This window comes from Cottoperca gobio, chromosome 14, assembly GCF_900634415.1.
Source record: "Cottoperca gobio chromosome 14, fCotGob3.1, whole genome shotgun sequence".
Classification (NCBI taxonomy): domain Eukaryota; kingdom Metazoa; phylum Chordata; class Actinopteri; order Perciformes; family Bovichtidae; genus Cottoperca; species Cottoperca gobio.
In genome coordinates, this window is record NC_041368.1 from 893,536 (window position 1) to 965,011 (window position 71,476).

Sequence of the window (71,476 nt, forward strand, 5' to 3'; positions counted from 1 at the left end):
CTCCGGAGAAGCGTTCGGGTCTGGACAGACGAATCATTGGCTGGGGAGTAGCCGTGTTGACGGCAGGGATGACCGCCGCCCCTTGACCGGTAGTGGCCTGCCCCGCGGCGTGGCCATCGCAGAACATAGTGACTGGACGCATGTCCCCAGCTGTTGGAGCTGCTTGGCCAGCTGGTCCACCTATGTTGCTCTGGAATGCCGTCTGATTGTCTGTCAGAGACCTCACTCCCTCGCACAGGGATGACAGCTGCTCATCCAGATTGTGGAGGCGAATGCCTTGAGCACCGAGCGCCGTCTTAACCTTCTCTGAGTCGGCTGAGTCCATGTCTGTGGCCAGTTCGCACTGTAACGGTATGATCAAGACAGAAGGGAGGTGGGACTCAAGTGCACGACACAGAGGCAGATAAATGTTGAATGGAAATAGTCTTTACTGAAAACTTTGCAGTTGCTATGGTACACGCAAAGACAGTTGATTATACAAAGTATCAAGGGGTAATCCAGGAGCAGAGTCGGGTCACGGAAACAGGTTTGGTACACGGGCAGATCAGATACTCAGTGTAACAGCACAACAGACAAGGATCAGGCAAAGGCAGAATCAAGTCACGGAAACAAGGTTGAGGAAGCCGGGGAAGCAAACGCTTGGGAAACAGGAAGCCAGGGAATCAAACGCTTGGGAAACGGGAAACAAACGCTTGGGAAACGGGAAGCCGGGGAATCAAACGCTTGGGAAACGGGAAGCCGGGAATCAAACGCTTGGGAAACGGGAAGCCGGGGAATCAAACGCTTGGGAAACGGGAAGACGGGACTAATGCTGGAACTCTTGACATCGAAGTACGAAGACGAACTGGCAACGACAGACAGACATACCAAGAAGTGAGAGGGAACGAGACACAGGTGAGGACACTAACGAACAGATTGGGAGCACTTGGGGGTAGGAAGTAGAAACAACAGAGAACAGGTAATTAACAAAATAAAACAGGAAGTACAAACACAACACAAAACATCTAACGGACAGGCCGAGACCTAATACACAGTAGTCAGTGACTAACTTCCTCTATTGGCCTTTTCCTGTCATGGTGGGGAAAAGGTGAGGACCCAAATGCAGTACACTGGACAAGGTCCTAACAAAAAGAGAGCTTTATTTTATAAAAAAGCTAGTAAAAATACAAAGTAACAAATAAAACTGAAAACATAAACCGAGGAGCAGAGCACGAGGAGCAGAGCACGAGGAGCAGAGCACGAGGAGCAGAGCACGAGGAGCAGAGCACGAGGAGCAGAGCACGAGGAGCCATCAACAACAGGGGTGACACTTAGATGACGAACTCACAAGGAACACTGGGACAGACAGGGATATATACACACAGACACTAAACGAGGGAACGAGACACAGCTGGGAGAGAAAGGCAAATACACAGGAGGAAATTGATGAAGGGAACGAGACACACCTGGGGAGAAAGGCAGAAAACACAAGGGCAGGAAGTAATACCAGACATGACACAAGGGGAGGGGAACATTTCAAAATAAAACAGGAAACAGAAACCCAGATCATAACATTTTCCAAAACTCCCTGAACAGTCGGAGTTCACTTATTTAAGACCTTTAGGCTCTCTAATACACACCTAAGGAAGCATTAGATTTGAGCTAAACATTATTTAATGGTTATTTGTATAGTAAGTATGTAGCATAAACCAAGGCCACACACCACAACATTTATAGCCTAAGCTCATTTGCAAAGCCGGACCCTAGATGGCTCAACAACAAATACACAAGACACAGTACTCAACAAAAGGAACATTAAAAACACGAAACAAGAAAATACAGACAAAACAATACAAGACACAAACTAGTAAATCACCATAGAAGAAGCACCAGATCAACTACATGACTGAGAGTTTTGGTGTAACTCAACAGACCTTTCTCACAGAAAAAGAAACAACTTTACATATGAAGGAGTTAATATGTATGAATCCTGAAGTATTTACCCTGTACTTTTACTGTAGGTGTCATATGAGAATCCCTTGAACTATGAAAGTCTATGGAAACCACACGGCTGTGATGTCATGGAAGGTCCCTCAGTAGAGTACATAGATCAGGGGAAGAGGAAACGTGGCAGAGTCGAAGTGTAACCGTTAGTGAGCGACAGAGATGGAACTAAAGCTGCAGCTCAGCATCTTTGTGTTACTCATACAGGGTAAGTACTTTACTTTCAATACTTGTCAACTGGCATATTTACTTATTAAAAATAAATAATGCTGAAATGAAAAGATAAACTGAATCTGATCATTAAAAACAGCAGATGAACCTACTGGAAGTGATGACTTCTTAACATGTGACAGTTACAAGACTTTCTATCGCAGTGCGAGATGTTTCAAAATGTGAGGGTTTATTGGGAAGAATTTGAGGCAAAATTACAAACTGTGATGCCTCTGACCAGTCCGGTGGTCGGGTAACACTATCTTTAATGCGCTATAAACATACTTATAATACATTATAATTTACATACATATACATATAATTTGCTTAAAGCACTGTAACATTTTAATTCCAAGTACTTATACATATTTATAATACTTTATAACAATAATCATAACACATTATAAAGCATTGTATTATGGCTTAAAAGGTCATGTATCATAATACTTCATAATTGCTGCTCATTCGCTGACATTTCTTCTGTTCTTAGTGTATCAGAGTATATTAATATTATAATATAATATATAAAATTTAATTTTACAACATGTGTTGTTCTTGCATAGATATAATGATATTTAATTTCACTTTACTTAATGCAAACAATTACCTCTTAGAGTAACTTATAATCACATTAATTATAAAAGTGATTATATTACATTATAAAATCACTTGACCTTATAAGTCATTATAAAATGTTTCTAATGCAATATAGACATGGGTGTCATAGAAAGTGTTACCAATGGTTGCATTTATCTTCCGTTAAAAGCCTTGTTGCCTGAGGCATTAGATGTGTATGTTTTACATGTAAAGATTTTGATGTAGTTATCAGTACTTATAATCAATTGCTCCCTTTTGGATTCTCATCTCACCCCACATTTGATTTCATTCTATTCTATTTATTCAGCTATTTTACATATTCTAATACAGTATATGTATGTATGCAAGCATTTATCCGCTTTGCTCTTATGTGATGCATATATTTTACATTGCATATTTCTGAAATCCAATAACTTAAGTTTAGAGAAAACTTTAAAAAACATGTTGCTGTACAATAAAAAAACTTTTCATCAAAATAATTGTCTGTGGCTTTCATACATTTGTTCAGTTAACCCTAATGTAATATCTACACAACCCACGCGTGTCAAAAAAATCTTGACGACCTCTGATCCTTCGAGCCCACCGCCCTCACAGCTGGTGTCAAATGTGTTTTCCAAACAGCTCGGAATTATCACCCCAGAGGAAAGAAAAAGCCCCCAAAGCCCCCGTAAACTACCTACAGCCTTTCTCTTACACCCTGAAAGAACTGACCACAGTACATCCTGTCACATCAGAAATACATTATGGGCTGCTTTTCACACATACACACACACGCACACACACACACTAGCACACACGCACACACACACACTAGCACACATGCACACACACACGCACACGCACACGCACACGCCACACAGGAACAGTTGAGCCAAACTGTGAGAAACAGGGTTTCAACTTCGGACACCTCTGTGTGCGAGGGAGGGAAACATACTTTAACTGCTCTTGACATGACTTTAATTCCAATAGAAGCTTGCTCATCAGTTTGTGGACTGGAATTGGTGTCATTTTATGAGATATTACATGTATTATCAAACTGTGTGGGGGTGTAAATGACATTGTGCTCTCGGTGTGAAATTGATGTTCCTATTTATTTCATTGCAGTTTCACTTGCGGTGTGGCAACGTGTGACTGTAAAGAAAGGTCAGACACTCCACTTAAGCTGCCCAGTTACTAACGCTCACAAGACCAATGTTGACTGGAAGAACTCTGAAGGATATATTATGTTCTTCAATCACAATAAAGGTGAAGATGATATATTGTGTTCTTCAATCACACAACAAATGATTAATTAGGGATATTAAACTTATTTTTATTTTCCCTCAGCTTTAAGGGACAAACGCTACAACATCATAAAACTGTCTAAATCAGAATTCACCATCAGTATTTCCAATGTCACCTTCAAAGATGGAGGCACCTACACATGCTCTCAGTATGGCGATCATACAACAGAGAAGAAAGTGGAGGTGACAGTGTTAGGTGAGAATAATGTTACAATTGACTTGGTATGATGTTGACAATTATTTTTACTACTAAAGCTATAACCTTTACTATGACTCGCCATGACCATTGAATTGATGATTTGATGAACATTTTATAATAATGTAATAACATTTGCTCTGGTGTTGATTTTTTAAAAGGCCGTCCCATAATGAAAGTGGTGAAGCATGAAGGAAGGTTTGTCATACAATGCACTGCTGAGGGGACCCACTCTCCTCCCCAGATCTTCTGGAAATTGAACCATACACCTGAAATGATTGGTAAGTTTGTAATAACTGAAGATGTGTAATTAGATAATATGGCAAAAGCTACATTGTAATGAAGAAGTGAACCAAAGTGAGGCACAGGGCAACATAACATTAATATGAGTCACAAAGGTGCATTACCTGCCATCTGTCGCTGCATGTTTGTGGTTTTGTATTTTGGTATTCTGAAACTCTCGGTAACGTTTTATTTTTGAAAGGGACTCATCACTCCCCATTGGAAGTTAATAAATTAAAAAGGGAATGTTGATTTAAGTCATTTTAATACCAAAAGTAGAGGAGTGGCAACAATATTTCATAAAATCCAAATTGTATAGTGCCAAGCAGCATTGCAGAAGCTTTCGAGATATACTTTATTTCTATAGGGTCCCTGCTGAATAAAAAAGTAGCTTTTATAAATATGTATGCTCCTCCTAACTCAATATATGTTTCTTGAAATTAGAATATATCCCTATGGGGATTGGTGGTGACTTTAAAATAGTTCTGGATACAGTTATAGTCCGCTCTCCTCCTGTTATATATAGATCTAGAAATAAAGCCGAAATAGCCCTGAAATGCACTATTTAATATATGGATATTAATCCATCCAGTCGAGAAGTATTATACCTATTACATTTCTTCACATAATACATACTCAAGACTTGATCTGGTAAATAAGGCTTGTGTGAGTATTACCACATCATGTGAAATCATCAGTCGGCACATTTCTGACCACAATCCAGTAGATCTGTGTTGCACCTCTTAAGCACTACTAAAATTATACTAAAATTTTAAAAGTATACTAAAATTTAAAGTATATAAGCGGTCAAATAATTGGTTATTAATCACTTAAAAACAGTCTGAGGTCAGAAAAGAAAATTGAAGCTCTGTTAAAAACTGCTGAGATGGAAGCTCTTGTGAAAATATCCGCATAAAGTGAACCGCTCAAAATCAGAGGCCCTCCTTCTTTCTGAGCAGTCGATGGCAACCTAATATAAGGTTCTCGAAAGCCATTAGATGGTATAATTTGCATGCGGATAAGATTGATAAAGGAGCTGATCTTTATAATGATAACAGGTTTAGAGCATTTTCAGATATTCATTTTAAATAAATAAATAGATAAATTAAATAAATAGCTCCAAAAACAATTATTAGAGTTATCTCCAATTAACTTACTGCCCAAGGCTTCCTGTTTAGAGATGTTTACTATCGAGAGATATTTCTAAATTAAAAACAAAAATATTTATAAAGAAGTTCTAAACAAAATATTGCCTAATAGTCCAGCTCTGAAAAGGGCTTGGGTCATGTCTAAAATATGATAGAAAAAATGAGGAATGGAATGAGGTCTGAAGAAGAGCTCAGTCTATCTCCAAGAGTGTCTTACTGGAATTAATTCAGCTCAAAACATCACGTAAGTACCATAAGACTCCAAATAGGTGGTGGTCTAGTGGGGTAATGGAAGGTCATGAGTTCAATACCAGGGCTGCCACCATTGTGCCCCTAAGCAAGGCACTTAACCCTGAGTTGCTCCAGGAGAACTATCCCTGTAGTTAGTTTACTGTAAGTCTAAAGGCCAAATGACATGTAATGTAATGTAATGTCAATTTGTTGTTAATGCTCAATTCAATACTGGATGCATGCTCTCTTAAAAAAAAAGATTCACTTGAAAAGGAAATGTACATGAATAAAGGCTCTCTAGATAAATGTAATTTTAATTTATTGAGTTACTTGAAATATTACTCAATATGGTCACCCTTCTTAGCAATAAAGTCTCTGGAGACAATAGATGAAATAAATTGGAATTGGATTAAGTTAGAATTTATGTTGTTTAATAATTGTGTAAAATAATAAAACCTAAATTGTGACCCCCCTCAACATATTATGATTGTTCTTTGACTGCTAATGCCAGCTGGTACCTGCTTGAAATGGATACTAATGACATCTGTCCCATTCCACAGCTCATGCCCAAGTCCTACGTGAAGATAACAAATATGTCTCGATGGATATGTTACATGTTCAGTCAGTGAAGAAAAGAGTCACTGTGAAATGCCTTGTTCGCCATCCAGCTCTGCTCTCACAGACTCTGATGAACTTTGTCAAAATTGTACAAGACTGTGAGTACAATTCATTTAATTTATGAATAACAATTACCTCTCTCTCTCTTGCTCTCCCTCAGCTACAATTTTATTGACAATAACGTGCCTGTATGAAAGATCCACCAGCAGAAAAATAGTAAAAGATGGCCCTTGCAGTTACTTGTTTACTTTAAAGTAGTTTTGAAAAAAGCGTGATATTTGGGGAACAGGAACAGTTGTGTCGTCACAAATCAGACTGTGAAACTTCACCAACCAAAGAAAACAGCCCCATTTAATTTCCTCTTTCTGTATGTTGCTAATAGTCTGGTTTCCTGTATTCTATTAGAAAAAAAACACGTGTGATTTGCAGATTGTTGAAATGTCAGCATGAATTTTCACTTTGACTTTCCAATACTGTTTCTGTTCATTAAAACCGTAAACCCCCTCTCTGTCACAGCATCAAAGTCCCGATACACAACCACGACCAGTTCACCAACAACGCAGCCCCGAGGGTCAACAGAGGTGCAGAGAACTACAGCCGGCTGGTTTAGACATGAGACTACAACATTGTATCTTGCAACCAGAGAGAAGGATGGGCCTTTATCAGAGAGCTCTAACAAGTTATCAACCGTTCCCTCTAATCAGCTGGTTTCCTCCAACGATTCAAAGACGGTCACAGCAGCACTGAACCCTGTTACATCCACAGGCTCACATCTCAGCCCTGCTGGTGAGTAACACTGTTTTCATTTATATATGATTTTATGTCACATGGACTTTAAGTGACAAAATGTTACACATCAGATGACATATGACAACTACAGACATGAGACGAGATGTGTAAAGAATCATTAGACATTTTGACAACAACAAAAAAGTCATTTTAATGTTACATACTCAAATTGTAAATTATGATGCCTCAAAGTCTCACTATTCATAAAACACAACAATAATGTCTATATGAATTCATTACAATGTACAGTAAAAAGGAAAAGTAACCTGTGCACTGAATAGTGATGTGGATTAATGAACCTTAAATGGGTTTCCTCTATGCTTCACTAATTATTTATCTGTATAACACATGTGTAATATATTAAACAACACTGTCAGCCTGTGTGTGGTATGGAAACTACAGACATCTCAGCATTCACAATTCATTTAGATCATAACCACCACCGTAGATCTGTTTCCTGTGATGGAGGGCTCAGAGTATACTGTGAAACCATAAAATGGTGTGAAACTCAGTTTATGTGTTTTCATAAATGCTGAGGATGGAACAGTGAGGCTCCACTACAATTTGACATTAAAAGTTACACAGAACCTTACAGTTTCCAGCTTCTTCAATAACATTCAATTATTCATCTGATCGTCTTATGCATTACGGAAATAATTTTCTTTAAAAAACAAACTTAAAAAAACTTTTCTGACTTCTATTTTCTCATAAGGCTTATTTATCTAAATGTCTTTATTTCTTGTAGATGACTCAACGACCTCAGTATTATCCGGATCAACCAGGAGGATGAATGACACCATCAGTAATGCAACAAGCACCACAGGTATGATATATGCAAAACTATTCTTGACAAATGTCTGTCTGATCCCACCTAGTGGTAATTCTCAACAACCACAGTTGAGTTGTTCCATTTATAAAACAGGGCTGATTTAGGCTGCAGCTGTTTATTTAAATATCTGTTATTTATTGTTCCTCCCTTCTTCAAAATTTCTGAAAGGCTGGACATCTGCCTCTGAGACAACCAAGGAGATCACTTCCTATAACCGTACAGAGGGAAACAAAACAGGTAGTTCATACAGTTGACAGTGCAGTGTCTGCAAAGTTGAGACTAAAGTTCAGTTGCTCTGGTATAAAGAAAATCTTTGGAAGGGATTTCTGAACTAACTACCAGCATTCTGTCAAATACCAGGCAGCTTCAATGACCCAAATATGCAGACAGGAACTGAAGGAAGTTCATCATTACTGGTCTTCCTGGTTACATGCCTGATCTTCGGTCTTCTGGTGGTAGTCCTTTTTTTTGCCATCAAGCTGAGGAGAGCGCATATCATCTGGAAGAGAGGTAAGCAGACCTTCCTATTTTTTGCATATTATCTTGTAGTTACACCACAAAGCCGCAAGTATTTTCTTTTTGAAATTTAAAAAACATATGACAGTTTTTATTGTTACAGAGAATGAGGACTCCAATCCATCAGAGGAGAGCAGTAAATCAAAATCAAGCCAGGAAGAGAGGAATTCCCAAGGACAAAGGCGAAGAGGTAAGCAAATGATTCAGTGCTCCTTTTAAAGCCTCTGGCCAGAAGAAATATGGACAAGTACTGAAAAACATGGACTGTAATCCAACTACAAACCTTTGAATTCCACTTATTCCCATGCCTTGTGAAGACATTGATCATTTACAGAAATGTTGTGCTATGGGTTGAACATTAATGTGATTATTATTGAATGCAATCTTTAGAATTAGGGAATAACTTAAGCTCATTAAAAGATGAAGATGGAGGTGGAGAATGTTTGCTGACTATTGGCAGCCTTGGGAAAAAGGCACGTGCTTTCCACTTGTCAAATAGGGAATAAACTTAAGCCCAGATGTATATATACATGTTTCTGTGTGTGCATATCAATGTGCATAGTATTTGTGTACATGTATTTTTATATTCTAATTGTCTTATTAGACTACTACTTAATGTTGGTTCTGAATTAATTTATTCAAACTATTCCCTTTTTTATTTCACAGTGTCAGGTGATTATATTCAACTCACAATGCAGTTCAAGCACAGTCTGGTGACACGCCTGTCCTTCCACAGAAACAGGGCAGTAACATGAATCACTGATTGTAAAATGCTCTCTCTCTCTCTCTCTCTCTCTCTCTCTCTCTCTCTCTCTCTCTCTCTCTCTCTCTCTCTCTCTCTCTCTCTCTCTCTCTCTCTCTTTCTCTGTTACAGGGCTCTTCAACACAGCATTCACACAGTACGTCGTTGAAAAACCAACAGTGATAACCTCGGTGATAAACACATCTGCAATGGCAGTAGTAGAGAGTGTAAATAAAGAGCAGACTCCTCAACCTCAAACCCCAGGACAAACTTCAACCAAGTGTGACATAAAGGAGACAGAGCTATAACAATGCTCACAGATTTAGCTGATTAGCTTTTTTACTGCACTTGTAAGAAAGAATGTCAGCTTATGTTTACAGAAAAAAAATTATGTGGTAACTTGCTTATAACTGTAGTACTGTATTGAACAGTGAAAATGTTGCATTTACATGTACCAATAAATTATATTTTGCTAGAAAATACATACTTTGTTTGAGCATGGATGAGTGATATGGGAAATAGTAGGCTAGTAACGTAATGTAACGTCTCCTCTCTACCCAGCATTGTCCTTGCCAATGTACAGTCTCTGATAAACAAAATGGTTGAGGTGCGACTACGTATCATCACTTATAAAAGGATGTGTTCCCCTCCAGTGTGACCATCTCTCATTAGACGTTCTCCCGAAGTAAACAATTATCAAACGTGTGAAACTTTGAATTAAAGTTATTATTTTTTATTACAACATTCCTAAATCTGTGAAATGAAGCTGTGAATGAACAAAGAGGTCCGCTTTCGGCACTGCATTTTCAGATCAAGTGACCTGCTTGCCAACAGTTTAAACATATACATACTATATGTATGTATATATATCTATAGATAGATACAGTAAATATATATATGGGGGGGGGGGGGGGGGGGTTAACATCATATATCCTGTGTACTGACTGGTGTTGATACATGTAGACACATCTAAGGGTTTTTAATTGAAATGCTTGTTATGGCATTAATAAACTCCTAGCTGGATATGCAGCTGCAATGCATCTGGTGTGGTATGTAGGCTATTGCTGACAGTGTTTGCAGTTATGTAGAAATGTTGCAGTTGCATGTTGAGTATTTTTTTTATGAAGTATAAACAAAGGGAATTCATTTACAGTTCGTTTGTTCTGGTGAGGCTTGAGTATATGTGCAGAGGTAAATGGTTCGATGAGGTGGATGCGGGTAAAGGCCCTACAGGTTAAACCAAGCCCAGCGGCCTATCATCGGCCTCCTGTGATAAGATTACATCGCCCCTGCTGGCCTTTACTTGCGTATTCTTCAATATAATAAGAGTATAAGGCAATTATATTGTACACATAAACACTTGATAGGGATATAAAATCTTTCTGAAAGGTTCGTTTGCTGCCTAACTACATCTTGTATTACCAGACAAAGCTATCGTCTTCTTGAGCCATGCGGTCTTTAACAGTGATTATGAAATAAAACAGGAAGTATGCTGGGTCGTTTTTTAGCATCATCAACGATACTGAGCGTCATTGGTGGACCGTTGAGGAAAGGCTCTAAGACTCGACGTCTGATTGGCTGTTTTGCCAGTCATATATAAAGCTCCGATTACAGTCTTTCCTCTCTTTCCCCTCTCTTACCGGCAAGGTTAAGTCAGCCTCGCCGCTGTCCATTCCAACACAACACCTAGTCATCTTGGGTCCAACAATTCGGTAAGTTATTATTTGATAGTCCCAATAAATATGTATATATTTTAGTAATATTCCACACACACCTCCTGGGTTGCTTCAATGGGGGTAAATAACGTTAGCCATAGCATTTAGCTTACTCACGGTCGGTAACATTATTACTGACATTCATAGGCTTTTGGTTTTTAATGACTGGTGCTGAATGTTAACGATATAGACTATTAACCATGTAGATGATTATAATGTGCTTATAGAGGCTGCAGTCATGAGCATTAGCTAAGCTAACGTTGGCTACTGAGCAGAGTTGGGATGGTGGGGGGAGGGATTCTGAGACGTTCGAGAATGTTCTCGAACAAACTGTGTCAAGTTAGCCGACTTGATCAGACTTCCGGTTGATTATTATTTTTTTCAGAACAAAAGTCTTTATCACCTTGCACTTAAAATAGTTTGATTCCAATTCATGTGTTATAGGGTAATGCTTTTGGTTTATTGCATGAATGTTGGTCAGTGTGGTTAACTTGTCTCATTGTCACGTAGCTAGGACTAGTCATGCTCTTTGTCTAGTGAGCGCAAAATGTTAGTTTTGTTGTTTAAATGAAGAGATGTGTGAGTAATTTGTAAATCACTTTGTTGATGTAAATGATGATTTTGATCGGAATATGATGTCTCATTAAATTCCCAAGTGTTTTAAAGTTTACATGCTGTTAGGTTGATTAGTATTAATGTGTTAACTTCAGTTCTACTGGTGTAATGGTCTGATAATTAAACGTAAAACTATATTTGTCGTAATTGGAGGTTGTTACGACAAAGTTATGATCAATTTCTTAACTGTAAACAGCATTTTAATATCTCCCTTTTTTTAAGTTCTAACTGGCATTTTTACTTTGGTGTCATGAGCTGCAATGGTTTTGTTACAAGCTGAAGTTGTCCTGTGTCAACTATTCATTTTTTTTTCTTTCTGTAGGAAATATGTCTAAGGGACCAGCAGTTGGTATCGACCTTGGGACCACCTACTCCTGTGTTGGTGTGTTCCAGCATGGCAAAGTTGAAATCATTGCCAATGACCAAGGCAACAGGACCACACCCAGCTATGTGGCCTTCACAGATTCAGAGAGGCTGATCGGAGATGCAGCAAAGAATCAGGTTGCCATGAACCCCACCAACACAGTTTTCGGTAAAATACAGTTTGATATTGTGGTGGTTCATTACTTTTGTCACACCTGCCTGCTGAAAAACTAATGTAGCCAAAAGACCAACCCTGGATGTCGTGAGTTGTTGCCGGAGTAATCTTCTTAATAGGAGCTCACATTTAAAGCGGCTTTTTATTTTTTTTATTAACAAATGACACTCTTTTGCAGATGCCAAACGACTCATTGGTCGCAGGTTTGACGACGCAGTAGTGCAGTCAGATATGAAGCACTGGCCATTTAATGTCATCAATGACAACACTCGCCCCAAGGTTCAAGTTGAGTACAAGGGCGAGTCAAAGTCCTTCTACCCAGAGGAGGTCTCGTCTATGGTGCTGACAAAAATGAAGGAGATTGCTGAAGCCTACCTCGGAAAAGTATGTAATTTGGCATAGCTCAGGACATAAACGGCAAGCTTTGATGTAAATAATGCTAAAATGCAGCTTACTTTTTTTAGACTGTCAACAATGCTGTAATTACGGTACCCGCCTACTTCAATGACTCCCAGCGCCAGGCCACTAAGGATGCTGGCACAATCTCTGGCCTCAACGTTCTGCGTATCATCAATGAACCAACTGCTGCTGCCATCGCCTATGGATTGGACAAGAAGGTAGAGAGTATGGAGAAATTGTACTTGAGTAATGTCACATTTAAATGAGTTCCAATGTATATGATCAAATTGAGGAAGCTCATCATAAGAGAAGTTGTTGATGGTAATTTCAGGTTGGGTCAGAAAGGAACGTTCTAATCTTCGATCTTGGTGGTGGCACCTTTGACGTATCCATCTTGACCATTGAGGATGGCATCTTTGAGGTAAAGTCAACTGCTGGAGATACACATCTTGGTGGGGAAGATTTCGACAACCGCATGGTCAACCACTTCATTGCTGAGTTCAAGCGAAAGTACAAGAAGGACATCAGTGACAATAAAAGAGCCGTCCGTCGTCTGCGCACTGCTTGTGAAAGGGCAAAGCGCACTCTGTCTTCCAGCACCCAGGCCAGCATTGAAATCGACTCGCTGTACGAGGGAGTTGATTTCTACACGTCAATCACCAGGGCTCGTTTTGAAGAGCTCAACGCTGACCTCTTCCGTGGCACCTTGGACCCTGTGGAGAAGTCGCTCCGTGATGCCAAGATGGATAAAGGGCAGATTCATGACATTGTGTTGGTCGGTGGCTCAACCCGTATCCCCAAGATCCAGAAGCTGCTCCAGGATTTCTTCAATGGAAAGGAGCTTAACAAGAGCATCAATCCAGATGAAGCTGTTGCTTACGGAGCTGGTAAGTGTCTTCAGCCAGATGGATACAAATCAGTGTAGTCCCCTCATTCAATTGCCTGCATTGTGGGCGCAGTTGATGGTCAGGGGCCTTGACTACCTAATCCTGAGTTTCTAACTTAAATTGTTTTAACTGCTGCTTGTTTTGTTTTTGACAGCTGTCCAGGCTGCCATCCTGTCAGGTGACAAGTCTGAGAATGTCCAGGACTTACTACTTCTGGACGTCACCCCTCTGTCCCTTGGTATTGAGACTGCTGGAGGTGTCATGACTGTCTTGATCAAACGAAACACCACCATTCCTACCAAGCAGACTCAGACCTTCACCACCTACTCTGACAACCAGCCTGGTGTGCTCATCCAAGTAAGCACAACCTCAATTATGCAAGTCTCTCAATTTCGCAGTATTCCTGCCATTCGTAGTTTCCACCAGAAATGATCTACTTAACCATACATAATTCCAACAGGTTTATGAGGGTGAGCGTGCTATGACCAGAGATAACAACCTGCTGGGCAAGTTTGAGTTGACGGGCATCCCTCCTGCCCCTCGTGGTGTTCCCCAGATTGAGGTGACATTTGATATTGATGCAAATGGCATCATGAATGTTTCAGCTGTAGACAAGAGCACCGGCAAGGAGAACAAGATCACGATCACAAATGACAAGGGTGAGGTTTTTTGTTTAATTTATATATAAAAATAATCTCAAATGTACCGACACTATTTTTGACATGTTGCAATTTGTTGACAGGTCGCCTCAGCAAAGAGGACATTGAACGCATGGTGCAGGAAGCTGAGAAGTACAAGGCTGAAGACGACGTCCAACGTGACAAGGTATCTTCTAAGAACGGCCTGGAGTCGTATGCTTTCAACATGAAGTCAACTGTGGAGGATGAAAAGCTTGCTGGCAAGATCAGTGAAGAAGACAAGCAGAAGATTTTGGACAAGTGCAACGATGTCATCAGCTGGCTAGACAAGAACCAGGTAAATATTCTTTCTTCTAAAGATTTGGTAGTTTTTTGTTTTTCAATGATATGAATTCTTTGCAACACTAAAATTGTCTTTTGCAGACTGCCGAGAGGGATGAGTATGAACATCAACAGAAGGAGCTAGAGAAGGTGTGCAACCCAATCATCACCAAGTTGTACCAGACCGCTGGTGGCATGCCTGGTGGTATGCCAGAAGGCATGCCTGGTGGCTTCCCTGGAGCTGGTGGTGCTGCACCTGGTGGCGGTGGATCCTCCGGACCAACCATTGAGGAGGTCGACTAATCATTACGCCCATCAGCCTGAGATGTTTTCTAAGAAAGTAACCCTCTTATAGCACATTACAACAAGCTAAAGAGTGTAATTTAAAGAAATAAAAGCTGGGTTCAGGGATCACACTTATTGCATGGTTTACGACACAACTGGGAACAACTTGTAGTTGGCACAACTGAGTTGTCATGGCACATGTCTGGTAAAGTGTTTTGTATACTGAGATGTCACTGCCTTGACAATAAAACAAACCAAACAATCTTAACCCTAATTTTGACTTTTTTCTTTTTTTAAATCTTCAACCCCAAGCTGATACTCATAGGTTAATAAGCTAACAGTGTAGTTTTAAGTTATGGCGGTACTGTTTTTAAAATTGTATAGTGTTGTTTGTTTTGGACTACTGCAAGGCGCAACCTTGTGCCTGACTTACGGAAGGTGAAATGGTATATTGCTGTGGCTTGTCATTGAAATGCAGGCTTTAAGGCACTAAAATGTGGTTATTTTGGACAAGTCATGCAATGCAGGTACATGATGTGAGATTTTCACTCTAGGTTATATAGTGCCATCTACTGGTTTAAACTGCAGTAGGAGTAACCTGTTAAGGAATGAGCAAGTTTTTTCTCTGGGGGAATGTTCAGAACTTTAGATAGGCTTTGGTTATTGGGGCAGTTGTAAATGGCTTTCTATGCAGAAATGCAAAATAACACTTATAAGACATTTTCCAACAGGGTTATCATTTTTTGCATTCTACCTTACTCTCCCCATGTCAATACTGACGTGTTAAAACTGACTAACCCACTATTCGGTAGCGCTGGGTTATTATTGCATTTAACAAAGTACTCGCCGGCATTCCAGAACTTCAATTCTGACCATTCTTTGGCTAAGATGTTATTTATTGCTCTTACTATAGCTTGAAAAAATATCTGAATAATCATGGGAAGTATTTGCCAGAGGGCCAATCAGAAATCCTTTAGTCCCACAACGGGAGAAATTTACATCGTTACAGCAAAGTACATATGAGGTAAAGGGTCAAGTGCACGATAATTATATAAAAAATAAGTAAAAGTTGTCGAGTAGTTCATAAAGACTAATATTGCACAACAGTGGAGGGAGTCTGTATTGTGTACAAACCCAAGATGCTGATTCAGACTGATCATAACTTCCAGTCATCATTAAATGTTACTGCAACCATGCGGCAATTTTTTTTTATATAGGGTCCATGAAAGTCAAATTAATCATAGCCTGAGTGCTCCTCTTGGTTCTAGACCGTTTGTGTAGTTTGTTGCATTTAACAAAATGATGTCTGTTATACATATGTTTAAAGCTCTTTCTGTGCTTTTTCTCATGGAACTACCCATGGGCACATCAGATCATTAAGAAATTAGTTACAAGGGCATTTTCAGAGGTATTCAGAAATTTGCCTTATTGCAGAGTTAGAGGTCAATGGTCAAATACTGTTCATTTTACACCTTACTCTGTATTAAATGGCGGAAAGACGTGGCACATTTGTAATAATGGAGGAATTAAAAAAGGAGTGATAGCAGAAAGCTACCATTGCTGCAATGCTATCATGCATTTTCCAACACTACTAGTGACAGACCTTTAAAAAAAAAAATCACTATGAGACATGGTCCCTCCAAATTGGCACGACCAACCCTCTGGCTCATGGACAACTGTAACTGTAACTGCATTCTTACTGGAAGACTCAAGTGGATCGGATTTTATTTAGTTGCGCCTGTTTTTCAGACTGGCGAAATATCTTCTGTGAAAGTACATGTACATCCAGTGTATTCCTATGTGTGCCCTCTGGTAGCCAGTACAAAAAGTCTGATCTTTTATGAGGAGCACTTGAATGCACCATGTGTGCGTCGGCGTTTCTATGGTTGCATTGCTGTGGAGGACTGACAGGAAAACGGGTGAGTTTGTGAACCAGTTCACGTCTTTACTCTCTGAATGTCTAAATAAAACTGACACATTTCATTGCTATTTTTATGTCACTGTAAACACAAGAAATGCAATGGATATTTTTACGCGGTTTGAACTGATTGTTTTTATTGAAACGCTATACGTCGTTTGGCAAAAATATTGGATAGCTGCTAAGCTAGTTGATAATAAATGTCCGTTATTGTAATTTACCGTTGTACCTGTAATTATATCGTTAAGCGATGAACCTAACGCGACCGTAATATTTTCTGCTTTACCAACTTTATACATCAGTTATCGTTTTCTTCTTTAGTTTGAGAGCTTTAAAAATACACAACTTTCTCTCTACTTAACTTGGTTTCATTGAGTTGCCCAGGAACGATGAATGCTTTCATTTCGCTGGAATTTATTTGTATTAAAATTACATGCCTAGTCAGTTTTTAATCATATTCTTTATTCCTACAAGTCTTTATATGACGAGAGAAAGTTGCTGTAATGTGTATTCCTTGAAACAATCAGTTTATCAAAGGGAAGCTCTTTATACATCCATGATTCTACCTTTTTAGCAGCAGACATTTTGCAGGTGTCATCATAATAATGATGGCTGCAATCCTAAGTGTGTCAGTTCCACCTTTTTACTGCTCTGGCAAGTCACAATGGTCTTATTTTACTCTCACTCACAGGGGACATTTTGACATGTCACAGTAGGACAAATGTAAATAATAAGATTATTGATGGCCCAAATTACATTAAGGTGTTTCAGTTTGAGGGTCCTGGTATTGTGTAAGCCATAGCTTTACTTTAACACCTTAATAGATGGGAACCCTGGCTAATGTTAAAAACTCAAATCTTCTCTGAAAAGTTCAGATTGACATTTTCCTCTCTTAGTTTCCAGCATCGTTATTGAATTATTTTTAAAGCATATTCCAGGTGGCATTTAGAAACCCGGTTATGTAAAGTAAGTGATTATATCACCAGTACTTCATATCTCTGGCTTGGCTGCAAAATTGAAGCTGAATTGCTCATCTTTGCTTGTAAAACATCTGAACAGTATACTGTGTATGAAAGATGAATCAAACGATTGCCAGTTTTCTTACATGTGAGACAATGCTGACATGTTAAGTGTGGGCATTCAGTAACTTATTCAATTGCCCCTTTACAGCCTGCTGTTCATCTTGTACAATAAAGCTATCTTTGTTTGTTTGTTGGTTGCTCAATTTGACAACTACATAGACGATACGTACTTCATGAAGCAGACTTACAACATAAACATGGATAAAGGACTCAAACATGAAAAGATGTCTCGAGTGTTGAAAACTGAGCAAGAGAAGCATCCTTCTCTGAGACGAGCAGTTCTGACCAACCAGTGGGAGTCAGTGGAGTCGGACACAGAGAGCTTGGCCCAGGAGAAAGCTTACCAGCAACAGCTACAAATGCATATTGGCTGCCATGACCAAAAAAACAACATACTTTCTCAAAAGAAGTATGCTGACAGCTTACAACAGGCATATGGAGAGGATGAAGATGCAAACGATGATGAAACTGAAGCTCTTCAGGTTTATGATAGTCTTGATGTAGCAGCACACCACTACGCCAAATGGAACCCCACCCTGTTTCAGACTAAATATTTGGATACACAAATGAATGAGAGAGGAACAAGGTAAGTTACTCAATATCTGTTTGTTAAGCAAATTGCGACTCATTTGGTATTGCAATTAAATAATGGCATTGAAAGTAACATCAGGGCATATACACACCCTGATAGTTAGTTGTTAGTTGTGGTTAAAGGTGTGTTCTGTTACACATTAAACACCATCTAAAATTATATCAAGCTATAATGAATACCCTGAGCACACTTTGATATCACTGCGGCAAAGTTAGAACTTCAGTAAAACTAGTATTTAGTCGTGTCTTAAAAGACATGACTGGCAATATTCTATGTTTTTTCTTAGCATAAACAAACTCCATTAAAAGACCAAAACCAACAAAGTGTAACTACGTCTGTTGACCTGCTTTGACTACACGGGTTAAACATGGCAGGTTACCAGGGGAAGCACAGAGGCATTCAACAAAATAGGCAAACAAATAGGGCGGCACATGGGTGTTCAGCCTGGCATATTACATTTACAACTATAGTATGTTAACCTGTTTATATTTTAGTTGTAGTAGTTTGTTATATTTATTGTATTCTAAGTTTTAGAGTATTCTACTGCCTGCCTGCCAGCCAGCCAGCCAATTCATTAGAGCAGACTGCTGAAACTCTGAGAGTCTAAATATCTCTGCTATCTTCTAATCTTCAGGTGGAGCTCAGATATGTGTTACTGTGTCACTGAGGGCTGTACGCTCCGTGTAACGTTATGTTTTATAGTTTGTATGTTGGCTTGTGTTTGGGGCGGCAGAGAAGAGGGAAAGAAATATCTTACACATTGAACCTTTAAGGATTTATGGTGGTTAATTAAAAAATGTAAAAAAATTGTTTCTTTTGATTTTGCTTAATGATGCTGTTTTTACAAAAAAATAGTAAATTGATTATTTTACAGTTACCTCCCATCCACTCTGGAAGGCAAGAGCCTAGAAGACGTTCACTTCAGGCAGAAAGAAAACAATCGTACATAACATGTTTTGGCGTCATTAAGGTTATATGTCACCGCAAAGTGCTGTCCCATTCATATTTCTTCCATTTCAACCCCTTGTAGCCTCTCGCACTCAAACATTTACCAGGTGACGTCAGTTAAGTCCTGAGGGTTTAAAGCAGGGGTCACTAAGAGGCGGTCCGAGTCCAGACCCAGACGTGGACCTATACGGACCCGGACCTATAATATAAGATTATTAAGAGATTTTCAATTTTGACGGGGCGCTTTTATTTTAACCGGCGCAGCTTTACTCCGCTGTGTTTCGCGAAGGGCGGGGCTTCGCACCCGACACACACACACAAACACGTGCGCACACACTTACAGTCAGAAACAGAGCGGAGGAAAGGAGAGGAGAGAACTAAAAAAAGAGAGAAATAAAGAATATCACCAGGTTTATGTTTAAGTTTAACTATTGAATACATGTGACTATTAGTTATGCAGTATGACCTGTAGATGGCAGTCATTTATGTTAGTGGCACAATTGCTGAGGACTGAAAGAAAACCTTGAGGCTTTATTTGTTGATGAAAAAAATATAGAAAATAACCTTTTAGTTGTGTTTTGATCACATTTACAGCCTTGTCTATCACAATAATTCTATAAACATGTGGCATTATATCAGCCATTTACCACGATGAGATTTGTTACCGACCTTGTTTCATTTGCCTATTGAACCAGACTGTCACTTTCACTGTCTGTGACAAATTAATTGAAATTAAGCAGATAATAGTGCTGCTTAGATGGAATACAGCAAGGAGAATGGAAGCAGCAATCAAACCTTTTACTTTTAAACAGTACATGGATGATAAAAGATGAATAGCCCTCATTCATCACTAAACAATGAAGTGGTGTCAGTTATTTAATGAGATGCAGGCTCCGATGGCACATTGTAGTGAGAATGGCCTAATTCAGGTGCTTTCAGAATAACACCTTTCATGTGAAGTAAATTGGATTTTTGTTTTGTTTGGGTGGATCACAATAAGTGGTCACTCGTGGTCCATTAACAGGGATCATTGTTGCTGAAAAGGAGATCTCTCTTTCTCTCTTTTGAAGGAGCAGAGGTAGGCATCTATGGTGAGAACAACACCACATCTGTTTTTGCACTCTTGTCGACTCGTACCGTTGTTTCCACTTCTTTCTCCTGCAGTCACAGAATGATAGTCATTTCCCTCCAAAATAGAAAAGGGGCATTCTCCATGTTCCCGTCATTAACCCACGCAGATTGATGTCCACCAAGTGTGGGTCCGCTTCCAAAGTGCATTGTTTCAGAGGAAAATGACCGTGACATATTCTCACAAAAGGCTTCATAGCGCCGAGGCAGTGAACACAGTCCCATTCCCATCATCACGTTCTTATAGTCCTCGCTGCTGCCTCCTCAAAGCGGGTAAGCCACACTCACACTGCCATTGCATAGTTTACAAACCCAATGGACATTCTTTATTCAAGCAAAAGATTCCTATTTAAGCAACTCCATTCATCCATCTTAACTATATTTTACACCTACATCACTCAAAAATGTTGCAAAAGGATATCTCAGTATAGTCCGTATGGCCAATTTTTTCATTTTTGCATTCAGTGTGTGTCCCAATATTTCAATGGCCTTTGTATTTAGGTGTCTGTATCTTGGGCAAGAAATATTAGACTGTGGTGTTTTGCCAGTGTTGAAGGCATCGCGTTCAGCTGCATGTTGTCAATAATGCGTTCTCCAACTTGAGTCATTAGAGAGACATCCCTTACCCTTTTGGCCTCATCGAAGTGAAGGGCCCTACACCTAGGCAACCCTCCCCCTGACGCACAACATAACGGCAGGAGAATTAGGCTCCCCTCGTCCTCCCAGTAAGCACAACAAAGAGGCTCTCTGCTATTTATTTTAATGAGATCTTTTCATCACCATCAGAAAGAGCATTTTAGCCTGCAATTTTCAAGCCATTTCATAAGCTGAAAATTGCCGTTTGTGAACCATTCCCCCGCTAGTAGCTCTCAAATACACTCTCATTAGTGAGCCCGGAGGTGAAAACATGAAAATTATCTGTAAATACAGGCACATAATCCCCCTCATCTGTTTCAATTTCAGAAGTCTCTGATAAGGCGTAGCTCTCTTTGTTTGAGGACCTCATCATTGTAATAATGGTCTAATGCCTCTTGTTCCTTTGACCTCAAAGTAAAGGCCTATGTGAATGTGTAAAACTTCCTTTGGATATGGAAATGTCATTAATAAAGATGGGTACCAACAATTAAATAGATTACTAATGATATGATTAAGACTATACTATAAGGACATTCTTTGATAATTCCATTTAGTTTTTAATCTCCTATTTGTCTAATTGATTGAGCTCAGCAATAGAGCTATAACGTATGATGTGAATATTAGTCTCAGGCTAGTTGTATTGAACATATGATTTTTTTTGCTATTGTCTTTAACCTCACAGCCAGCTGCTCACTGATGATGCCTACTCTGACCTACGCTATGACCCCAACTGGAGGACCAACCTGAGGGAAGCCGGCCGCTTCAATGAGAGTTCACAGCTTTCCGTTGAGGAATATTACCAAGTCCCTGAAGAGAAATCTAGTCAGTCATGTGGTGACAGACAAGGATACAGATACATCGTCAACACAAGTCCAGCTGTTCTGGTGACTCCTCATATGGCTGGTAATGAGTCTGAGCAGCCATACTGCCTACACCCACAAGATGGTCACATTAGCTCAGTAACATCTCTCGACTGTAACAACCACGCTTTACAACTTCGATCACCAGAGGCTGACCTTTCAAAACCACCCTGCATTTTCACTAAAAATGAAAGTGACAAAAATGTACTGAAAGGATTCAGAAAGAAACGTGAAACTAGCTGTGACAATGCTGGGGAGAATAATAGCAGGTCTCCTGAACTGACCAAGGTGCATGCTATGCTCATCCCAGAATATAATACCTACTACCTGCAAGAACTGAGACGCACACAAGGAGGACCAACTCAATTACAGCAAATGAGCATATCTAAATTTCCCAAGATTTTATTGAACAAAAAGCAAGAAAGGCTGACAGAGGACATAGTGGAACGCAACAAAGTAACCCTGGGGCGCAACACATCCAAATGTGGCTCCTATGTGAGCGTGCATGCACTGAAGCAGGAGAGACCTCACAATGTCTTTAAGGTTTGTATTTAATTTAGAGTTTTCTCAACCAATAACATATGACTATGGTAAATATCACTGAATTAGTCTTTGAAATGTGATTTTAAAAAACAACAACATAAAAGTCAGCTCTGTAATAACCTCTCTTGAAACAGGCTGCAATTACAGACACAGACACCAGGAGCTGCACTAACATTGATAATGATTCTTGGGCTGCCAAGCTATTCTTACACTTCCATGATTTAAGATTAGGTTTCATTGAGGACATACTGGAATATATATTGGAATAAAATACAAAATATACATTTTAAAATCCCAGTTCAAACTATGAGTTTGACCTTGTTTGCCGATGGGGAGATTAACTTTATCTATCTATCTACTGGCTTCCATTGATGACCTTTTTTCCTTTTTCAGTTTAGGTTGTTTGTTTCAGAAATGAACAAAGCGTATTTTGTTTGTAGTTATGAATGAGGTATTTTGCCCAAACAGCTATTGGCAAGTGGGAGGGGTTTTGTGTTTTAGGCAGCAAGCAAGTGTAGCTTAGTATTAGCAAATGAACATGATAGTGCTCATAGTGCTGTGGTATGTTTTGCATTGACTTAATCCATTAAACCCGGGCTACATGCACTAGCAGTTTTAGTCTGGGGTCAGTTCTGGGGCTGGTTAGTGCTGTTGTGTCATTATATTTATCAGAGATCTGTATTTACTGTGCAGGTGAAAAAAAAGGTAGTCAAGTGTCGGTATATTTACACTGAAAGCTTATTCTGATTTTGGAGTCACTATTAATAGGCAGTTGCTTGAATGCAGCTTTTTTTCCTGAGCAGAATATAGGCTAATATTGTTTGCTTCTTTGTTTTTGTTCCCTTCTGCATGAGCCAAGCTTATGCTCATTTAGTAATATTAATGGTATCTAGGTATATGCCTTTTATTGTCATCTCAGACAACTCGGAGAATATCGTATGCTGTTTGCCCTGACCCAGTCTGGAAAATTAATTTGGCAGAGGAGCATAGCTGTTTTCATCTGCCTTCTTCTCCTCCATATGAAAAGGGCCATGTCAGTGCTTATTATGAGTTGATGTGTACAACAAGAACATCAGAGACGCATGGTTACCAATAGGCTCTTAGACATCCCTGCACCTGGCACAGTGGCATAATTGGTCGGGATGGCCCGCATTCCCCATTTGTTGGGCCACAAGACTGTTTGCTGGCTATAATACCCCCAACCATCTGAGCCCCAGCCCTCTACAATGTCTCATATCATCACCATTTACATAGTCAAGAGCCGTTAGCTTTGTGCAATGGTAAACAGAGCCAGAGCCTTTCCCTCTCTGGAACCCTTGTGTTTTGTCATTTCCCTCTGAATTCGCTTATTAGTTTTCCATCGCCCTCTCTCCCCAAAGACATGTCTTACTTAATGGGGGACATAGGGCACAAAAGAAGGGGCATTAATTTGCATGTAGTCTATTTCCTGTTTCATGATAGGATTAATCTATGTATTGGGTGTGTTACGGCAACATTATTATGTATCAACCAAACTGAATAGGCTTCAAGCTAATTCATTTTAAACCATATTTTCGAAACGGACTAATATCAGATGTAAAAACTGCAGTTCATTGCAGTAGGACAATCTGCCCCAAAACAGAATACACATCAAATTGTATAAACTTGGACAGTTCATACTTGATTTGGCATCTAAATGCCGTCATCACTGGACTTCTCTGTGTCCTGCATTATTGAATAATTATTGAAAACAAGGCTGAATTAAATGACTCAGTTGTAAGTGTTTAAGGTATATTTTGTTTAAATGCACACTGCAATCACACATTCAATTGAGTCTACAGAGTCACAGTTCGTAGTCAGTTATCAACATCTGCTGGTTATGTCTCTTGGTCAGAATGGAGTTTGGAATAGGTCTGTTTGTTTTCACATGCACTAAAGGAAATATTGAAGATCAAAGATGTCCTCCACCCTTCTTTGTCCGTAAAAACTCCATATACAAATTGTATCAGTTTCACAAATCAATCCGTCCAGAAAAGTCAGTTGTTACTAGGCCTTTTTAAAATACCCCATTTGGTCTTTTGAAGAGTGCGGCCATCTGAAGGCAACTGATAATTAGACGTGTTATTAAATGTACACAATTTCCTAATGCAGCAAATGTTTAGCTCGGCCAAGTGGCAGAGTGGCAGTAGCAATGATTGGATTCATCGGGGCTTGGGCCTCCTTTGATAAAGACAGAAGTAGCAGATCAATCTTCTGCTATTGCACTCACCCCTTAGAGTCCCTACTCTTCTTGCAGGCCCTCACTTCAAAGCCAGGGCAACATAATGTACAATCTTTTAATAGCTTTAGACCAAAGCTCTGGGGAGCTCTCTGCCACTGTATACCCTGCCTCAGTCTAAACACCTAATCAAGATTACCTGGGCTGGCCACAATAGTAGCTAAATGCAATTCAAGATCCACAGCCCCTTTGAAGTCTTCATTGCGAAAAGCAGATGTTTCCCGGGTACAGGAGGTAATACAGCTTGCTGCAATTGCCAGACTTTGTTGTTACATCGTCTTGCAGAGAAGCAATTACAAGCCTCCCAATTTAGTAAAAAAGATATTACACAGCTTACCATGCTCAAAATGCAATACAGGTATGATCATTTGCTCCAACTGATTGGGATGTTTATAATGGGTGACAAAAGGCAACAGCAGGGGGAATGGGTAAAGGTGTTTGTGTGCGTGTGTCCATTGCTGGACACCTGTTCCTGATCTTCAAACACTGCTCTATTCTCATTGATCATGTGTAACGACACCCAAATGTCTAAAAATATTTCTGTGATTTTAAAAAGATTCCCCTATTTGGTTGGTGAGTTCATGTATGGCTCAGTTAATAACCAAAAGCAAAACAATGTAATGGAAAGCTAGAGAAAAAGGACCATACAGCTTGCCTATTGAAACAGAATATGGTTTAGGAGGTTTCCCCCCCAGTATAGTAGTAGCATCTCAGCATATTAGATGCAATCACAAACACACTTATTGATGGATATGTTACAATTGGATCCACTCATTCCTTCTGACCTTCACCTATTCAAGCTCACAGAATTGGTGGCATTCAGTGAAAAAGTCTTCAGCCTGTCAATACCATCGATCCACTCAGATGGTCCTCTGCCACTGAGGGGAGTCCTGAAGTTAACTAAATGATTTTCATTACAGCATTAGCAGAACACATTTCCATGCCACAAACGGGTACATTAGGAACAACTGAAACAGGAAAATTGATGTAATATGATGTGGTGGAATAAGACAGGCACTGATAGTAATGTATTGATACCCCTGAGTATGTGTTGTTGTGTAGGTTTTAATGGGCTTTCGCAAAGACTTTAGTTTCCAGTGTATAGACAAAAAGACATTCTTCAGTATCAGCATGTTGCTTTCTCTTTCTGTTCTGTCTAAAGGTACATGAAAGTCTTAAGGAGACGGCCAGCGCAGAAAATCAAGAGGACAGTTCAGACCCTAAGCTGGAAATACAACAGTTGAGGGTACGACACTCTTGTTCTTCTCACTGGCTTGATATGTTAGCCTAAACAGTAAAGCAAAATTATAGTAAAGTCCAGTTTTGTTGTGTGTGTGTATGGAAGCTTAATTGCCTAAGTTCCAGCAAGGGCCATCTGGCTGCTGCACAGATTACATTATCACTTCTGCTTTTAATTTCTTTTAGGGAATGTGGACACGATCACTGCTGATTGTGTCTGTGTGCGTGTGTACACAGTGTTATTGCACTGGGGCTTGCCAGAGATGATTTATAAAAAAAAAAGAAAAGGAGTCTGAGTGAAAAAGGAGAGGATTGGAGAAGCATTATTATTTTGAGCACTTGAGCAGCCACCTTGATGCTGCTAAGCAGATGAGAATAAATATTTTCCCACTGGAATGGGCGAAGCTGATGTTTGCTAAATCAGCGGCATTAGATGCATGAGACACTCGCTCATAGACCTCCTGCTAAATAATTTGGTGAGATCATGCAAAGAAGAGCTTCATCCCTTCTTACACACTAAAGAATTCAGCCTCTTATTTAGAACTCATGCTTGTCTGCTGTTGTTTTTTTGGTGTGAATGGGTAGATTTAGATTGATGCTTTGTGCTCCACACCGCCTTCAAAAAAAGGCCAAGCTATGCTTTGTATGTTATCATATCTCACAGAAATGTAGAGGATTTAAAAAGTCTACATTTTACAGCAAAAGTCTTGGTAACATTATACCCATGTTTAGAGTTGGCTTAAAACACCATATTCAAGTTAAGTATGATAGTGACCATATCTGCTATTACATGGTAGAGAGGGTTTTGTGGAAAAACATGTTATATGCTCAGATTTTATCATATGTTTTGGTTTGTGGATTAACACACCTGCACACTAAAGTCACTAAATTCTTTAAATCAATCTTGTCTATATCATTACCCTGTTTTGCTCTGAATGTCAGAGCAAAACAGGGTAATGATATAGACAAGATTGACATCAATGAAAAAATTTTATCCTCAAACTGTTAATCCTATTTTAACCGCAGGTCACCCGGATCAGCGAAGAGAAGAAAGCCCAGCAGAAAGAATACCCCAACCACCCTCTACAGCAGCCCCCTGCCCTGGGAGTCAAAGCCGAGTGGGGAGACTGTCTGAGCTCCCATCTCCTTCCAATAATTCAACAGAGGGGCCAGGATGACATCATCAATTTAGCATCTCCTCATTGGAGCCCTCCATCTGAAGTTGAACTCGCCAAATCTCGATGTCAACAAACAAATCTAGGAAAGTGTCAGATGTCCAAGAAAGCGGTAAACACACATCTTCACCACCGAAACCTGGAGAATAGCCCCGAACAACGGCAAAGGTGAACCATTTATACTGCCTCTTTCTGAACAAATTATAACATTATTCAGTCATGTAGAAAAAATGCAGCAAATAAGTTCAAATAGAACAGAAAATAATGGACACATTAGAGCAAACCCAGCAATGAAATAATTTCACAAATGACAGCATAGTGGTTTATGTAAAATGAGTCTGATACACCATATGAAAATTAATAAGAATATGCAATATATAAAATAATATAATATGAAATATACGTTTTTGTTATAATGGGACCCCTCAGTATTTACCAATAACTTTGTGTTTCAGGACCACTGCATTAAAGTGGCCATCATCCTGTGAAGGGGAGGACCTGAATTGTCCAAATGAGGTTCATACTAAGCAATTTCCACAAAACCTCTCCAGGACACCCACCACCACTTTGTCCCTGGGCTCAGGCTCCTTCACAGTTCTGCCCCCAATAGCAAAGTCAATTTCAGGAAAAGAGCCCGAGTTTAGCCCTGGTGTGAACATACACTACCCTACCAATAGAAGCGGCTCTGACTGCTACCTGGTTCAGATGGAGAAACAGAAGCAGCTGAAGGAGAGAGTCACTTACAAGGTTGGTGAGTCTCTGAGCTTCGTTTGTGTCCTGAAAGGAGGGATACTGAATGTTCACAGGTTTTATTGTATCTCTAAATGTCTGCTATCTAATCTGTGATGTCACAGAGATAAAAAAAAAAGTATTTGTATTGCTTTGAACAGAGAGCCACGAAACTCACTCAAAACATACTGATTAATTGCGTTCCAGTTAGAAAAATAAGAACTCATTGTACAGTTTCACCCAAGAAAAGTGACACATGAATTCTTCAATTGAGTGGCATTCCCCTTTAATCCCTGCGTACACGAGAGGTTACTCAAATAAATGCCCCTTTGAAGTCCCAAATAATCCCCTCAGCTGTCTCCATGCAGGGACAGCCTAATCCAGCAGGAGTGTTCTGGTGACTAAGGGCACAAAACATCAGGTTAATTGTCTAGCTCCACTAAGCTACACTTAATTGCTATAAGATGATGACTATATAAACCACAGAGCTGCAGGCTCTGAAAAGCCATTTAAAGATGTGTTAGAGGATAAGGTGATTAGAAGGGAGAGAGTCTGTGAGGTGCAGGGCCACTAAAGATGTCCATTTGCATTTAATGATTTGGCTGTGGTTGTTTTTTTCCCTTCTCCTTTGGATGCCAGGCTGAGATGTGCTGTGCCATGTGTATTTAAGTATTTAAATACAAATGGCAATATCTAACCCTGACTGTTGCAAAACAGTCTACTGGTGAAACTAACCCCAGCATTGGTACAAACTGACTATAAAACAAACAAAATATTGATATTTTAAACACAGTTTTTTTTGCTGCCATGCTTTCAGTGCCACACTACAAGAAGACTGAGTGATCTCTGTGTGCAGAGACTCCCAGCTCCACCTGATTGTAACATCTTCGCTCTCAGCAAATGATACACTTCTCACCCAAAATGACCCAACAGCAGGCAAACAGGGAAATGATCACAGAGAGATTGATTATATGTATAGTATGACATATGTATTGTTACATCCACTAACAATTGAATTAGGTAGACCCCAGAAAGGCTAGAAAGTATTGTTAAGTGCTTAGAGTTGTATTTATACTTGAGCTTTCACATATTCATCCTGTGGTGCCCAACACTCCTCACCCCTTGACCTCCCATCTCTCCCACCATGTTTGCCATCATGTCTGACAAGATTACAGGCTCAATTTGTAAAGCAGTCTTGCTGCAGTGCCTGGGCATGAAAGCAGATGAGCGTGACTTAGGGGTTGGAGAAGGGAAGGGGGCTTGGAAAGAAAGGTACCCTGTTGTGTCCATGGCTAATGGCTAAAGCAAATTGAAATCCTCCTTCCGAAAAGCAGCCAGTAATATCTGGAATGATTAGCTCCCTTTTGTCTGGGGCAGCTTGTGGATTGCATGCACACATGGTCTCACACACACACACACACACACACACACACACACACACACACACACACACACACACACACACAGACACACACAGACACACACACACACACTCACACACGCACAGACGCACACACACGCACACACACACGAAGGAACGGGTATACAGTACATCTCTTTGTGTCTTTGGCAGAATTATCACTTTAACTTTGCTCTTCCCCATCAACCACTGGTAATGTAAATAGTAATATGTTTCTGGCTTATTTGAAATACATAGGGTAGTGAGCTTGACCTAGACAACCACCATTGATTGTTGAACACCACTTGCAAAGACACCCATTTACCATAACAATCCATAGAAAAAGACAAATGTATTACTTGATTGAGAGGTGATCTCACTAAACTACAGCGCTTAAGCAAGGATCTATGTATAATCACTTTAGTGTTAAAATGCAATTAAACCAGACTGCAGTCTACAGCCACACTTTTCTCTGTGGGCCTTTACTGAGGCGCTGAGCTAAATGCTAACATCAGCATTGACATGCTCACAGTGATAGAGATGTCATGTTGATGTTTACAGTAGTGGGTTTACCAAGGTAACTATTTTAGTTTAGCATGTTAGCATGCTATCATTTGCTTATTAGCACTAAATACAAAGTACAGCTGAGGCTGATGGGAATGTTATTAGTTAAACCAAAGAATGTTTTTGACACAAAGATGGAACGATCACTCAGTTAGTCATGTCCCCCTCAGGATGAATTGTAATGTCTGACCCAAATGTCATGGCAACCCATCTGATTGTTGTTGAGATGACTAGGGACGAGTCATGATTTTCAAATAGTAACTAAATTATAAAAATAGTTTATGCAACTATTGTCTCGTCTTAAAAATATTCTTTCCCTTATTTTATATATATTTATATATATTTTAGGCACCGCCTGGTAGTAACATTACTGGTAAAACGTGTGGCAAGTTCAGTCTGCGCATCTGATTCTTCTTAGAATGATCGAATAGTTTCGAATGATTATCCAAATAGTATTTCTGTTTGAAATGCCCATCCCTAGAGATGACTATCAGAGCAGTTGCCACAATTTTGCTCATTAGATTTTTTTTTTTTTCACTTCGGGCACCTGTACCGTAACGGTACTGATAAACATGCAACATGTTTAACCCACACACACACACACACACACACACACACACACACACACACACACACACCCACAAATGACAAAGTCATTATGATACATTGGTCTGGTAACCATGTGTGCCAATTCATCAAGTAGGTAACGAGATACTTCACTGGATATGTGCAAACTTTGATCTGCTGGTGTCGTTATTAGGATTAGTGACAAAAGTAATTAGAATACATCCTCTGGGCACCATTAATAACTGTACCACATTTCCTGACCCCCATCCAATAGTTGTTGAGACATTTCACTTAAAATGGTGTCTCCCTCATGGTGTCAGGAGATCATTCAAGTCTGGGGACATTGAATGTCTGTACCACATTTTGCGGCAATCCATCCAATAGTTAGATATTTCAGTCTGGACCAAAGTGTTGGTCCATCTCTGGAGCTACGCAACGGCACTAATGTGACTGAAAGCATAAACAATGTCACTGGTGGGATGTGTGTACTACTACTACTACTACTAGGTCGTCCTCAGACGTGCCCTCCATCGGTGCTTCCAGTCATCCCGATCCTCCATGCATCTGGCTAGCTCGTCAGTATTTTCTGCTCCTGCATCTTTCCTGAGTATATCCACGTATGTTATTGCGGGACGCCCTTGTGATCGGTGCCCGTGTGTTGGCACCCACAGCACAAGTTTGCTGGCTGGCAGCTCTTGGTGTCTCTGGCAGTGACCTGCCAGCCTCATTCTCCTGACCGCTGTTTTCTCACCCACCCTTAGCGCCCCCCCATACAAGTGCGTGTTGGTGACATGCTCATCCTTGTTGATGCCAAGTACCACATGCAGCATACTCGTGTAGCACCCATCTAGGGATTTCTGCAGGGTGGGCTTCAGGGTCCAGCATTCACTGCCATACAGGAGAACAGACGCCATTGTTGCATGGAAGAAGCTGAGTTTCATTTGTCGGGGGAGGATGGAGTTCCACACACAGGTCATGCCGTTCAGGGCCCTCCATGCAAGCGCCTTCCTCCCTTTAAGGTCTTGCTCGGACGAGTTGACCCACAAGCCCAGGTATTTGAAATAATTGACTTCCTTTAGAGCAGTGCCTCATGTTGTTTTTAGAGGTGGATGGTCCGGGGGGGATGTTATATGTTATGAACTCAGTTTTCTTGGCATTTAGCTGAAGGCCAACCTTGGCGCACTCTGTCTCCACTCTGCCCAGGAGTTCCTACACGGTCAGAGAGCAGACTGATGTCATGCGCATAGTCCAGGTCCGTTAGCACTAGAGCGGGGTGTCGTCTCGACCTCCTAGGTGTTATTGTGAGGCCGAGTTCTAGCTCCTGTCCACTGATGGCCTTCCTGACCGCATAGTCTAGGACTATGATGAAGAGGAAGGGGGCAAGGGTGTCCCCTTGCAACACTCCAGCCAGGATGTCAAACTCTTCACTGTTGCCATCTGGGGTTACCACCTTTCCTCTTGTACCCTTGTACATAGTCCCTATGGCCTGGAGTAAATTGGAAGGGACACCGTAGGCCTTGAGTATCTTCATCATCACGCCTCTGTGTATCGAGTCAAATGCCTTTTTGAAATCGATGAAGCACAGTACCGCTGTCAGGTCGTTCTTCTTAACCTCCTCGATGATTCTCCTCAAGGCCAAGATCTGGGTCACAGTGGTCCTCTTCTCTCGGAAACAGTTTTGGTTCTCTATCAAGTGGGGGTCAAGTGCAATGACACAAATCAGACTTATGCCACGGTAGTTGTCTGGCTTCGAGAGATCTCCGGACTTAGGCACTGGGATGATGTTAGAGAGAGACCACATATCAGGCTGGCTGTTTGTCATAATGGCGCGGTTACAGAACTCCAGGATAATGTCGTCAAGATCACAGTTCTTACAGACCTCTGGAGGGATGCCGTCCGGCCCAGCACTTTTTCCCTGCTTCAGTGTGGATTTCACTTTGGCAAACTCCCTGACTGTAAAGGGACAATAGCGAGATTCGTGAGGACGACAGGTATCACTTCCTCAGGTCCATCCACTGTCAGGTGTGTTCCCAGGAGATTTCAGAAGTGAGTGAACCAGGAGGTTACCCTCTCTTCTGGGCTGTCGCCCGCCACCTGTCCCTCCTTCAACCTTTTCCTCCCACTCATCTCATTGATGACCCTCCATGCCTCCCCGTACTGCTGTTCACCATGCACTGCCTCCACTCTCTGCACCTTCTCCAACAGCTCCTCCCCCCTGATCTTATCGTAGGTATCGAAAAGCTGTTTTTGCCATATTCGATACCATGCGATTCTCTGCAGTCGGCTCGTGCCCAAAGCCTTGGTGTGCTTCCTCCACTCCCTCACGCGCTACCATGACCTCCAGATGCCTGGACCTCTGGGATACTCCATTCCTCTCCATCACTGGAACACACATACTGGTCACCTCTACGTTCGCAGCAACAAACCGCCTGTACTTGGCATTAGGCTCCTCCTCCTCGCCCAGCAGCTGGAAGCGATTCCTCATCTCCACTGCGTACCTGGTTTGAAGGCCAGAGCTGGCCGAGAAAGCCTTCCATACCGGGTCTTCAGGCTTGGTTTGGGGACCACTCGATGATCAGAGCCCACAGAGTTGAACGTGCTGTAAGGTTCAGCGTTCAAGATGGAGTTTCTCCACCTTCGCCTTACTAGTATGTAGTCCAGTTGACGTTGCATACCGGTAGCCCGATCCTGGAAGCTCCATCTTTTGCCCATTCTTTTCTGGAACATGGTGTCCGCAGCTACTAGCTCGTGCTCCATAAGTAGGGCTGCAAGATGTTCGCCATTGCGGTTAGTGGAGTTGTGGTACGTGAGAGGTGCGTTCTCCGGTCCGAGCCTTGCATTGAAGTCACCCATGATTGCAAGGAAGTTGTGAGCCAGGATATCACGGACCGCTGTTGCAATGTCCTCATAGAACTTCTCCACCTCCTCAGCTTGTGCCACATTGGTGTGTGAGTACACGACTATGACAGTTGTGACTGGGTTGCCATCAAAGTTAGCACTAAGGATCCTGTTGGTGTGATAGTGTACCCTAAGGCAGGGGTTCCCAAACTTTCTGTGGCCAAGGCACACCAAAGACCAAGCCAAAATCTCAAGGCACACCTGTGTTCATATCCGGGAAAAATCCCCTCTATAACACACTGTGTCACTGTTATAACTCTGTGAACATTTATTTAGCCTAGTCCTTGTAAGAAGCTATTCTCCTTCACACTAGCAGAGAGCCTTTGATGTGTCACACCAATATTTCCCACCATTTGCAAATGGCTAAAACGGCTTCGCTTTGACAGATTTCTTTTTTTTAATGATTGTTTTATTTATATTTAGGCCAAAGCATTTAAGACCTATTGTTTCTATATTGTGAAATAAGTGTGTAGGACAAAGTACCGATAAAGTACAGTGTTTTCCTGCGCTGCGCCCCCCCCCTGAAATTCAAGATGTTTTTTGTTTTTTTAATATATTCACAACTCATTTTTCACATTGAACAGGTGCTCTTTTATTAAACAAACTAAACACTTATGTCATTTATCTCATTTATGTGCAGTTTCAGTTGCTTTGCATATTTACATTCTCTCCTCTCCTCTGCTTTGCTTCGTGAGGGGCGGACCCACACATGTGCGCGAACGCACACAATTACAGTCAGAGACAGAGTGGAGAAAAGGTAAGGAGAGAACTTAAAAAATCTGCGCCACGCACGGACCTGATCCAGCCCAGGCAGCACCCTGCAGAGCACTATACCTAGGAGAAACATTGAAGTAAATAAAAAATCATTCATAACCTTGTGTACAGTTAAATGCAATAGGCCTAATTGCACCCCAGTGTGCTGTGGCACACCATTTGGGAACCACTGCCCTAAGGAGAGCCTTACACGCCCGAGAACTCAGCAGTAACCCCACTCCGCCAGTGGCAGCTTGTGCCTCGTTTCGTCACGCAGATGAGGTGATGAACCAGCATTTCTCCACTCTGTGATACACGATCTGATCCTCAGCATGCACTCTTCTATGATCTTGGATTCCCAGGATCTCCACTCCCCTTTCCTCGGCACAGTGTGCCAGCTCCTCCAGCCTCCCTTCTTCTCTAACTGTGTTTGCGTTGAAGGTTCCCATGGTGAATGGTCTCCGGCAACGCAGGAGTGCTTTGGACTGTGTGCTGTGGTCGGATAGAACCCTCCCTTCCGGATTTGAGGCCCTATCGTCATACTGCCCTCCGGGGAGAGGACCAGCCCCACCGTCCGCTGCTTGGTCAAGGACCCCCCCAAATAGATGCACATAAGCTCACCTTACCCCATTTGATCATCTGAGACTGTTATTTTTGTCAGATATTTCTCCATACCAAAAACATACTATGTCTATATTGTAGTTAAGGATACAGTAGTGTGTACAGTATATCAGCAGTAGTGAACATGTGCACCGTCTTATAGTGCACTGGAGTCCACTGCATTATAACGTCTGATTTATCAGTGTTTTTGTTTTTGTTTGTTTCTGCAAGCTAGTGACACGGCCATACGAGAAGGAAGGAGTGTTTATAAAATGTTTGTTTGACATTTGGTGTATTAATAGTGATTTTTTTCTAAATGCACCATTTGAACACATCAAAGTTTATGAAAATTGCAGTCGGGAATTTATTGTGTTGGGCCGTGGTGCCATTTTGAAAGCCATCAAAACTAATGGAGTTCAGTTTCACAAAGGTTAGATTCAAAGTGTTTGATAGCACCAATGGGGTACAGCGATTGTCGACTTGCAAAACTTTAATATCTCTCTCTCTCTCTCTCTCTCTCTCTCTCTCTCTGAGTGCATGCTGGGAGTTTGTGTGCGAGTGAGACGCTGAGCGTGTGCTTTTCGATTCTTCTTTTTGATTCTTTTATTAATAATGGGTGTTAATTTAACTTAATTTACTGGTGATAGTTTGATTTAGTTTACTTTTGATGCGTTTGGGTGTGGTGTTTGAGTTGTGTGTGTGTGGGGTATTCTCTTGCCGGTCTCGTCGGTCGGCATCTGACACCATGGTAAATGCAGATTTTGCCAAGCTCACGAGGAAACACGGCATTAAGATTTCTGCCGGTTTCCCGTGTAGCGTAGAGGAGATCGGTTTAGCTGTGGGGGAAAAGGACGGACACAGCAGTATTAAGTCACTGGCGCGGATGAACGGTGCTGTTGTCATTTTTCTGGATCAGCTGGAGAAGGTGAACCGTGTCATTGAGACAGGTATTGCATTTCTAACGTCCCTCCGTTCATAACTGATGAGTTTCTCAGTAGAGAGCTGTCCAGACACGGGAAAGTTGTTTCCCCGGTGAAAAAAATCCTGTCTAGATGTAAGTCTCATTTACTTAAACATGTAGTGTCTCACAGTTATATATGATTCTTAATAACCAGGATGTGGAGCTCAACCTCCGCTTCTATGTTAGAGTAGATGATGAGAGGAAAAAATGACCAAGATATTCTAGGTGAAGAAGAGTTGCAGGTAGAGAGGGAAGGTGGTTTGGGAGGTGAGCAGGTAAAGGAGGTAGGTGGGTTGGGAGGAGAGCAGGTAAAGGAGGCAGGAGAGGTGCGCGTAGAGGAGGTAGGTGGGTTGGGAGGAGAGCCGGCAGAGGTGACAGGAGAGTTGCAGGAAAAGAAAGATTTACATGGAGTGAGCATGTAGAGGAAGCGGAGATAGAGAAGGAAGAGGCAGCAACAGCACTGGAGACAGTACAGCAAAAACCTGTTGCCAAACGTAAGAAAAGGTCGAAGAAGGCATCCAGTGATGCTAAAAACAGTAAAGTTGGGGAAGAGGTACAGATTGTGAGAAGGCAGGGACAGACAGACAAGAGTCTTAGTGAGGATGAGTGTGTGTCGGACGGCGGTGATATCCCTGGTTTTAATTTAAGTAACAGTCAGAAGGAAACAATGTATACGGCTGAAAGTTTAAAAGTTTTCCTCTAACAAATTAAAAACCAACATGGTGTAAAGGTGGAGGATTACTTTCCAGATTTGGTAGTTTTTAATACCTCAGCCAGACTCCACATGAGTCAAAGAGAGGAGTCCGGCCTCACTGACCAAGAGTATTATAGATTAAAGAAATGTATGGTAAAAGTAAAAAAACAAATACATATTGATGATGATGCGTGTTTTAATTAATATGTTTGTTTGTTTTTTTTGCTTTTAACATCTCAGTAGTGATGGATACTTTCAGAGTGGGTGTTTTAAATGTGAATGGAGCTAGAGTCTTAAAACAAAGGTGACAAATGAAACATGTTGATGTACTTTTTTTTTTACAAGAAACGCACAGCAACAGTTTTAATGAGATAAACCGGAGGAGAGAGTGGGAAGGGGAAGTAATTTTAAGCCACAACACTTCTCTCAGTGGAGGAGTGGGCTTACTCTTCTCCAAGTTTTTTACTCCAGTCTCACTGGGGAGGTTGCTTTTAGTCAAATTAAGGTTTGACCTTTTTACAGCTGTTTTTATAAATGTGTACGCTCCAACAATCGGTGCAGAGAGGAAGCTGTTTATACAAAAAGTTAATGATGTTTTAAATGGCTGTGCCTCGGAGGATTTATTATTCTTGGGAGGGGATTTTAACTGTACAAGAAATGCATCTTTGGATCGCAACCACGCATAGTCCAGCGTCCCAGAATGCTCTGAGGCAGCTGGTCCAGTCCCATGGTCCGGTGTATGTGTGGTGAAGGATGCATTCAGATGACAGACAATATACATGGACTCACATTAGGGAGAAAATGATTTCCTCAGCCAGGTTGGACCGTATTTATTGTTTCAAACATCATTTTAATATTTTTAAAACGTGCAGCATTATCCCGGCTGGTTTTACAGATCATTCTTTACTTTTATGTAATGTTTTTATTAGAAACGTTAAGCCAAAAAGTGCATATTGGCATTTTAACTCAGTTTTAACTTTTGCATTTATTTTTTAGATTATTTATTTCTGGAGTGTTTTTAGACAGAGGAAGGGTGATTTTAGAAGTCTTAGGCAGTGGTGGGACCACGGTAAGACTGAAATAAAAATGCTTTGTCAACAGCACACCCTCAAATCAAATCAAATCAAATGTATTTGTATAGCCCAATATCACAAATTATACATTTAGCAGCATAACTAGGGGCTGATCCAGGGCAAACCTGAGCCAGCCCTAACTATAAGCTTTATCAAAAAGGAAAGTCTTTAGCCTACTCTTAAATGTGGAGAGTGTCTGCCTCCCGAACACTGGCTCCCATTGTACTCTTAGAGACTCTAGGAACCACAAGTAACCCTGCAGTCTGGGAGCACAATGCTCTAGTTGGTTTATAAGGTACTATGAGATCTTTAAGATATGCTGGAGCCTGACCATTAATTGCTTTGCAAGTCAGGAGAAGGATTTTGAATTCTATTCTGTATTTTACCGGGAGCCAGTGCAGAGCAGCTAATACAGGAGTAATATGATCCCGTTTCCTTGTTCTTGTCAATACACGTGCCGCTGCATTTTGGATCAACTGAAGAGTCTTAAGCGACTTTTTGGGACAACCTGATAACAATGAGTTGCAGTAATCCAGCCTTGAAGTAACAAATGCATGGACTAGTTTTTCTGCATCATTTTGAGACAGGATGTGTCTTATTTTTGCAATGTTACGTAGATGAAAGAAGGCAGTCCTTGAGATTTGTTTTATGTGGGAGTTAAACGACAGATCTTGATCAAAGATGATGTCAAGATTCCTTACAGTGGTGCTGGAGGCCAAATGAATGCCATCCAGAGCTTCTATGTCATTAGAAAATGCGTTTCGGAGGCATTTAGGGCCAAGTATAATAACTTCAGTTTTGTCTGTGTTTAACATCAAAAAGTTGCTAGACATCCAAGTTTTTATGTCCTTAAGGCATGCTTGAAGTTTAGCCAATTAATTGGTTTCATCTGGTTTAATTGATAGATATAATTGGGTATCATCCGCATAACAATGAAAGTTTATAGATAATATTGCCCAAAGGAAGCATATATAAGGTGAATAGAATCGGTCCAAGTACAGAACCCTGCGGAACTCCAAGACTGACTTTGGCTGTCATGGAGGATTTATCGTTAACAAGTACAAATTGAGATCGCTCAGATAAATAGGACCTGAATCAGCTTAGTGCGGTTCCTTTTATGCCAACACAATGTTCCAGTCTCTGTAGTAGAATGTCATGATCAACAATGTCGAAAGCAGCACTGAGGTCTAACAAGACAAGAACAGAGACAAGTCCTTTGTCTGATGCCATTAGAAGGTCATTGGTAACTTTCACCAGTGCCGTCTCTGTGCTATGATGAACTCTAAATCCAGATTGAAAAACCTCAAATAAACTATTATTATGTAAAAAATCACATAACTGTTTTGCAACTGCTTTCTCAAGGATTTTAGCGAGAAAGGGTAGGTTAGATATCGGCCTATAGTTGGCTAAAACCTCTGGATCAAGACTTTTTAAGAAGTGGTTTTATTACAGCTACTTTAAAGGATTTTGGTACGTAGCTAGATAATAGAGACAGGTTGATCATATTTAATAACGAGGTGTTAATTAAGGGTAAAACTTCTTTAAACAGTTTAGTTGGAATCGGGTCTAAAAGACAGGTTGATGGCTTAGACGATGAGATTGTTGAAGTTAGTTGGTTAAGGTTGATTGGAGTAAAACAGTCTAGATATATTTCAGGAGTTACAGATGTTTTTTAAATTCTGGCAGTTGAAGTTAAGTCATTACCAATTCAGGTCAGGAGGAGATTAATTTTGTCTCTAATAATTATAATTTTATCGTTAAAGAAGCTCATGAAGTCGTCACTACTGAGAGATACAGGAATAGAAGGCTCTGTAGAGTTGTGACTCTCTGTCAGCCTGGCTACAGTGCTGAAAAGAAACCTGGGGTTGTTCTTATTTTCTTCTATTAAGGAAGAGTAATAAGCTGCTCTTGCATTACGGAGAGCCTTCTTATTCCTTTTAAGATGATCTAACCAGACTAAACGAGATTCTTCCAATTTAGTGGAACGCCATTTACTTTCAAGATTTCTCGACTTTTGTTTTAGTTTGCGGATTTGTAAATTAAGCCATGGAGCTTTCTTTTTCTGTTTTATGATCTTCTTCTTTAGAGGAGCGACAGAGTCAAGTGTTATTCGCAGTGAGGCTGCAGCGCTATCAACAAGATGATTAATTTGGGAGGGACTAAAGTTAGCATTGGAGTCCTCCATTATATTGATATTGAGTCCTGGTATTGAATCAAGTGCTGATGGAATCACTTCCTTAAATTTAGTCACAGCACTTTCAGATAAACATCGAGCGTAGGATATTTTGCCTACTGGCTTGTGGTCCAGTAACAGGACTTCAAAAGTTATTAAAAAATGATTGGTTAAAAGAGGATTATGTGGACATACTGATAAACTTTCAATTTCAACACCATATCCCAGAACAAGGTCCAGAGTGTGGTTTAAACAGTGAGTTGGTTCATGTACATTTTGACTGAACCCAATTGAATGTAATATTGAGATAAATGCATTATTAAGGCTGTCACTATCAATATCCACATGAATATTGAAAGTCACCTACAATAATTACTTTATCTGTTTTAAGGACTAAACTTGATAAAAATTCTGAGAATTCACATAGAAATTCAGAATACGGACCAGGAGGGCGGTACACAGTAACAAATAAAACTGGCTTTATTGTTTTCCATGTTGGGTTTGAGAGCGTAAGAACAAGGCTTTCAAAAGAGTTATAGTTTACCCTCAATGTCACACAAGACATCACCAGATCTATGAAAGACCTGGAGGGTGATATAGTTGAACTAGAAAAAATCCACAGAAGATCGAGGATATATTGAAATCCTCAAAGCTAAGAAAATGGCTTTAGCCAATCTACTAGACGTTAAAGTACAGGGTGCACTGGTCCGGTCCCGGTTTCAAAATGCCACCGAGATGGATGCTTTCTTCTTTGGTCAGGAGAAAAAGAATGGACAGAAGGCTATGGAGCAGGTCATATACCGGGATCAGACCTACTGTGTGCCCGGCAGGTCCATGGTAGACAATGTCCACCTAATTTGGGATGTTTTGGAGGTCGCCAGCTCATTGGGCATTAATATTGGTCTGATTTCTCTAAATCAGGAAAAGGCTTTTGAACGGGTTGAACACAACTTCCTCTGGAATGTAATGGAGAAGTTTGGGTTCAGCCCTGGATTCATAGCTAAGATCAAGGTGTTGTACAGTGAAGTTGAGAGTGTGCTGAAGTTCAATGGTAGTCTGTGTGCTCCTTTTAGAGTGTGTAGAGGGGTCCAGCAGGGCTGTGCTCTGTCAGGAATGCTCTATGCGCTCTCCCTTGAACCTCTCCTCAGGAAAATACGGATGATGTCATTGTTGTCATAGGAAGCCAGAAGGAAGCAGATATCTTTACCAATATTGTAAAAGATTTTAGCACGGCATCTGCAGCGAGTGTGAATTGGAAGAAAAGTGAAGCTCTAGCTGTCGGGGAGAGGCGTGGCGATCTCCCAGTTCTGCCCCAGAGCCTCGCCTGGAGAAAAGATGGAATAAAATATCTAGGTGTGTTTTTGGGAAAAGAAAATATAGTCCAAAAGACATGGGACAATGTCACTGAAAAGATTGAGAGAAGGATTTCCAAATGGAAATGGCTTCTCCCTCAGATGTCTTTTAAAGGCAGGGTTTTGGTTTTAAACAACCTTGTGGCGTCCCAACTGTGGCATCGTCTGACCTGTGTAGACCCTCCCTCAGGCCTTTTAGCTAAAAAACAGAAGAAAATGGTAGATTTTTTTGAGATGGTCTACATTGGTGCCATAAGTGGTGTTGTATTTATCCAGAGAGGAGGGGGGAAAGGGCCTAGTCCACCTGGCCAGCCGAACAGCCACTTTTAGACTCCAGTTTTTAACCTGGGGCAGGATACTGCTCTGTTTTTAACTGATGAGGATGATTTTAACAAAGAGGATCCTGAAGCACTGGAGCCAGAGACTCTCTGGAGAGGAGAGGAGCCTCCTCATCAAATACAGTCATGGAAAGACCGTTCCAGACCCAGCAGACCCATTTCCAGAAATCTACCTGAGCCCAGGGCTGAGAGAACTGACCGGCCCCCTGCTCAAGGTCACTAACCCGGCAAAACTGTCGCTGCACAGAACAGACAAAGCAACTTTCAGCGAACTGTGTAAAAATCATTAACAGAAAAGGCCTGTGCAGTAGACCCTCCAATGTGTGGAGAAATAGACTAGGTGGAGAAAGCGGACCGGGCCCACAGTGGAGGATTTTATACAAACCTTCCCTCAAAAAGCGGACTGCCGACCTTCAGTGGAGGATTTTACATGGTGCTATCGCCTCAAATGCCTTTATCTCTATTATTAATCCTGCTCTTTTAAATAATTGTCCGTTTTGTAATCTACGTGAGACTGTCTTCCACGTTTTCACTGAGTGTAAGACACTCACAGGTTTATTCTCTCTTTTAACATTGGTTTTTAGTCTCTTTGATGTTATTTTTACTGAGAGAGTTTTTATCATGGGAGCTGCCTACAAACAAGATAAGAAAGAACAGTGGCAGCTCCTAAACTTCCTCTCAGGAGAAGCCAAACTGGCCATCTACATAAGTGTTCAGGTTTTGTAAACAAAGTTATAAAATATTATCTGTTCGGTCAGTGATGATGAATTACACTTTGAACAAGTTTTTATTGGATAGTTGTTTTTGTTTCTTTATTATTATTATTATTATTATTATTATTATTATTATTATTATTATTATTATTATTATTATTATTATTATTATTATTCTGTTAACCCTCTTTGAAACACAAACCTATGCAAACCCCTTTTTAGGGCACGGCATGGTTCGAGGGTGGCCCGTGTTGGCCTGTGGTGTTGTTTCGTGCACGACTGGATGTTTCTTTGCTGTGTTTCTGGGGATCGCTTTATTTGGTCATTTGGTGTTCCGGCTGTTCATTGAATGTTTTGTTTTTGGTTGCTGCGGGTCATTGTTTTAATTTTCCCTTTCTTGATCTGTGAGCTGGAATGGTTTTTGTGTTACTGCATCGGGTGGCTTTGTGGGTCGATGCGGGTACTTTTTTACCCATGTTGTGCCGTAGAAGGGTAGTGATACAAAAATAATTGTTTATGATTTTTGAATTGTGATGCTCAAGAGTTAAATGTGTATATTTGTATTCTTTGTTTTAAGCACTTTATTTTAAAAATAATTTGTACAAATGAAAAATATGTAATCCGTTTGTTTTTTTTAAATAAAAAAATCTCTCTCTCTGTCTCTCCCTCTCTCCCTCTGTCTCCCTCCCTGTCTATCTCTCAGGCATACAGTCTTAAATACTACAAGCAGCTGAAGTCAGAAATGAATCTGCAAGGCCTGGGTCCTGACTACACAGCCATTGAGAAGACAGTAAGTATTGACCTGCAACATCAGTCAGTGTTATATCTCCAGAAATCCCTTCAGTTTGTGTTAGTTGGGTTCATTTATCCAGAAACCGCACAGATAGATTAAGATGTTGTTGAATAATGCATGAGCAGGCCTGTCAATTTTTTTGGCTCATTTATCATAAAAAGGCCAATATAGGCTGGATTGAGTGAGACAAACAGTCACTCTTTGTTCCCACTGGGCAGAGGACCTCACAAGCAGGGAGACGCACATCTGCCCTGTAGCTTCCATGTCAGATGTCTGGTATATTATTTTATGCATTATCCATTTTATGAGAGCTTTTCGCCAATATGAGGTAGATAATAATAAATAATCTATAGACTAGTGTACACATTTTTTTCTAGCCAAAAAATATAAAATGATAGAAGAACACAATACAAAAGCCTCCCTACATACTATGATGTCATCATTTTGTGTTAGGAAATGTCAGCTTTAAGAAATGAATTAGTTTGGTCAAACAAGATTCTTTCACCGTCTTCTGTATCTGAATCCTGATGTCCACTGGTGTCGTTGTGTAGCCACTAACCTTCTTCCAATTGTTCGAGTTCATCATTTAAAGTCTCCCATGCTGTTCCACAGATACAATTACATTTACAAAGCAAATGAGAGTACCCATAAGAAGTTAAGTGCTTTGTGCTGTGATGTATCTTTTGTTAATCCCCAGTTGTAAAAAGTGAGCATGTTTGGCCAATTTACACTAGATTGAGCCCTGGGCATCTTCAGGTCCAAGCCTATTAGTGAATGATATGTGTAAATGTTGATGGGCCCACTGAATGGCTCGCTCTGTTTGGTTTCGTTGGGCTACGTGGAGAGGCTCTGCCAGGGGAATGCACAAAGAGAACAGCCTTAAGGGAGAAATGACTCAGTTAATTAAACCCCTTTTTATAATCTATTTCTTTCTCTCTCTCCCTCCCTCTCTCTCACTCTTTTACCATCATCATGCTGAGAAAATGAAACGACAGAAGCTGTATTCTAATGTGATCCGCGAGCAGAACAAAAAGATAAGTAGGATTCCCTTTCTACTGGCCAAGGACCCGGAAGGCAATGACAAGAAAATTCCCAGGATGAAGGTGTGTGTGTGTGTGTGTGTGTGTGTGTGTGTGTGTGTGTGTGTGTGTGTGTGTGTGTGTGTGTGTGTGTGTGTGTGTGTGTGTGTGTGTGTGTGTGTGTGTGTGTGTGTGTGTGTGTGTGTGTGTGTGTGTGTGTGTCTTTTTCACAGTAAGTTATACTACAGAAAGGAGTACTGCAGAGAAAGTGCAGATGAATGCTTTACTACATGTACATGTCAAATATATTACTAGGTCATCTTGATCAACTATGGTGGACTTGCTACCTGCTACTTATTGCAAGTCCTGTTTTACAGCCAGAGTGGCCAACTGGTGATGTGAAAAGCATTTATCATGTGTGATACTATTAATGATTTATATGGTGAGCTTTTTAAGGCGTCTTGTTACTTCATGTCAGGATCCTGTAGCAGTGATGTTATCTTTCCAGACAGCTGATAGGTTAGTAGGTAGGCTGTATATGCATTTTGACTTGAGTTACGTTGTCAGTGTGTATTATATTTTAATGTATCAGTGAAGTTATATAACCATGGACAGATGTTTTACAGACATTTCTGGAGGACCAGTACCATTTCTGACTGCAGCGTGTATACAGTAATTAGTTATAACATTAACATATGTGTATCTCTCTCTGCCTCTCTTTTAATCTTAGGCTTTGGAATATGCCAAGACAATAGCCAAACCCCCTGCACAGTCTCAACCAAAACAGAGAAAGAAGCACCAGTCCGAAGGCTTCATTGAACACACTCCTTACTTGGAGGACTTGGACGTCTCCCAGCTGTCCACACTGGAAGTCTTTAGAAAACGGCATGAAGAAGAAAAGCAGGCTGTGGCACTCTTCAGAAAAGTACATGCTGTCTGAATCAAGATGCAATTCAACAGCTCATGGAATACATGCTCTCAAAGATATTTGTGTTCAAAGATACAACATGCTGCCTCGTGTCACATCAACATTCATTACCATTACCGTTTTTCAAAATAATTACAAAAAAATAGATAAATATTGCTTTCAACATTGTGTGTCACCAGGTCAGATTTGGTAAGAAATTCATTGCATTACTTATTTCTAGCAAAAATAGTTTTACAATGGTCATTTCGATGCTTGGATTTGGGATTGTGCTTGCTTAAATCTTGGAAATAACTGTAGCCACAAAAGTTCAAAACCGCCACTAAGACAAGTTACACAAAGTGGAACTAACTTCTGAGACCTTAAATTCTTGAAGTGAACATTAAAAAAGACATGAGCAGTTTTTATTTGGAACTGCCTTATTTTGACTGTTAAAGGAACTGCAGTTTAAAGCACTTTGGCATGGGCTTGATATTCAGCTGTACCTGCTGCTTCCTGACTAAATCTTACAGTTCTCTCCGTTCTATTGTTGCAGAGTTTGTATCATTACTTTTCTACAGCGTAGTAACGGATTATAGTTGAGAGTTTGTTTTAGCCTGTTGATTGTTGCAGCAGCATGGTAACACTAATGCTGAGGTAGTGTGATTACGCTTTAATGACATGCTCTCACTGACTGTGACGCACAGTCTTGGTGAGAACTATTGCACTTGAAATGGCCATGCTATATTGCAAAATACAAAATCTTAATATTATCTTCTCTATACGCAAACATTACTGGCATCAAGACCATGTAAACATATAAAGCACCCCTAACAAAGAAGTCAGTCTTTGCAGTCGCTGCGTTCCCGAGGTAGGTAGTTAAATACTTGAGAAATCTGCACATCACTGAAAATACATTTTAAGGCACCCATTATACTGTCAAATCCTTATCTATGAAGCACATATAGGAAAAAAGCTATATTCAAAGAAGTGTGTGCAAATACTGTTTGACATGAGTCTAAAAAGGAGGCGGTGGATAAAGATGATCCACCCAAAGAGCAGCATGGCAGAAATTAATCTTTGCACTGTGGGATGAACACTGTTCTCATGCAACTATTATTGCAAACCTGTTGTTCTTGAATTATTTCTCAGTGTGCTAAGATGAACTATAAATTGCTGTAGCTCTTAATAATTGTAAATTCCTGTTGCAATATATTCACACACACACAGTAACCATTTTTTCTTGAACATTATATATATACACTATCTATCTATCTATCTATCTATCTATCTATCTATCTATCTATCTATCTATCTATCTATCTATCTATCTATCTATCTATCTATCTATCTATCTATCTATCTATCCATCTATATATATATATATATGTTTGTGTGTATAAGTATATATATGTGTATATGTATATATATATATCTATATGTGTATATATATATGTATATATATGTATGGTACATATATGTATGTATATATGTAATATATGTATGTATATATATATATGTATACTATATGTATGTATATATGTATATATTGTATGTATATAGTATATATATATATATATGTTATATATATATGTTAATATGTATATATATATGTGTATATTTGTATATTATGATAATCTGTATCCTTATATTTTTCTCTCTCTTCTTATATTCTCTTTCTGTTTCTATCTGTGTATATATGTGTATATTAGTCTATATCTCCTATTTTCTCTTTTTCTCCCTCTCTCTCTCTTTTTTCTATCTTTATTACTCTCTCTCTCTCCTTTTTCTTTCTCTCTCTTATATCTATCTATTCTCTCTCTCTCTCTCCTCTCATTCTCTCTATATCCTATTACACATACATTCATGAATCAAAGAATCACCAACACCACTAGCCCTTTTCTTTTTCGTTAGACCCCTCCTTCACTTTCTCAGACCACTGGCCAATGCCCACATTATCTCACCCATGACACCTGGTGACACTGTTTAACCTGGAATAGTTCACATAACCTTTGTTGTGGGTTTTGTTTCTCTCCTCCATTTATTTTACAGTTTAGAAAGTCTTGCTCAAATGAAAGATGACACTTTGAAGTTCCGCTTATTTGGTCTCAGTCCTGCGTTTTGTAGCCATATTCTAGTAGTAACTCCTCCCCAACACAAAACACTCAAGCAGCTCATTTTACTAATTGAACCCTTAGATCATTATCAAAGCACTATTTACCTCTGTGCAATATTTTAATTAGATTATAGTCTCTATTTAACCCATCATGGACTCTTTGAAGCTCTGTGTTTTTAGTGTTAAGTCCTCAGATGCGAGGTTGGAAACAATGACAAATCCCTTTTTAATTTAATGAGAAACGCTGCCCATCCAGACTGAGTCTCTGCGTCTTTTTTAGGTCCCACCTACTCATTTTTTGCCATTGAAATCCAGTTAATTGAAGGAGTCTTTCGCTGCTATACATGAAGGGGACAAATTAGCATCCCTTTTTGCCCATTGGGAAGCCAAGGGAGACATGGATGCTTTGATGTGAGAAGCACGCTTTCAGTAGGCGGCAAGCTTCCTGTAAATGAGCTGATGGCCCTGCTATTAGGTCCAAATGCAGATGCGTCCATGTGTTGCAAAACGCTTAATCTTTTAATTGATCACCTTCTACATGGCCTAGTCTCCACATAGTTTTTTTTCCCACTGACTGAATCATATTTTGAAGATGGCATGAATTGCTTTTCAAAAGGCAGGAAAGGTTGGACAATCCCGTACGAAGGCCAAGAGAGGATTGCATGTTGTTGTGCAAATGCCCAGTCAGAGATGCAGTTTGTGGTAAAACAATTTAATACATGTAATAAGAGCTGTTGTAAGATGCTGGAATGTGTGTGTGTGTGTGTGTGTGTGTGTGTGTGTGTGTGTGTGTGTGTGTGTGTGTGTGTGTGTGTGTGTGTGTGTGTGTGTGTGTGTTATCAAATTAGAAATTACAACTCTTCCACCATTTTATATGTTATATAATAATTGGACAATAAATAGTTGACGACAACACTCTGAGGAAGAGCTCATTGATTAATCTGCTTCTACAGTCTCACAGCAGCGTTTGTCTGTGGACTAGAGGGCACAAGTTCAAATGTGGCAAAGTGGATTTTATGTTTGTTGATATGTTGAACATCTGTTGAACAAGATTGTTTAAAGAGTATTTAAATGAGATCTCCTGCTGCATGGACGATTGGTAAATATCAGTGAATTAATGAAATCACATTAAAATAGTGCATACACTTTTTATTAAAGGTTTCTTTGAGTCCAGTATATTGATTAGGACACAGGCAACATTACACTGCTGCAGTAAATTCCAGCTCCAAATTACTTAAACATAAATTCTTTAGTTAGTAAAATGCCAAAACGTGCTAATATATTATATTGAATCTTTTTCTTAGATTTCTCTTTTATTTTGTTCCATTTTCCATTTCCATGCTTCCATGAACAATACAAAACAGTAACAAAATTCAATGTCTAAAATTATTACATTTTTGCACAACTGAATTCAGCTGATTAAAAATAAAAAGATGAGGAAGAAATAATTCCCATGGCCACATTGTGCACCAAACGCCCAGATTTATGTTGCCAAAAGGAATTTAATGAAATGCTTGTATACCTGGTTTCTTATTACACAACATTTTCGGCATATTTTATTTCTTAGCATATTAAATTCTCATACTTTTAAATTGAAATTTGAATATTTTCCAATAGATATGTTTATATTAATTTATTAACAGTGGTGTTGACCATAGTGACTCAAAATAAATGAAAAGAAACATTTTCATGAACAATATGAAACCACTGGATCTCGGAGCATTTGCTGCAGGACCACATATGTTTCGCACATGCCATAAGCAGAGCTGATCAACATAGCTGCACCACTAGAATCCTTTTTATTTATTTTATTCTTGTATTTATAAATATTTATGTTGATTGTCAGGACATGTACTGTAAATATTAACATCTGAATCTGTTGACTGGTGTCATGAGTGATTTTCATCCATCAAGCCTTTACACTTTGAAAGACTGTGCATTTATTAGGGTTATTTATTATCCCTGCCCTGTATTAAAGATCATTATAACAAATACACTAAACAATCTGCTGCTTGGTAGTACATTTCATTCTCAACTAAGCATCATTTAATTTGAAATATCCTTGTAAAAGGATTTGTGTTCAATGTATAAATGAACATAGATCAAAGCAGAGATTCTTCAGCGAGGAATACAGAACATAAATAAATCGTATCCATCTGAAGTCTGGTGTAAGCATTTCACAGCTATGTGTAATTCCTTGTTGTCTGTCTTTTGCGTTTCTGTTTGTTGGCTTAAAGCACAGCAGGCTCCAGGCCACCACGCAGGAAACCCATCGAGAACAAGCAGCCTCGCATCTAGAACTGAGCTCCATGCTGTGGAGACTGCTTCCTAATGCAAGCGGTTACAACAGCCGAGGAAAGAGCCGTTTGAGCTCATGCGAACATGTCAGCGCCATAACAGGATCACATGCACACGCTAGTTACTTCTATATTTAGTTAGTTCTATATTTTAGTTATATATGGTTCTTTTTTAGAATTTTCCAAATCATTCTTCCTTAAATTGAGGTATGCAAATATAAACAACGAAGACAGATGAACTTTCAAATAAAGAAAGGTATAACAGAATAAACGAAGCCGAGAACCGATTCATCATTTATATGCTATATATATATATATATATATATATATATATATATATATATATATATATATATTTATATTTACAGACACAAATATAAGTCATTGAAGTGTCTTCGACCAAAACTTGATTTACAAAACGTTCAACAATATGGATACACGGCAAATAAAATATAAAAAGTAGACTAATTAAAAGATAAAAAAAGAGTAGCACGGAACATTTCGTTTAGGATACAAGTGCAAAATGATGGGGTTGTATGATGCGTCTATCATACAAAGCAAAGAGCTATTCCATTGGGTTATTTATATTCATGTGTACATATTTTCCGTCTGAAAAAAAAGTAAAATACATAGGTGTAGCATTTTGAAATAAACAAATGTCTAGATTTTTAGTAATATTACGCTAATAATAATAATCGCGTGATGTAAGCACATTCTATGTTTTGTTAGACAACAAGAAAATGCTCATAGTCTATAGAGTAAACCGGACACTTGTTATAAATCAAATGGGCCACTTTGCATGTTTGAATAAATATTAAAATGGTATTGTATAGCCTTTCCCCCATTATCTTTTAAAACAGTAACTTATGTATTTGTAATTGAAGGGCTCAAAAAAGCTAGTGTTATCTACAGTGCATTTACATTGTGAAAGTTGCTCCGTATAAAACAACCCTGCCGCCTACTATAGTAGATGATCCGGGGAGCAAATGTCGTCCTCGATATCCACATCGTCGTCGTTTTCCTCGAGCATGTACGAGTCCGGCTCCAGTCCGTTTTTCAGCTCCTCCGCGCTCTTGTCGTTCAGTTCGCTCTCGCTAGAGTTCTCGGCGGACCTCTCCAGCTCCCCGGGGGTCTTCCGCTCGTCCTGCACTTTCCTCAGTTGCTTCTTGTGCTTCATCCGCCGGTTCTGAAACCACGTTTTTACCTGCACGGAGGAAATGTAAGAGGGATGTGAATGACAAGACACATCGTAAATATACGCAATTGATGCCTTATTGATCCCCTATATTCTAAAGAAATCCAAAAATGTGTCAATATATAGCCAAAAATATTTTTTACATTTAATTTTTAGGTTGTTTAAATAACGACACAGAAAGAGGTGGCCTGTGCAATAGAGGTTTTATTTACTGCTGAATTTACTTTATATTTAGTAGGCTTACTGCAACAGCAATTCTTCAGGTGTGAATATAGTATATATATACAGGTGCTATAGCTACATATACATAACTTAAATATATTATATATTATTTTATGATTAATATATGTTTGCCAATTAATATATGTTTGCCAATTTATCAATTATTTGTGTGTTTTTGTGGATTGTTGGGTCGCCACTCTAAAACCGGAGAATAAACAAAAGAACCACATTCAGAAACACACACCCTGCTCCCGAGCATCCCTGCATCTCCTGCCCTAACTGCTGCTTTCATGTGTGTGTGTGTGTGTGTGTGTGTGTGTGTGTGTGTGTGTGTGTGTGTGTGTGTGTGTGTGTGTGTGTGTACCTGTGTCTCGGACAGGCTAAGCGCCGTGGCCAGCTCCACTCTCTCCGGTGTGGACAGGTACCGCTGGATTTCAAACCTCTTCTCCAGGCCAGACAGCTGCGAGTCGGAGAAAACCGTCCGGGCCTTCCGGCGTCTGCAGTGCTTCCCCGGTAACTCTGCGTGGTGCTGGAACAAGGCGGGCATCTGCATCCCTGCAGGTGACAGGAATCGGTGTTTAGAAATTCGAACTTTTCAAAAACAACAACACAACAACAAAGAAACAAACCAAATCTGAGAAACTAAGTTCACTATAACACATTTAAAAGGCTTTGGATTAATTATAGTTTGATAATGGCTGTTTATTTATTTTAATTATTTACTGAATAATCCGAGACAATAATTATTGAAAACAGCTGGACTTCAATTTAGATGTAAAGAAATATAAGATAATATCAATTAGACACATTTTATGGCAGTGAAAGAGAACTTAATATTAATACTGAATAAGTTGGTTATTGTTATTTCTTGAGATGCTCCACCAGATCAGAGTTCTGTCATCCTTTCAATCCGTCTGTCACTGCAAATGATGTTATATTCCCATACTCATTAATGAAGGGTAATATACATCGCTATATTCACACGTGTTGACAATAACTTTCCAATTTAAATAAACAAAAATAGCGTTTATAACTACCGGTAGGCCTAATAGACTATTGTTTTGTCCAGGCATGCCTAATATATTTGCGACAGAAGTTGACTCACGCCTCTACCTCTGCACCTCTGCCTCACAGGTTCTCTGCATGCTTACCAGAAGTGAAGAAGTACTGATGATGCTCTGGCTTGTGGAGAGGATGGTGCAGATGTGGCGCCAGTATTGGGGTTGGCATCAGTGGGTATCCATACTCCAGCATGGGCATCCGGGAGGCCAGAGAGCTACAGAAAGGCGAGGGAATGACCTCTCTCAGCGGCTTAGGTTTGTGCAATAAGATGTCCTCAATAAAAAACGATGTCGACCTCTGCGTGGGCACCGCAGACACGTAGTTCATACTCATGATATTAGTTTGGTTTTGTTAATTTCCTGCCTTTAAACCTGCATCAACATTTGTCTCTTCTCTTCAAATCTCCCAGGCTTAAATGCAGCCCTTGTGTGTGATCAGTGAATGGCACTACGTCGAGCATTACATAGATATCAGTGGGAGGGCAGATATCCAACAAGCATTTATTCAGAGAGAGAGAGCGGATTGGGGAAATTGATTTAGGCATCAGCCAATTAGAGCTCTGGATGGGCGGATGGGAGATGTGAGGGGCATGTGCTTCCTTCTGATTGGCTGAGACGTTTCAAGCTGGCGGAAAAAAAACCAGAGTCCAGAAATGCGGCGCACCTGTGACCGCATCACAGTTCATTTGAATAGCAACTGAAAATCCAACTGAGAATCTCCACTGGCTCCTAACGGGGCTTATGTGGTCGCCTAGTAACCATGCTGTTTTGCACGATTCGCGAGCACAGTTTGACCTCGTGGAAGAATTATTCTTTATTTAGCCTAAATATAGTTTGTAAAATAGCCTACAGTTTCCGAACAAAATTATTCTTAAATATAAATTATAAATATACAAAGGAGATGTGCTTGTTATCTCTTATACACGATTTACCATGCACCTGCAGTTTGTGATGCTTATTAAATATTGTATAGGACGTTGTTGTGGTGGCTCGCCATGGTGCTGAAAGATATATTTAGGCTATTTGTGTGCATTTCACCTAGTCTAAAATCACGTTTTTAATTTATATTCATCGCTGGAATATTTCTATAATATCCCTAGAAGATGCATGGAGCTGAACGATTTGATGTAACTTTTTGATTATTCCTATCTTTCTATAATTACTTTCTATGAGTTATTCATGCCGAAAATGTACTCGGGTAACCAATGCACTCTTACTTCATGTTGCTTTCTGAATGAAGTCATGAAGCCTGGGTCACAGGAGGATTGTTCTGCTACAGGTCTGTCTAGTAATTCCGCCCAAATTGGCTGTAATTGTCGGTATTAAAATCTGGGAGAGTACAAGTGCCGCTCCTGTGCCCATTTGCAAAAGAAAGCTGCGCTATAATTTGTTGATATGGTGTTGTCATCACATTTCCAATCAGCCTGGTTAATGTGAAAGTGTCTTAATGTAGGCAGAATTCACACTGCAATGCTATTAGGCAATTAGGGGAGTTGTTAGAGCGGAAGTTGTAATCCTTGGGCTGGAGGACAGGATTTCCATTTGATCAGATGGAGAGAGAACAAATTAATTATTGGGAATCAGTTGCGCTGGAAAAGTGCTGTTCTGCTGCATTAGTTTTCACAGGTTTGTGTTAAATGGACGTGCTCAAAATGTAGATTAGCATAGTTGGATGGTTGCAAATCAAACACCTTTTGGGAAGGTGAGGTCTGTGAAGACGACTAAAGCTACTGCTAAATGTGCACAATCTTCTAAAAAGTAATTACATCCGTCCTCTCTTAGATACATATTGTGTAATGTATGTTTCCATCAAGTAGTATTAATTGGAAAAACAAATAAAATAATTATAATAATATTATAAATAATTTCATAATTGTTTGTAGTCAAAACTATAGGCTACACTAAAACGTTTTGTAGACAAGCCATTTTAAAGACATGGCCGAAGCAGATGGAGGTAACCCGGCTGCACCTGACTATGCGTCAATCCCCTTTATGGAGCGCACCAGGATAACAAGTTGCTTTTAGGGGAAAATTAGAAAGTAAATGAAACAAATGGTGATGAAATCGTCTTAAGGATCCGTTCTCTGGCCGCGGATAAGCGGCTTTTTTGTGGCCATTTCATTAAGTAAAATGTTGAGCCGGTCAGTGCGTCACTCCTTTAAGTGGCGCGTTTGGATAAGAGGTTTGCAGCAGTGCATCGGGTAATACTTGGCTTATAGTTTTCAAAGCAGCCGTGCTGGTGATAGTGAACAATAGAGCAAAGGAATAAAGGGATGTAGAGGAGGTTACTCCACCGATACGTATTTAGGGCTTACAGAAAAACATATACAAATCCATGTTACATACAGTATGTCTGCCAAATTAAATGTCCTTTATGGTCCTTTATTATCCCGATAGTATTTCTGTAATGTAGACAGTTTTTGAGATAGAGCCGTGTGAAAAACATGTTTAAAGCTGACCTAAAACAAAGCAACCGAATGCGTTTTGGTATTTTATAGTTTCACTATAAAATGTATCCATGCAAGCACTTCTTTTTTTTTTTTTAACGTATTCAAAATTTCGAGTTAAAACGCTTACTGCATAATTATGAATGAGTAGGCATAAACGCGTATGTCTTTTGCTTTGTGGGACTCAATTGCTTTGGCCCACAAGCGTCTAGGAAAGGTATATAAGACATTAAACTAGACATCATAACAAACCACCAGGAATAACACTTTTCAATGACATGTTTCTTTTATACATGTTGATGTGCATACTAATGCAGACTAATTCCAATGAATAACTCTCTCTGGTTATGGACACGCATTATTATAAAGCTTAGGACGGGGCACTCTAGTGCCGGTCGGCCAGCCTTCAAACATACGTTATCACACAACGCAAAACAAAGAAAAGAAAGAAAAATACTGTAACCGGGCACAGTTATAGAAGGTAAGTCAAGACGCAGACTTAAAGACAGTGCATAATATAAACACAGTGCCTGTGGATGAAAATGAAGAGCCATGTTCTCCCAAATCCTTTTATTGAACTGACTTAAACTTTGATCATTCATGTTCCAAATGTAATCTCTGCATCCGTGTTGATGGGGAGAATGTACACACAGCGTCGATGCAGCTCTCATGATCATAAACCCTGGTTTATTTCTGGATGATGGTATAATAAGTCTTCTAATGAGAGTTAGTGCTCCTGGGGCATTCATGCATCCGATAGGCACACAAATAGAATATACCTGAAAAGAAAGAAAGGGGAGGTCTTTGTTATCGATCAGGAGAAGTAAATGACATGCATCTTAAAATGACTTATTTTAATTTCCATTAGCTAAAGGTTAAACCATTTCGTGTGATTTAATGAATTTGTGGGAACATGAATACTCATGTGGGGTTTATTCACCCAATATGCTCAATTATGTATGATTTGTGTCATTTTAATTCAACCGCAGAACCATCTTAGTATTGTTTGTATGTAAGTCAATGGATCTCTAATATGTCCAAAATCTATACAGTAGCCACTTCACATGATACATGTGCTGTTCATTTGGCATCCGATTAATACATGCAAATGATAAAACAAATACTCTAATGTGTGTGATAGTCTTGTTGTTTTTCCATCCCTTCCTTATTAGTTATCAGAGTACAACTTTGTAATTGTGCTGAAAAAACAGTTCAACATCATGGTATTTCATCATATGGATGCTGCTAACCCATCTTCATATTCAGTATATTGAAAAGCCTGGTGAACAGCAGGTTCTGCACAGCATGGTGGTGCATTCATAGATGAGCACTTACTGCAAGCATCACTTACTGATAATGTCAAATCATCGATTCAGCTGCTTCACTAGAGGTTGACCAATGCATGGCTTGACTGTTTTTGCTCAGAAGTGAGTGCATTGTGCATTGCATTGTGTAGTTTTTGTTTTCTTTATTACACACAGTACATGCCGTATGAATACCATTAGCTATGCATGCAGGTACTAGTTGATGCCTTGACAGTGTGTGGGGGTGAATACAATTGTATCTGCTACATCGTATTTTCAAAAGGTACTACACGATATAAAGTAAAAATAATCATAAATCTATTACGTATTTTGAGCCTGTTTCTTGCCATTACTTCATAAAATATGTTCTTCACGCTGTGCTCCCCTCTACACTCCACTGAGTGCAGCAATTGCTTCTGGAACTCTCTCAAGGTTATAGCTTGAAAGGAGTGAACATTTAGTAGAAAACGATCACAGCCAAATGTTACTGAAAGTGAACACACCATGGGTAGAACCTTGACAAAGGAAATAATTTGATGGCACCGCTGTGAAAGAGAGGAAAACTTGTGCAGTTTGGTTTGTTGGGTTGTACGTTTACCTGAAAAAAAGGTGAGCACCACTGACACCCAGCCAATGATATAGGACCAGGAGAACCTCCAGTTTCCATAGCGTTTCCCATAGTAGTTAATAGTCACACCAGTGTACACTGCCATTGCTAGAAACACTAAAAAGCCTGTCAGAGAAAAGATTAAAAAAGGTAAAGGTAAAGAAAGTGTTTGGAAGAGATTGTACCGATGGGGAACCATAACAACTGCCTGCTCATGGAAGCTGTAAATTATGCTTTTGTTCTTCAGTTAAAGTCAATTCAAATGTAAATTACGTCTCAAACCCACCAGCAAAGTACAAAAACAATACAACAGAGTTGAACTTACATGAGATGAAAAACAATATGCCTGCAGCAAAGGTTTTGTCAAACCTGTCGAAGGAGGAGTAATGGATGAAGGCCATGATGCCAATGATGATGCCAATGAAACAGGCCAAAAGAGAGAGGATCATGAGGGCACGGGTGGCATCTAGGTGGGCTGTGGACAGGGTCAAATGTCACTGGTTGGGTCCGTGCAAGTCAACAGAGGGGACTGACATGAGATGTGACCCAGTTCAGGCCATATGTGATGAACAACTTTGAGGAACAAATAGACCAAACTTCTAATTTCATCATCGTCAGATGGAAATCCTGAATATATCAAGCTCATCTCTAACAGAAGCAATGAAACACATATCGCACTATACTATAGAGTTTATTATGGAGTTTTTATTTTTATTACTATTTTTGTGCTTACAGTAAAGTATAACCATGACCCAAACATTACCATAACCATAACTTCTTTATAAAATATCAAAGTATCACAGCAATTTATTTATTTTTAAACACAAGTACTACTCTCTGTGTAGTTCACAGTGGAATGTAATGATACATATTGCCCTCATTTCTGTAGTGTGTGATATTAAAATGTTTTGTGTTTGTGATCGTCACTAATTTCTCTAACATTAGACTGAAATCCTGTAAAAAAAGACGTCAGAGCGATGTTACCTAACATTATGAAGCTGCACTTCCAAATTCAGATTAGGAATGAAAAGACATTGGGGTCCAGATGGCAAGCTTGTTTGCTTGCATGCTGAATGTTTGACACAGTTACTGCCATTGTCAAGTAAAAGTGAGCTTTACTTCAACCAATTAAATGATTTATGCTTCTTGAATGGCTCCTTCTTTCAGAAATGTCTGTAGAGCTAACTGAAAGTTAATCTACATGAACAGTCCTTGGCAATACTTACCAATGCTGTCGTTGTGTGGGAAGCATTTACCCGGCATACAGTAGCGCCACAGGCCCTGGTGCATGTAGTTGCTGGACTGCCGATACTGCATCCAGTAATCAGTTGCTGTGGAAACGATCAGGAGGATGTTCCCCACTCCTGCACAGAACAAACCTCCACCCATAAAGCTGTACATTCTGCACCTGCAGACACACACAGACACATACAGAGGAACATAAGGTCATTTAGCATCAGCGGTCAGTGGCAGAGCCCCTCCTCTCTCCAACCCACATACACACACTTCAGTGAGAGAGGGTCTAAGTGTCAGTAATTGCGTTGTAATGAACATATTATTTCCAATGGATTGAGCTGCAGGGTCGCCTGTGTGTGTATGCTCCACTTTGTTCTCTAGGAGATCAGTCCCTGAAGATGGACGTACACACCCACCCCTTCCCCAGTGCATGCACACACACACACACACACACACACACACACACACACACACACACACACACACACACACACACACACACACACACACACACACACACATCCAGCCTCTGTCGAGTCCAGCGATGCTTTGATACTTGATACATCTATTGCTCATTGTTCCATCTGAATGCAATATCCTGCAGCCATCCTCTCTTTCGTATTGAGAGTTGTCATGGATTTCTTTTAGGGGGAAAAGGATGATAGATAGATATATCTTGTTATGTCTGAAACCTGAACGGGATGCTCCTTGAAGAGCTCTGTGTATTCATTGAAGAGCTCTGTATTTCCACAGGATCACATTTCCCTCTGAGCAGCCTCTTTGGCAAGTTCCAACAGCTGCCTCAATCTAAACCTGAGCACTTATTAAATCCAATTGATCCCCACCATGTAAAGCACATGAGCATGATCTCAGAATGTCAATGTTATGTGGCATATATACAATTATAATTATTATATTTAATAATCAATCATATAGTAAATACCTTTTTAGGAATTAATTTTCTTCCAAGCCAGGATAGCCCCACCTTGAAAAGAAAATAGTTATGTTCATTTTCTTTTCATGACTGGCACTGACCTCAAGGCTGACTGTTTCCTCTCAATTGCATCACTCAACCTTTTCCCCAGAAATGATTCAACTCTCACTTCAAATGTCTTATATCCCTTTAAAACATCTGAGAACATTGACCCACCAAAATAAAGAGAATACGACTAAGACTTACAGTTCTCCATCTCTAGGTCTAGGTTCATTGGGTTTAATGTCTTTTTAGTCCCTGCACGGCAGTTACATGGTCACATAGGCTGGCTATGCATGTAAAACATAATTAAGTGAGACAATAACTGGTGTGTACATTTGTGATACAGCAATGACTAATATTTGCAATATTTCCTGTGGAGCTCTTTGAACTGCAGCTGTGTCTCCACATGGGGAAACATAGAACAAATAAAAACCACACAAAAACACAAATAACTAAATAAACACCAACAGTTTAACAGTCCATATTATCTTACCTTAATCAACCTCTTTTATGAAGATGTTTATGAAGACAAAATACAACAAGATCCAACAATGCCAAGACAGGCAGATTTCCAGCGGGCTAATAGCAGTAGCGTTTGACGGGGTGAATAGGGAGAAACTGGGGCTCCAACAAACACAGCGCTGAGACAAAAGGCCAGGCCGAACATTGGCCAATCAGCACCCAGCAGTTTTGTGTTTTGGGAATCTGCTGAAAAAACAGAAATGGCCAAAGCTCGGCCAGCTGTAATACTGATGACTTCATGGTTTTGATTGAAAGTAGAGGACTGAATTGGCTTTAGTGGAGGGCGAGCCAGGCATTCAATCTGTGGCTGCTCTGCTTCAGATGTTTTTAAATTCTAAAAGCAAACATTGTCACAACGTTTAAACTCTTATTAAGTCTTAATATGCCTATTAAGTTTGAACGTTTTCACTTGCTGAATACATTAAACAAATTGAGAGGTTTTGTAAATGTGTTACAATGAATTTGAGTTACATTCAGGAGTAAATGTATTTCCACATACTCTGTGAGCACAGATCAGTAGTGCACCAATCAAATCTATTATTTATGATATCTCTAAAATGTACTTCATTCTATATGAATCACAAAGGATGATATACTTATAGACAGAAGTTGTAGAAGCAACTTACAGTGTAAAGGCAGTGCTTTGAGCACAGTGAGCTGGACATCGCAGAAGAGGATTTAAATTGACAACAACCAACAACATGTTCTTGTTACAGTTTTTCTTGTGATCATTTTACTGTAATTCCAGTCATAGAAAACATTTACCAATATCCAGTAAGGCCATTTTAAATAAAATAAAAACATAAAAGAAATACAAATAATTTTAAGTTGTGTACATATTCTCCTGATCTACGTTGTATTTGTGGAACATAAACATTTGGTTAAACAGTCCCATAGAATACATTTGGATACAAGTGTCTTTGACCTCCTTAGGACTTTTTACATAGAAATCTGTAAGTGTTAATATGATTACTGCTGACAACAACACATGCTCAGAGGTCATGTGACTGACCCGGCTTGCTTGGCTGTTTGTTTAGGATTGTTGTCCTGCTTGCTGCATTGACATAAACTATGTATAAAAAGAGCTACAGGCCCGACACTGTTGACTAAACATGGACTGAAAATGATAAAACTATTAAAGCTGAAAGTTATAGTGATTGCAAGCCAAACCAAACCAAATGAAACTTTGACATGTGGTTTCAATGACTCAAACCAAAATGCATGTCATAATCAGTGTTTTTCCATGGTCAGATGATGACCAATGTGAAATGACTCTGCAGTTCCGTTCGGCACTAGTTTGCTGTTATGGTTCAAACAAACACACCAACCTTTTGTACACTTCCTGCCCAGCACCAGTCAAAGCCAGCGACTAGCCAGTAAACACAAGGTAGTGGAGTGTTTAGCAGTGCCAGATATTTCCCTTGGAGTTGGAAAGGAGATTGAATGTAACACTTTCATTCATCAGGTTGCCTCAAATATGAATGTTGTCTGCTGTATGTGTAAAAAGGCAACAATTGAATGTGATTATAAATGTTGTGTTTGCAGCTTGCTGCACTGCCACAAAGTAGTGCAACAAATATTGAGGCAGCTTTAAAAAGGAAAAGAGATATTAGTGTATGGTCAACAAACAAAGCTTCTCCAGTCAGTTCTGAATAGGAAGTGTATTTCTTATATACATCAATGATGTGCGTTTGATATCAAAATAAGCCAAGATGTACATGGGCTAATAACTCTTATGAACAATGTTCTAGATGGGATCATCTATGCCTCCTTTCTTTGATCTAATAAAGCACTTGAATATGTTTCCATTGTTAAGTTCTCAGGTGTAATCATTGATGATCAGCTTAACTGGAAAACAATCATCTCTTTTGTGTCCAGCGAAGTCGCATAACATATTGGTATTTTCCGGAAAGTAAGACATATATTGTCAAGAAAAAACTTTGTGCACCTACGTATATTACACTATGATTTATCATTTCATATCTTACGGTGATATAGTATGGGCAAGCACATGTTAAACCAGTCTCTATCTTTCTATTACCAAACATAAATTGTTAGAACGGTGACCAACTCTAGCTGGAGTGCTCACACTGCCCCATTATTTCAAACTACAATTCACCTCACATTTAATGTCATGGTTTCTTTGTTCACTTTATTACACCAGATCTGTTGATCTTCAATAAATGCTGTTCTACAGAACTAACCATGTCTTATATCCAAGATATATTCTATATATTCTGCTTTACTCCTCATTTCTAATAAGAAAAAGGATCTCAAACAACTTCAATTGATGGCATACAATACTATGTAAATAAAGTATGATACAGTGTATCAAATATTTTTCCATATGATCTTTGTCTTTATTTATTTCTTGTCCTTGATCTTTAGTTCGGATGTTGCATTATTTTCTTAATTTTAGATATTTAAACATTTCAAACAAGCACAAGCTGTCTGCAATTTCAATATTATGTTGGTACCTTATACAAGCCCTCGGGTCTTTTTTTTCTTTCCACCTGTGTGTTTTTATAATGTTATTGCATACTTCTTCTCTTTTGTTTTATTTTATCATAGGCACAAATAAAGAACTAAGTGTTTGTGGCAGTTTCCTGTTTTGGTGAGGGGAAGATAATGACATCTTTTAAGTGTTGTCAAGTGTAAACATTATAAGTAGGAAGAATGTGGATATGAGGTATGATGTTTGAAGGAGCAGCTCACACCAGTAGATCCATTCACTGTACTCTGACCCGATGCTTCCTCCAGTCTGACCATCATCTGGCTGTTTCCTCCTGTTGTGCCTCTTTCTAATATCCAGACAGGCCTCCCTTTGCTTTGACACACACACACACACACACACACACACACACACACACACACACACACACACACACACACACACACACACACACACACACACACACACACACACACACACACACACACACACAAACCCCAAAGATGAAAGGAGTAGAGTAGCTCCATTACCTGCATTACAGCAAGTTGCTCAGACCAATTGACAACAACAAAATGCCCCAGAAAAAGCATTTTTTCTCCCCGAGATTTGAGTGCTGTACTTACATCTAACTTCATTTTTATAGACCACAGGCTATTTTCTTCCATCTGGAGAGTGGCAGCCAGAAGGGCATTTGATATCCTCCCATGCACCATCAAAGTGGACAATATGCCTCTGTGACAGAACAGCAAATCCATGTTTTCTTGAATCCAAACAGCTTTTCAGAGATTAATTTTGTTATGAAAAGTCTACATTTATGTGGTATCATCAGTAGGTAAGTTGCTCATGCAGCACTTGTGAAGGTAATGTGACCGGAGTAATTACAAAGAGTGTGTGGCTGGCAGTCACTAAACTTCGGCACATCTGAAATCCTCATGCACGTGGGCTTGTTCCTGTGCACCTGCTGTCCGAACAAGATGAACCACACACTCAATTCTTGTCTTCATATTGTAAACTGTTTTATAGTCCTGGCTCATTGAGAAGTTCATCATTTGCTTTTGTAGAGACTGGATTACAGGCTTTACTGGCCGAGGAAGTTCTTACAGTGCGTGGGTTGTTATTGTGGTGAGCAGCTGAAAAAGTGACATTTCAATGATATATATGTATCTGCACGTTTCCCTAAAACTCTTTTTAGGGTTAGGGAAGTGGAAGTTTGAGGTATTCTACTTTAGTATTTCCAACGTATGCTGCTAATATTGTACTTTTATTCCAGCACATGTATCTGACTGCTGGTTTACTTTGATTTTACACACAAAACAGATGATACATTTACAAATTATGATTTGTTATTAATAAACCCTGCATACCCACACAGGGGTTTCAGTTATTATGTCTGCTTCAAAGATTCAAGATTCAAAAGCTTTATTGTCATATGCAACAGCTACAGCATTGGAAATTAAAATCTTCAAGTCAAGTCCCTGGCTCCTCCAACAATACAATATATTATGTACTTTACTATCTAAGAAATAAGAAATAAAATACTTTATAAAATAGTAAAGAGACATAACGGTGCAATTATATATATATATATATATATATATATATATATATATATATATATATACTGTACAGTATATAAAAAATAGAATAAGATGAAACAGAATGTTGTATACATATTGTATACTGTAATAAAACATAGATATGTGGACATGTGGAATAAACAGATGGGTACTATCAACATATGTAAGTAGTGACACTTCACAGAGTTCAGGAGTTCAACAGTCTAATGGTCTGTGGGATAAAACTGTCCCTGAGTCTGCTGGTCTTGGCCCGGATGCTGTGGTCCCGGGTGATGGGGGTCTTTGATGATCCTGAACACACCACTGGGTGTAGAGCTGTCATGTCTCGTCAAGTTTGTTGAGGTTTTCATGTTGTCATTTCCTGTTTTATTTTGTATCTACCTCTTGTTTCTCAATCCAGATCCCTTTACTTCCTGTCTTTGTGTGATTTCCCGCCATCGTCTGCCCCGCCCCTAATTGTTTCCACCTGTTCCCACTCACCTCTTGTATAAATAGTCTTGTTTCCCCTTGTCTTGTGCCAGTTTGTCTTGTTAAATCATGTGAAATTAACTGCTGTGTCAAGAAGAGTAATTATTCTGAAAAGTGTGTATATCCTCCTCGTGAGCGCTTTGAGTTTGATTATATATTTTTTTTAAAGTAAAGAATTGTTTTTTTTTTTACACTTTACATTTGTTTCTGCAGTTGTGCATTTGAGTCTTCCTTCCCTGTGTCCGAGGTCGTGACAAGAGCTCCTCCATGGAGGGCAGCTCCGGCCTGCTGATGTGCTGAGCAGTGTTCACCCAGTGAATCCAGGTCAGGTCCAGGTGTGATCCAGGTGGGAGAGGGCTGTGTGGAGGGTGAGGGCAAAGGCTCTGTAAGCAAACTGCAGAGGGTCCAGTGATTCAGGGACGGAGGAGGTGATGTAGGTTTTAACTAACAGCACTAACAAAGCACTTCATGATGATGGAGGTGAGTGCAGCTGGGCGGTAGTCGTTCAGACAGATGTTTTTGTCTTTTGGGGACAGGAACGATGGTAGACTGTTTAAAACATGTGGGCACTACAGACTGGAGCTGTTGAAAATGTCTGTGAAAACATCCACCAGCTGATGTGCACACACTTTGAGAGCACGGCCAGCGATGTCGTGAGGTCCAGGAGCACATTTTTCTGACCATCTGTACTTTACCTCCAGTAGGATTTTGAAATGAAGGACTTTTACTTGTGGTATTAAAAGCGAGGGGTTCTGTGTACAGAAATAGATGCAATCAAAACATGATAAATTATTTTGTAGTTGCAGACTGAAGTAGACAAACGACACACTTTAAAGCTGTTGTAGGTTTTTATAAGGAAGGGTTATACAAATCACAATAACTGCCAATCCATCGAATTCAGTGGAAAGAGTTGTGTTCTCTCAGTAAGTGAGATATTAACAAAATATAAATGTATGTTCATGAAAAGTCCGGTTCCAACATGTCCTGGCCTCTATAGTAATCACTGGGATTTTGGATTCCTTAATGATTAATTTTTCTAATAATTGCAAACATTCAGCATCATTTCTTGAACACTGTTTCCAAAGACACGCTCAAAATAAATTATTCAATTCATGGAAATATAAACACATGATTAAAATGATGAGCTGTTTTTCTTTTACCTTTTCAAGACTGTTTTATTCATAAATAATATATAATAAAATCTATTCTCAAACTTTTATGTTCATCAAATGCTGACAGCTGAGGAAATCCAAAATACCCTTCCATTTATAATCACAGTGCACGAGGACAGCTCTTCATCACATGCATGTTTGATGATTCTTTTATGCCTAGAGTCCTTGAACTTTTCTCTAATTTCTGTTTGCATGTGTTTCTATTACTTAGCTCTATCTATACTTTTCAGGATATTTCATGTATCTACATTCAGTTCAATGCCGCACTCCATTCCTCTTCATATACTCTGCCAAATATAAGCCACTAACAGATCCTCTCCTATCAATCAGAAGCTTCGATCCATCTTCGTGCTAATGGAACAAGTGACTGAGCATCAGATGACCTTTCATTATGGACAAAATGTCCACATTCTAACAACAAAGCTGTTCAACAGGAAAACTGCCTTTAGATCTTGTAAGAATAGAGATGTGACGGAAATGAGCCATAAAGTGTGAAATGCTAGTAACCTGTTCACAAGGCTGCAAAAACCTATAATGGCCTCTGAAAGTTATTGACATTAGCGGCCAAAATGCTTCTAAATCTTTACGTTCCAGCCACGCTTTGCCTAAATACTTAAATCAACTCTTCGGAATTGAATTTTCAAGCCTTCAAATGGCTAATTTGTGTAGCAAGTGCTTTCAGCGTTTTCTCAGCAAATGAACTGCAGCTCTAATCATAAGAGCATGTGGATGGCGCTGCCTCTCGACACCCACCCATGAGACAGCTGCGTGAACGAGGAGAGAAACATTTCCACTTAACCACTTAAATGAATATATCAAGAAACTAATTTGCCATTTTAATTGCATGATTTAGAAGACGCTACTTCACTTGCCCCTCTTCCATCTTGGTTGATTTCCAATGTGAGCGCACATTAGATTGATCTATGAAAGACTGCAGAAATCACAACACTTAAGTCTTTTCATTTTCCCTCCCTAATTAAATAATTGAAATTCCTGTCAGTGTCTGCACTTAAGCCACACACAGGCATTGCAGGCATGCTGTCTCACTGAATGAATCGTGAAAGGCTTGTTTTTATCTTCTCTTGTTTGTAGCCTGTTCTTTTCTTCGCTCTCTACCTTTTTCATTTTTGTCTTCCAAGAGCCACAGACTTATTCCATCTGTCAAGCCCAGAAATAGATCAGTACATCCATTTTGTTGAGATTTGCCCGTCCCATTAAGTGATTGCTTTCAGAAATGGCAGGGGACATTTCTTCTGATACGTTCCCTGAAACAGCGCTGGCAGACATTAAGGACACATTATTGAGTCCCATTTTCTCCCAGCCACAAGGATATCCATTAGAGTGGCACACAGCCCTAAATTTTTCCATTTTCTCTCTCACCAAACTTGACTTTACACATTATTTCTGCCTCTGTTTTGTAATTTGCAGCCACAAATTATATCAGGAAAAAGCCATCTCGTAGCATGTGTCTCCTCTTCCCAGGGCTATTTGCCAAGACTTTATTCTGAAGTGTCAAAATGGGCCCATCGTTACAGCTAATAATGACTGACAGCAGGCTGCTTTAAAGTCCATACAAGTTGGCCCACACTGGAAACTTTTGTGTGTGTGTGTGTGTGCCTGTCAGACCTGCAGATTTTGCTTTTATTCCTTTGCACAAAGAGTGAAATGCTGCCGTGCCTTCTTACACTTTCTGGTACTCTCGTATCAAATGTGGATACAAATATTACTTTGTATATTTTACAAATATAGGCTTTTACGCTTTAAACTGAATGTAACCTCAGTCAGTGCATATTTTAATGAATAATGTTATCTAATCAATGAAATAAGTAAAACCATTGAACCTCCAACCTGCTTGTGACGAGTGTCTGAAATATGGATTAGAATGTTGTTATTTTCCTAACTCATCCTATCATTAGCTTTAAATCCCTCTAAAGTACTCTTGTATTTATAATATTATAGAATATAGAAACATGGTTCATACTGCCTTCTTACATTTTGAATATCTGTTTACCATTCCATTACCAGAATATACAATCTTTCAATACAAACCAACTGGAGATGTGCTGATTTCACAGACGATGGGACAACGTTTTACAAGTCTGGATCCCTCATCCAAGGATCCAGACTTATTTAGTTAACACCTTCCTGGAACTGTGTCAAAAAATAATTGTAATGGTCCTGTAGTCAGTGTACGTCATCAACAATTCTTAATGTTATCTTTTCACTTTGTTATTGCCATCTATAACACACTAATCGAAGGATAAGGATATATGTGATATATATTTTTTTTTGCTTTGATAAAAATTTTTTTGGGCATAAGTAGTTTTAATTATGCAATATAAAAAAGAAAAATTCAACACGGATGAGTAACTGAGATGGTAACCACCAGCAATTTCTATCCTTGTCATCATCATCACAGCGATTATTACCATTTTCAGAGGACACCGTTAATACAACACAATATAAATGTGCTGTGGTACGAGGTGCGGAGACCTTTGTTACACTGCTCTCTTCCCGACATTTCCTGTTTCTATCTCTAAACTAAAGGAAAATAAAACGCTCCATCACATTATGTTCTAACATTCTGCCTTTTATCATTCAGCCGTTGGATCATAAATCCCCAAAACACTCTCAAAAATTCTGAAGACTAAAATTCAATTCATGAATTTTACCTGATGAGGGTCTGAGATCCGAAACATAAATTAAGTGATCAACACTGAGTGGGATTTTTTTATTCTTTTACAATTAATAACACCAGAACAGCACAGACAATATGTCGCATTGAAAGTCTTAAACTGTCTTAAAGTTGCTCTTGTTTATTGTGCTTTTAGTGTATTTAAATGAGTTTAACAGAACTGCAGTATACAGGTCACTGTTCAGTGTTTGTTATGTTTGTTTAAATCCAAGGCAATCATGGTGTGAAGTAATTGTACTAAATTTAGCACTAATAATAGTATTTAAAGAAAGTAGAATCCACGATATTATCATGATAATGCTGTTTGCCCTGATATTTATACATGCATATGTTTCTACTTCACACAGGTTTGACTTACTGTAAGTTAGCTTGCTTCCTTTTTTACGCATTTGCAAAAACATCCACTTGATCATGACCTCATGGCGTCTCTCACTCATTCTGAGACAACTCCAGGGTATTGCGCTATGATAAGCACAATAGCTTGTTAAAAAAAAGAAATACATTCAAGACCAGATCCACCAACAAACAGGTCAAGCCTTTTCACAGTGTTGTGTAGCGCACAATCATGGAGGCGTCAGAAGGCAGCTCAAAGGCCACAGCAGCCCCCCGCTGAGCTGACATTCTCATCTTGCCTTGCCCATTAATTCTGTCATTGTTGCTGCCCTGGCCTCCTGGAGTCCTATCAAAGACTCAATAACCACTGCTTAACCAAAGTCCATTGCCAATTCCCCCCCCCTCTCTCTCCCCTCTCTGTCGCTTGCTCTCTGCTATAAATCATCTGACAGCATGCGGGTGTGCGGAGCAACTGCCTTTCATTTCGACATGACCGGGTTGAAAAGGCCATTATTACCCTGTAATTGTGGGAGTCAAACCCAATTAAGCAAATCTGTATAGGGGCAGATGCCGCTCCCCCCCCCCCCCATACACACACACACACACTACGTTTACCCTTTTCGCTCGCTTGCTGTCACTTCACTTAGGCCAGCTTGATCTCTGATACGAGCTGAACAAGCGGTGGCTCGGACCCCCGGCCAGGAGGGACATGTTGCTAATTGAGTTCTTGTTGGTCATTTGCTCCTTCCAAGTGAGCAAGAAGAAAAACAGAAAACTGCTACCTCATCTGCTGAGGCCATGGGAAGAAGAAGTGAAATGTCACTCCTGTCGGCAGCAAGCAAAGGAAAAAGAGGCAAGCGAAAGCCATTTAATCCACAGGGAAGGCAGTGAGAAAAGAGGGGCTTAGGCCGGTTCGGCTGCTCCAGCAGGGAACCACGCAGCAGCGAGGGACTCCGGCTCCAAGTGCAAACGCTCCCATTCAATCAGCACGCCACCCCCTGAGTCAACACTTCCTGTCTCTGGGAGGGTTGGCTCTGAAATTAGAAAAGTAGATCTAAGGCAATTTTCACGCTCACATGGATACATCTGAAAATGCATCTTATTCTCTCTGCTTTTTGCATTTCTGACCCACTAGGCAGCTGTTTCTGACAGGTGAACATGGAGCATTTCAAAATCATTTGAAAATGTACAAAAAGCCGGTCTGTGGTTTTAGTGAGGTTATTCATTTATACATTTTACATATGTATTTATTATGTGTTTCTAATATAATGTATAACCAGTAACCTGTAGTGAGCCTGTTGACCATCATGTTATCACTTTGTTCTTCATACCTGCTCCTCCAACAACAAACAATTCTTCAGAAATTGTGGAAACTCATTTAGTAGACATGTTAAGTTTTTTAAGTGACCTTTAGTTTCCCAGTATGGGTGGTCAATTTGAATGAATGGCTGGATAATATTGTATTTTAATATGCCCAGACTTTAAAGCAGCAAAGATGCAATCTGTGATTTAAAATTCACGATTTCTTTAACGATTTAAAAATATAAGATTGAAGGAAAAATATGAGTTAGATATAGAGTTAGAGTTATTTAGGCTGTGTTTTGATTCTAAAGATGTTCTTCATGAAGACACACAGCTCTGTGAAGAGCAAACAGAGAGAGATGAAGATGTCCTATGAAGGTAGCATGTGTAGACTGGTTAAGCGGAATACAAAAAGGAGATGTTAGTTTAGTTTCTTAAAAGACAAAACAAATAAGACTGTATCCAATATTGGATGATTTACAATTCAATTTCTGAACAAATATGATTATTTCTTCAGCAACATTTAACACTGGAAACTTAGACTTTTAACTTACTGTAGCCTAACTCCATACATTAAATATTAAATTAAATTAAATTAAATACATTTATATTGTAGTTCCAGTGGACTGGACCAGTAATCAGTAAGTCAATTCTTTCAGTCCACACAACAGCTATTGAAGTCATTACACACTGGGTAAAACAATGATTGAATGTAATGAGCAGTGTCGCAGTTACTGCAGCTCTCCAGCCTGTCCTGGACTAATATGGAGGCAGTGAACAAGCAGGACATTGTCAGTGTTCGCCCCTGTGGGTATCACATGAATAAGAGCACTCATCCAGTTGATTTAAATGTGTGTGATCTCACGCCTCTTTCACTCCCACCTTTGTTGCCTTCAGAAAGGACAGGTCATAACGGGTCAGTGGACACACACACACACACACACACACACACACACACACACACACACACACAGCGTACGTTTTTGTGCGTTGTTCACTGGCTGGAGGAGGGGTGGGCGGTTTTTGAGTTCCACCCCTGTTGAGCGTACGCATGGTGTTCTTTTTTTTTGGGCCAGTAGGCTATATACAAAGCCCAGACCTGGACCCCGGAGGTGCAGGGACTAATGTGTTTCTGAATAACCCCGGCCCCTCTCCACATCCACATCCACATCCACACACACACACACACACACACACACACACACACACACACACACACACACACACACACACACACACACACACACACACACACACACTATAAAACCTGGGAGTGGTTCTCCTCCCTGACTCTCACATGCTTTAACCCCCTTTAACCCCTCTGTGTCTTACTACTTGTTCTCCATCCTTCCTGGGTATTAAGCAAATGATCAAACAAGGAGACAAACGTGTGTGTCCAACTGATCTGTGTGTGTGTGTGTGTGTGTGTTACTGTGCGCTAGAGTGTAGTGTTGACATAGTGTCTGTTTTATGTTCCCAGTTGCACTGATAATAATAATAATAATAATAATAATAATAATAATAATAATAATAATAATGAAAAACCCTGTAGAGCAGTATTTGTCTTCATGTTACATTTACAACAAACACTACAATATATCCTGTTATATATAACCTTTATATAGCCAGTATTATTATTACTATGTGGGATATAAGAAATAGTAGCATATCTAAAACACTGTTTCATTTTACATTGCATTATATTAAATCACAATATATTGATACTATATTATTATTATGTTGCTATTATTGTTGTTTGATATTGTTATCATTTTTATATTGATATTGATATTGCGATATCATGGTATGCTCTATTCTATTCTATATAATTGTATTATTTCCAAATAGTGTGAGTAGAGGTGGTGATGGGCTAGTGGTCTGGTGGTATGTAAGCCTTCCAAACCAGAAGGTTGTAAGATCAATACCAGGGCTGCCACCATTGTGCCCCTGAGCAAGGTACCTAAGAGCATCTGCTAAATGATAGATAGATAGATAGATAGATAGATAGATAGATAGATAGATAGATAGATAGATATATCTCATTATCTTTTCATCATATTGTATAATACATCATGGCGACCGGAGTTGAACTATGGGACAGAAATGTTTGCCCAACTTAATTTAAGTTGATGTCATTTCCCTCAGGATCATGTATTAAAAACAATATATATTTTTCTTTTATATTTATATATCTTTTTATACACAGCCTCTCTTTTCTTTGATCTTTCATTTTTTATTTAATTCAAATATTATTTATTTTTTGTTGTTTTTGTGTCTTATCTTATTTTATCATCTTATCTTGGAACAATTAAAAAATGTGAGACAATAATAAATAACTAAATGACATTAGCAGACGTGTTCATGCAGCAAATGTCATTCAAAACATTCACAAATGCGTTTAAATGCACAAAAACACTTTTTAAAAACATAATCTCATATCTAACTAGATATCTGTGTCATATAATAATAATAATAATTTGGACACAGATTGTTGACCACCTGCATATCATGTTTAAGCTGCAAGGTGTCTTCACTGCAGCCTGACCTCTTCTCTTCAGACATATTAATCACTGGTAATTGTCAGCCTGGTTTCCATGTGTAAATAGCCAATTAATATACCCTCAGATGTCGTGATTCTCTCCTGTGGCTGCCACCTCTGTCAATCAGAGCATAATGGCAACTAGGGAACAAATGCAGCACTTGGATGGACAATTGAGGAGGCCAACAGTCAGTAATTAAGCAGTTCATAAGGCAATCTCATTAA

General features: G+C 39.6%; 5 protein-coding genes across 11 annotated transcripts; 3 read left to right on the forward strand and 2 right to left on the reverse strand.

Annotated features, from left to right (window-relative positions):
* Positions 1-2,090: 2,090 nt before the first annotated feature.
* Positions 2,091-9,908, forward strand: crtam (cytotoxic and regulatory T cell molecule). Of its 5 annotated transcripts, XM_029448432.1 has the most exons (13): positions 2,091-2,191; positions 3,895-4,035; positions 4,117-4,269; positions 4,431-4,550; positions 6,491-6,646; positions 7,065-7,129; positions 7,253-7,334; positions 8,083-8,160; positions 8,335-8,403; positions 8,527-8,676; positions 8,771-8,872; positions 9,349-9,354; positions 9,557-9,908. In XM_029448432.1, exons 1-13 carry the CDS (start codon positions 2,146-2,148, stop codon positions 9,730-9,732), a joined length of 1,344 nt encoding a protein of 447 aa, XP_029304292.1. In that variant the 5' UTR covers positions 2,091-2,145; the 3' UTR covers positions 9,733-9,908. The 5 variants fall into 5 exon arrangements, with proteins under 5 accessions (XP_029304292.1, XP_029304288.1, XP_029304290.1 ...); XM_029448428.1 differs by having other exon boundaries at positions 7,065-7,334; XM_029448430.1 differs by having other exon boundaries at positions 7,065-7,334; positions 8,786-8,872.
* A 1,087-nt stretch (positions 9,909-10,995) lies between these two features.
* On the forward strand, positions 10,996-15,096 carry hspa8 (heat shock protein 8). The gene is made up of 9 exons (XM_029448427.1): positions 10,996-11,136; positions 12,077-12,286; positions 12,471-12,676; positions 12,757-12,909; positions 13,023-13,578; positions 13,733-13,935; positions 14,039-14,237; positions 14,321-14,553; positions 14,640-15,096. Exons 2-9 carry the CDS (start codon positions 12,082-12,084, stop codon positions 14,838-14,840), a joined length of 1,956 nt encoding a protein of 651 aa, XP_029304287.1. The 5' UTR covers positions 10,996-11,136; positions 12,077-12,081; the 3' UTR covers positions 14,841-15,096.
* A 1,532-nt stretch (positions 15,097-16,628) lies between these two features.
* Positions 16,629-45,943, forward strand: jhy (junctional cadherin complex regulator). 3 transcript variants are annotated; one of them, XM_029448401.1, is made up of 9 exons: positions 16,629-16,741; positions 17,982-18,408; positions 21,809-22,529; positions 25,949-26,032; positions 27,052-27,368; positions 27,656-27,947; positions 42,718-42,804; positions 43,788-43,910; positions 44,557-45,943. In XM_029448401.1, exons 1-9 carry the CDS (start codon positions 16,678-16,680, stop codon positions 44,764-44,766), a joined length of 2,325 nt encoding a protein of 774 aa, XP_029304261.1. In that variant the 5' UTR covers positions 16,629-16,677; the 3' UTR covers positions 44,767-45,943. The 3 variants fall into 3 exon arrangements, with proteins under 3 accessions (XP_029304261.1, XP_029304260.1, XP_029304262.1); XM_029448400.1 differs by having other exon boundaries at positions 43,782-43,910; positions 44,557-45,942; XM_029448402.1 differs by lacking the exon at positions 25,949-26,032 and having other exon boundaries at positions 43,782-43,910.
* Positions 45,944-49,542: 3,599 nt separating this feature from the next.
* On the reverse strand, positions 49,543-52,016 carry bsx (brain-specific homeobox). The gene is made up of 3 exons (XM_029448507.1): positions 51,712-52,016; positions 50,925-51,115; positions 49,543-50,347 (listed from the first exon to the last, which is right to left on the reverse strand). The coding sequence occupies exons 1-3, from the start codon at positions 51,953-51,955 to the stop codon at positions 50,105-50,107; spliced, it is 678 nt and encodes a 225-aa protein (XP_029304367.1). The 5' UTR covers positions 51,956-52,016; the 3' UTR covers positions 49,543-50,104.
* A 2,751-nt stretch (positions 52,017-54,767) lies between these two features.
* lim2.1 (lens intrinsic membrane protein 2.1) lies at positions 54,768-58,791 on the reverse strand. The gene is made up of 5 exons (XM_029448544.1): positions 58,685-58,791; positions 57,206-57,387; positions 56,305-56,454; positions 55,971-56,105; positions 54,768-54,847 (listed from the first exon to the last, which is right to left on the reverse strand). The coding sequence occupies exons 2-5, from the start codon at positions 57,378-57,380 to the stop codon at positions 54,786-54,788; spliced, it is 522 nt and encodes a 173-aa protein (XP_029304404.1). The 5' UTR covers positions 57,381-57,387; positions 58,685-58,791; the 3' UTR covers positions 54,768-54,785.
* Positions 58,792-71,476: the final 12,685 nt, after the last annotated feature.

Bases quoted from the DNA above. Each gene is read 5' to 3' on its own strand.
- crtam (XM_029448428.1), top strand. From the start codon at position 2,146: ATGGAACTAAAGCTGCAGCTCAGCATCTTTGTGTTACTCATACAGG. The intron at 2,192-3,894 runs GTAAGTACTTTA...ATTTCATTGCAG, and splicing joins CTTTGTGTTACTCATACAGG to TTTCACTTGCGGTGTGGCAA. The intron at 4,270-4,430 runs GTGAGAATAATG...ATTTTTTAAAAG, and splicing joins AGTGGAGGTGACAGTGTTAG to GCCGTCCCATAATGAAAGTG.
- hspa8 (XM_029448427.1), top strand. From the start codon at position 12,082: ATGTCTAAGGGACCAGCAGTTGGTATCGACCTTGGGACCACCTACTCC. The intron at 12,677-12,756 runs GTATGTAATTTG...TACTTTTTTTAG, and splicing joins CTGAAGCCTACCTCGGAAAA to ACTGTCAACAATGCTGTAAT. The intron at 14,554-14,639 runs GTAAATATTCTT...TGTCTTTTGCAG, and splicing joins GCTGGCTAGACAAGAACCAG to ACTGCCGAGAGGGATGAGTA.
- jhy (XM_029448400.1), top strand. From the start codon at position 16,678: ATGCACCATGTGTGCGTCGGCGTTTCTATGGTTGCATTGCTGTGGAGG. The intron at 16,742-17,981 runs GTGAGTTTGTGA...ACAACTACATAG, and splicing joins GAGGACTGACAGGAAAACGG to ACGATACGTACTTCATGAAG. The intron at 27,369-27,655 runs GTGAACCATTTA...TTTGTGTTTCAG, and splicing joins AGCCCCGAACAACGGCAAAG to GACCACTGCATTAAAGTGGC.
- bsx (XM_029448507.1), bottom strand. From the start codon at position 51,955: ATGAGTATGAACTACGTGTCTGCGGTGCCCACGCAGAGGTCGACATCG. The intron at 51,116-51,711 runs GTAAGCATGCAG...TGTCACCTGCAG, and splicing joins TCAGTACTTCTTCACTTCTG to GGATGCAGATGCCCGCCTTG. The intron at 50,348-50,924 runs GTACACACACAC...TCCTCCGTGCAG, and splicing joins TTAGCCTGTCCGAGACACAG to GTAAAAACGTGGTTTCAGAA.
- lim2.1 (XM_029448544.1), bottom strand. From the start codon at position 57,380: ATGTACAGCTTTATGGGTGGAGGTTTGTTCTGTGCAGGAGTGGGGAAC. The intron at 56,455-57,205 runs GTAAGTATTGCC...CCCTGTCCACAG, and splicing joins CCCACACAACGACAGCATTG to CCCACCTAGATGCCACCCGT. The intron at 56,106-56,304 runs GTAAGTTCAACT...TTTCTCTGACAG, and splicing joins CATATTGTTTTTCATCTCAT to GCTTTTTAGTGTTTCTAGCA.